Below are 72,089 nucleotides of genomic sequence, written 5' to 3'. Positions count from 1 at the left end.
ATAGGTAAAGCCTAGGTAAAGCCTCAATGAATATTCATGTTGAGGCATCTTAATTTAGGATGACATAAATATATGCTCAACTTGATAAAAAATTTAAGTTTTACGGATTAGGTACTCTACTTATGTGCTATCTAAGGATATATATATATATATATATATATATAGAGAGAGAAATATCCATACATTAGTGGAAAAACAGGGTATAACGTAAGTCTAACCAATACATAACAAACGTTAAAAATGACGGGTGGCAATTTTGTAAATAAATGCAATTATTAAACGTAGTTTAGAATTATAATTTGACATAAGACGATATAAAACGTCGAATGCCAAACGTTAGACGCCAAAAGGCCAATGAATTCAATAAAAGTTTGAGCGGAAGATTGAAAATTCATTCACTTTATCTTAGCGCGCGAGACCCTCTTCTCTGCTCAAACTTTTCTCGAACGAAGTTTGACGACCATGACATGTAATCTTTCTTTCATTTGATACAAATGCATGTTAATTAACTAATTTAGGTATGATTTTAGTTTGTTTTCACCGATTATTTTCGTGTTCTTGTGCATTTTGCTTTCTCTCTCACTGGTGGCAACACTTTGTTCCGATGAACCCACCTTTTAAAAGTTAGTTTTCATTTTCGTTTTGAAGAACTTATTTGTTAAACTTGTCTGTTGTTTTTTTTGTTGAATTTGTTTGTTGTTGTTTGGTTGAACTTGTTTGTTGTTGTTGTTTGATTGAACTTGTTTTTTGTTTGATTGAACTTGTTTGTTGTTTGTTGTTTGTTATTGTTATTTGTTGTTGATCCTATATTACCGTTCATAGTTCTGCTTTTCATAGAGTTGTTAAAAAGGATTACAATTAATTAAAAAAAATTGATTAACGTCGTATATGTTCAAAATTCGACGTTAAATTAAAGTCGTATATTGACAAAATTCGACGTCAATTTAACGTCTCCGATATGACGTCGTTCTCGAATTCGACGTGAAAGGCCAAAAATATTCGACGTTGTACGTTGTTTTTGTAGTAGTGATATATACTTAGTACAATAAAAGTTCTTTTTCTTAACTACTTTACCAATTTTGATCAAAAATATTTTAAGCAACCTCAATTATATACGTATGTTATGAATAAAAGTGAGTTATAATTTGGTTGATATTGAAAACATAAGGAAATGTGTTTATATAAGTAAAATTTACCATTTCATATGGTTTTTTTCTTTCATAAACTTAGTTCGTAAAATTTTGTTGGCTACATAAATTTTTGGGTTGTTTTAAGTACAAGTGCTTTTTTAGAGAGTTAGTACTAAACGAATAAGTAAGAGTTAAAAGTGAAAAAATAATATAAAAGTTAGAATTTGTATTCTTTAAATTACTTTCTCACATAATCAAGATTTTAAAAATTCACATTAACAAATATTTTTAAATAATGGGTTAAAATTTATTAAAGACATGGGCTCAGTTGGTGAACTTAATCAATAAGATAGACAATTGATAAGCTAGTTTGACATAAAATGATATAACTTTGCAATATGATTTGAGTAAGATTTAGGTAAATTCATTATTCAATCCACTAAGAAAACTAAGAAAATATTGTGTTGGAATGGTTATACGTCTTATATTCTTTTTATATTAAATACAATTCAATCTATTTTCAAGTGGTTTGAATTGGATTGAGTTTAATTGTATCAAAACTTTAAAGGATTTTATAAATTTTTAGGTATTAAACTAATTAAAAATAAAACAATGTTTATAAGAATTAATTAAAGAGTTTAAGTAAATTAATTAACAATTTGTAATTAATTTAAGGATAAACAATGTTTATAACAAGTTTATCCTAACTAATTTTAAGACATGAAAATATAATTATTCCACAATTTGTCTAGGATAATTTGGGTTGGATATCAAGTCACTCTTACTAAATCCATTATGTGTATAAAAGTAAGTTAATAAGGTAATTTGGATTGAGTCAAGTTTGACTTATAAATCAAACCTAACTCAATCTAAATGGGCTCGATTGGATGAAGTTATTTAGATCATTAGGTAACTCAATCCAATATAAAAGTATGTGAATAAGAAAATTTGGGTTGAGTCAGGTTTGACTTAATTATAAATTAAACCCAACTCAAGTTTGTTGGATCAATCTAGAGATCACTAGGTAACTCAACCCAATATAAAAAGTATGTTAATGAGGAAATTTGGGTTGAGTCAGATTTGACTCAATTGTAAATGAAACCCAACCCAATCTAAATGGGTTCGATTGGATCAAGTTAAATCATTAGATAACTCAACCCAATATAAAAGTATGTTAATAAGAAAATTTGTATTAAATGAAGCTTGACTCAATTATAAATGAAACTCAACTAAATCTAAATAGGTTCGATTGGATTAAGTTAGATCTTAGATAACTTAACCCAACATAAAAATATGTTAGTAAAAAAGTTTGGGTTGTGTCAGGTTTGACTCAATTGTAAATGAAACCGAACCCAATCTAAATGGATTTGATTGGATCAAGTTAAATCATTAGGTAACTCAGCCCAATATAAAAGTATGTTAATAAAAAAATTTGTATTAAATCAAGTTTGACTTAATTATAAATGAAACTCAGCTAAATCTAAATAGGTTCCATTAGATTAAGTTAGATCTTAGATAACTTAACCCAACATAAAAATATGTTAGTAAAAAAGTTTGGATTGAGTCAGATTTGACTCAATTATAGATGAAATCTAATTCAATCTAAATAGGTTTGATTGGATCAAGTTAGATCATCAGGTAACTCAACCTAATGAACATCTCTAAGCATACCTACATATACTTTATTAGTTAAAAGAAATATCTGATTTTAGTAAAAATCTATTATTATGTAAGTGTAATTTTAAATTTTAAATTAATTTATTTAAATAAATTGATGTAATGCAATATTGAATTTTCTTTTTTGTGTACATAACATGTAATGAATAGTAATTATTTCAATTTATAAAATTATTTTTTTTATTTGAACTACACAAAAATTAAATCAAACATAAAAGATATTAAAATAAAAATAATAATAAAAGAATAAAATAAATTATAAATAACTTGTATTCACAATATACTTAACGTCCAAAATATGGTGTTATAAAGCATTTATTTTTTGTTTTGCTTTTTTTCACTCTAAGTAATTTTGTTTTGCTCCTGAAAACAGAAAGAGTGCACTGCATGCATTCTCTGGAAAACGACAAAATAAGAAACCAGGCCGAGGTGTGGATTATTACAAGATCCTGCAGGTCGAGACCAATGCAGACTGAGAACCTAGAATTCGGAATGTGCTGCAAGAGTTGTTGTAGTTCTGATTATGAGGTGATTGATCGTGTTTTGTTGCGCTGACATTTCCTTTTTGTTTTCAAAAAAACAGTCTAGGTGTTTGTAGTCATCATTTAAATAATTTATGACATGATGCTATGGTAGTCTGTGATAACCTATAATTTGATTTTTAAGAATTACTAAAATCTATGCAACATGTCTAATTATGGAATAACATCGGTAGAATAGAATGACGCATTATATTGGAGATTGTCGGCTTAACCCTAGTTGAATGTTCCCACGAACAATCCATTGAATGCGCATCAGGACAAAACGGTGCATCTATGTCAGAGCAGAAATTATATGATCCCCTTATTTATTTGTCTATGTCTAGTTTATGGTGTCTGAATATTTCTGACATTTGTTACTAAATATTTAGATGATTAAATGTAGTATTTTTATTAATTTTATCCTCTTTCTTTATACTCTTTTATTATATTAAATCTCTTAATATATATATATATATATATATATATATATAATATTCACATAAAGTTAGTACAATTATGTTCAAAGATGAACAAATTAAAAATAAAAGTAAGTCTTAACAAAAGATATTTCTCTCTTAATTTCCTCAACATATGAAATATATTTTATAAATTTACTGTGTATACACAAAACTAGTCTAATAATAGCCTATAAATCTTGTATCTATTATTACATTTAATCTAATATCCCTTGCCGGAATGGTTAATGTTTTTATTTTAATACTGTGATTGCTGTTATAAATGAATACAAGCTATTGGAAAGGTATTACAGCTTGCATACTTTATTCATATATTTGCATACCATAATAAACTTTGAAATAGTCTAAGAATAAATTTTAAAAAAGCTAGATAAGGGGATGAGACTATATAAAAAGAGCATAACTAAACATGCTACAATATAATAATAGAGGAATTTAAGAGAAATTCTTATTAGAGATAAGTTGTGTGTTATGTGTGACCAATAATCACTTCTTTTTTACATGCAACAATCTCACATAAATTAAACTTATGTGAGAAATGGATAGGAGTAAGTTCTGTATCGCATAATCAAGCTATCTATACTTACATCTCACAACAAGACTTGGTTTAAAAGAATTTATAGATCGAATGTGGAAAGTCAGGAGGATAGTCATGGTGAAAGATATATGGCAACAAAGAAATAATATTATTTTTAGGAAAAATAAGATAAACGTATTAAAACATATTGGACTGCATAAATTAAGACATGAAGTTGACATACAAGTAAAATTCAATAGCTAACTTCTCTGTTCTAAATCCTCAGTATTATCTTCCCATAATTAGTGCACTTCTGAGAGGTATGGGATGAATACATGTATAAAAGTGGAATACAAAAATATAAAAAAACTTGTTATATATGAGCTACCAAGAGGTTTTATATTTGATCCAAATTCAACCTTTGCATTTTGTGTTTGTCAGGACATACTAAACATCTTATCAGTATTAATATTAGACTATTATATCCTTGTTTCCATATTGGTTCAAAAACAAGTATAAAAAACTTTTTTTAACCAATGTAAAAAAAAATTTATGCATTAGTAACAGTAATAGGAGAAGATTCACTATTTTCAATTTTTATATAGTCTAGAAAGCTTAGCTTGCTAATACTTTTTATAATCTTTTCTTACATATCGATTTCAAACTAGTATAAAAGGCTTTTTTAAATTGATATAAATTTTTTTATGCATTAGTAAAAGGAGGACATTCATCATTTTCAATTTTTATATAGTATAGAAAGATTAACATGTTAGTACATAACAAACCCTTCATGAGATTTTATAGGTCAACATTAATAGTAGAAATATATCTAAAAGGATTTAAACATTAAGCCTAATGCTATGTTTGGGGAGATAAGATTGTTTAGAGGAATTAGAAAAAACGGATTTGCGAAATAAAGTGTGTTCGCATAAGCGGATTTGGAAAGAACAATAAAGACTTATTTTGGTGAAAAATCATTTCTACTCCCAATAAAAAAAGTGATAAAATAAGTGTTATGCAAAGCTGCTGGAATCTATTACAACTACCCGAATTCGATTCCAATTTATGATTATGTTAATAAGAATGAATAAAACAAGTAAATAACATAGAATGAAAAGTTTGGTGCAAAAAGTGTTGTGTTGAAAGTTATTTCTCTTTTGGAGAAAGGGTTGCAGGAGAAATAAAAGCTAAGGACACAACCTGCCTGTAGTGTATAGAGTCTTCGACTTGTTTCCGATCAGTATGGTGAACAACCCTTCATGATTGACAGTTTCGTGCAGGTTGCAGGGACCCTCACACTGTTCATGATGGTTGAATCAATTGATAATATATTGGGCCTACACTTTGCAGCCCAACCCATTTTTTCATTCTCCTTTTTCTTGATTGTATCATAACTCTATTCACTAACTTTTCAATACACTTTACTCTTTTCTGGATTCTTCCTCTCTAGACGCACCTCTCTTCTCTCTATCTTTTTCTTTGTTATCTCTGTCACTGTGTTGTGCTTTTCTCTCGCTGCGTCTTCCCTTCAAAGGTTCTTTGGTTGCTTCATCTCTTCAAGAGTGGCGCGCTTTACTACTACTTCTCTACAAGGTACGATCTTCACCCTTCTCCTCATGGTTTGTATCATCAATCTATTGAATGTTCTCTGCACCATTGATTATGTTCATTATCTTGATATGACATCAGAGCTCTTCTTTTGAAGAGCTCTACTGCGTAACTCTGCTTCTTTTCTCCCTTCTTGTTTTTCCCCTCTTTTCTTGTTCTTTCCTCAGTCATGGCCGAAGACAGCTTCGCACATAGTTATCTGTACCTTCATCCCGGCGAGAATCCAGCCGCTACCCTTGTTTCACCGGTTCTCGACGATACCAATTATCACTCTTGGAGCCGCTCCATGTTAATTGCACTCAGTGCCAAAAACAAGATCGAATTCGTTCTTGGCAACGTTCGTCCACCTGAAAAGGACAAGCCAGAGCATGCCGCCTGGACTCGTGGAAACAACATGGTTCTCTCATGGATCGTTCATTCTGTTTCCATCTCCATCAGACAAAGCATCATATAGATGAATAAAGCCTCAGAGAATTGGAATGACCTAAAGAACCGATTTTCTCAAGGAAGTCTCTCTCGTATTTCTAGCCGTCAACTTGAAATTGCTACTCTTCATCAAGGCGACCTTACCATTTCCGAGTATTTCACCAAACTGCATATTCTTTGGGATGAGATAGAAAATTTCCTCCCAGAACCTCTTTGCACCTGTAAACCCGATTGTGACTGTGAAGTGCTGACTGTCGTCAAACAAAGAAGGCAAGAAGAACAAGTCATGCAATTTTTACGGGGATTAAACGATCAATTTACTAATGTTACTTCGCATGTGCTTCTACTGGACCCTATTCCGGACATCACCAAAGTTTTTCACTGGTGGCACAACAAGAAAGACAACTGTCTAGTGGAAATTTAATTGCTACAACTAAGACTTAGGATATTGGAACTGCCGCCGCCTACACCGCTTCCACCTCCTCCACTGTTATTGTGGCAAGAACGGGCACAGTGAAGCAGTTAGCTACCGCAAGAATGGTTTCTCCAATCAAGACAAAGGTTTCAAAAATGCACCGAATGCCAGCAAGCACTGCAGTCATTACAACAAAAGTGGTCATACAGTGGATGCTTGCTATAAAAAGCATGGTTATCCTCCCGGACATAAGTTCTTTAATAAGCATACCCAGATTCATCATACCTCTATCCAAGAAGACAATGGGAACATCAAAGATAACAATTCCCACGACAATGATCACGTCTGCCTCACACCACAAGAATTTCAAATTCTTGCAGAGCTCTTCAAAGATCACAATATGAATGATGCTTCCGCCTCTGCTCAAATTCACCATATTGGATCTACTTCGGCATACCAACATCCTTCAAGTAATATCTGCCCTACCCTTACTTCCAATTACCCTAAGACTGATTGGATTCTTGATTCTGGAGCCACTGACCATATCAGTATTTCTCTATGAAACTTTTCATCATATAAAAGAATCAAGCCTATTTAAATTGCCTTACCTAACGGTAGTATTGTTTACTCTGAGTATTCTGGCACTATTATTCTTAACAGCAAGATCAATCTTTTAAATGTCCTTTATGTTCCGCAATTCTCTTTTAACCTTCTCTCTATTTCTAAGTTGATTTCTTTCAATAAATATGAACTAATTTTTTCTTTCATGACTGCATTATACAGGACATTCAAACCAAAGAGAAAATTTCTATAGATAAACTCACTGGTGGCCTGTACATCTTAAATTCATCCTTGCTTACTTCTCTTGAAAATGTTGCCAACAATGTTGTACATAATACTAGCCTATGACATCTTAGATTAGGACATCCTTCTGATATTAGATTGAACAGTTTGAAACTCAAATACTCATTTATTGCGCGTAATCCCACATACATATGTGATGCTTGCCATCGTGCTAAACAAAGAAAGCTGTCATTTTCTAATAGTAATTCTAAATCCATGAAATTTTTTGATCTTATTCACATTGATATATGGGGTTCTTGTAGTATTCTTTCCATGCGTGGTTTTAAATATTTTCTCACCATTGTAGATGATTTTTCTCGTTATACTTGGCTTATACCTATGCCTAACAAATCTGCTGTTAGAAAAATTATTAATGATTTCATAACAAACATAGAAAACCAATTTTCTACCACTATCAAAACCATTCGCACTGACAATAACATGGAATTTGCTATGCATACTTTTTTCTCTATTAAAAGAATTAATCATCAAACCACCGCTTTTTAGGACTTGCATGAACCTATATGTTAACATTTGATCTATTATTCTTTATCTTAGTATGTATGATTAAATAACTCTAACATGATAAGTTTTTCAGTCAACTTTGTCTAAAATAAGAATAAATACATATAAACTTAGAAATCAAACCCAAAAGCCACTAATTATATTTGTTTTATTAGCACAATAAAAAAAAACATGGTAAGCTAAAGTGACATGAGATACAATACTTTTGGCTCATACAATAAAACGACACAATTTATCCTGGATTGCATACAACAAACTTGAATTATATAAAATCCAGGTTACTTTAATTTAGTTTAAACGTTTCCAATTTAATAACACTTATTATCAATAAAGCTAAAGAGGATGAAGTGGAGTTCCAATTTAAGAAAACCAGAATCCACTTTATTGCATGGATTGTTTAACCAATAATTAAAAAGAAATAACACAATTGATTTGTAACACTAATTAGCATATATATATTAGGAAAACATTTACTACATTAAATCTATAGTAGCACTATGAAACATTTACCGATGACAAGCACGTCAACAATTGTATTAAACTATATCATTAATATCTGACCTACAATTGTTGAATTGAGTTTGATATATCAAAATAACTTCTCTAATTACCCTGTTTTACTATATCATTAATATCTGAATGATCAAAAGTTGAGTTGATTTTGACATTGAAGTTCTTTATCTTAATACCTTTCAAACAATTATCAACAAAAGGTTAAAAAAAGTGGAATAAAAGATAACTTTAACCATTAAAATATTTTCTGAAAGTTGAAACGTTAAACTCGATCCCACGTCTTAAAAAAAATCAACACAAAATGAAAAATCATTACAAAATAAAGTGAATAAAATATCTTGGTTAATACGTGTGATAACATTGGCCAAAAGAATTTCCAAAATAGACTTTTTGAATTAACAAAACATATATGCAAACAATAAGCCTTGATGTTAACTCCACATGTGTTGTTTAGAGAGAAGAAAATTCTTCTCTTTTAGTCAATGAAACAAATGCTGAAAAGGTCATTGCAATAAAGAGCATTGACAATTGCTATAAGACATTTATTGGCCTTATTTCTCTTATCTCAAAAGATTGCAGAGCAAAGAGAAGAAAAAGAAGACTTATGAGGAACTAAACTTCATGTGTAAAAGTAAAAGTTAAAATATTCGCACTTAAGTATAGAAACTATATCTTTTAGATTAGAGAAGGTGAAAGATGCTCAATACTAATGGCGAGTTTTGGAAGGTTTGAAGGATATATTTCCTTATCATATTATTCTTATCTAAGGACAAAATTCGTCAACTATTAATTATTTCTACTTGTTTAGAAGATAAATATTGAGACTTTATTAAAGAAGCAGTTGAATATGTATTGTTGAAAAGTCTATTGTTAATTCTTTGGTGACAAATGAATAACTAAAAGATGATGAAACATTTTAAGTTAAATAATCGCCATTACCTACCCAATATGAGTTGAAATAACTTCAAATCCAAAATTCCCGTATAAGAGCTAGATTGGATTTTACCCACAATAACATTAAAAAACTATTTCGGTAAAAATAAATTAAGAAATAATTAATTAATGTAAGTCAAAATTTTCAACATAGAAAAGTTTGATGAAACCTTAAATAATGTAAGTCAAAATAATTATTCAAAATAACCTCATGGGTGTTAATAAAAAAACTCTGTTAATTTGAATTGAAAATATTTTTATTAACTTTGATTACAAATATTGAATATTAAAATCATTTTCTATATTTGATGATAATAAAAGTATTTTTTTAATAAAAAGAAATTCATAAAAATAATTCAAACTCAACCTATTTAACTTTCCTATTTTGAATTCTCTAACCATATCAGTTATCCAAACATTACTGTTTTCAGCAAGGGATAGGAGAATCCTTGTCTCTTTACTATGCTGCCGTGTAGTAAAATGTGAATAATTTAACTTTTTATTATTGTTCCATTTAAATAAATTTTGATATAAATAATAAAGTAATGAGAAATTATAATCCAATAATTGATAATAAAGTTAACATATTTGATACACAAACTTAATTTTATTTTTATTCTATTTTATTTTCCTTTTCCTAACTTCATCACATCTACAACTTTTTTTCTTTTTCTTTTCCTTCTTTCTAATCCAATTCATTACGAAACGGTGTTGTTACTCAATATACTTTGTTATTGGGACTTGGTCCCACGAATTACTAATAGGCGTCCATCACCACACCTTTCTCCCTTCATCTCTCATTTACTATTTTGCCCCTAAGTAAAATTTTATTTTTAGGGTTATTATTTTTTAATTTTACCCATTCACAATCTATTCCACTAATAACCTATTCTAGTCCCTCGTACATGAGTAAAATACTTTTCTTTCATTTTAACATTATATTTCTTCCTCTTTTTCTTTTGTGGCTGTGAGATACTACAAGTTGCAAAGGTTGGTGGTGGTAGAAAGAATTATCAAGTAGTCTCCCTCTCTTGGTGCAACGTCGCTCTCATGGTGCAGTGCGTGTTTGCTTCCTCCAGGTATTCAAATAAACATTCAAATAAAACCCTAAAATAAAAAACGTAACATTTAAATGGAGGTGACATCCTTCAACGGATGTCAACATCCTTCAACAGATGTCAACATCCGTTTAAGGTAAAACGGATGTTGACATCCGTTGAAGGATGTCTAAAGGTTACGTTTTTTAATTTTAGGGTTTGTTTTATTAGTTTATTCTTTATTTTGGAAATATTTTAATAATTTAATTTAAATTTTTTGATTTATTATTTTTGAATATATTTTTAATGTATTTTAATAATGTAAGAAAAATGAAAAAGAAAGAAACGGACGAGGAGAAGTGAAACGGAGAAGACAAATGGGGTTGGAGAGTAAAACGGAAGACAAATTGTTAAACAGAAATGAGAGATGGAAAGATTGGATGCACGGAGTAAAGTAGAAGAACTAGGTTTGAAATAAATTAAAATAATAAAAGTAAAAAATTTTAATCTGAAGATATAATTAGAATTAGAAAAAATTGGAGAGGTGGAAGGAGAAAAATGTGATAGGGGAGGAAGCAACACCCTTACTAATATATATGACAAAAAAGAAAGCCAACCCGTATCCCTTTTTATTCCAGCAAAAGCAAGAGCTTTTCTTCTGTACCCCCGCCCCCCCTTTTTCATTTCTGCAACCCCTTCAAACTTGTAAAAAGTACCCCTCATTAGAACTATATTGAAACCCTTACACGTTTTTCAAATATTTTCTGGACTGAGTATTCTGGAAAATATTTCTATATCTAAAAATATTTTTTGAAAAATTCATTTTGAAATTATAAAAGAATATATTAAAGTATTTCAAAAAATGTTTTTCAAAAATCTTTTTCAAAATACCCAATTTAAATATAAAAATATTTTTGAACTAAACGTTTTAAAAAGTATTTTTTAAATTTAAAAATATCTTTTAAAACATTTAATCCAGATTATATATATACGTTATAAGTAAAAAAAAACTATAACTTTTTATGTTGAAGCTATAATTTAACATGGAATAACCTATCTCTACCTTACAAAATATTAGAAATAGATTACATAATTAGGCTAAGATTACTAAACTAAAAATAAAAAATAAAAACATTATATCAATATATCACATAAATTACTATAACAATTGATACACATTACATTATATCTGATAAGTGTTGATGTTTATTTTTAACACTTATCTATTCATACTAATACTAATCATAAGACTTGAAAGTCCTTTTCTAGTGGAGAATTTTCTTTTTTACATCGGTTAAAACAACTTTTATAGAAAGTTTCAATTTACATGAAAAAATTTCAAATTTTTGTACTGACTTCAAAACAAATATAAGAGATACACAGAAAGATAAAATTATATAAAAATAATTATTTTTTATATATAAAACACAAGTTAGTATAAAAAATAATATATTTATATATCATGATATGAAAAAAACACTTTCTATACTAGTTCAAAGTAGAACCGATATATAACACAATAAATTAGTAAAATTGTGACTAGTATTAATGTATATTTAAATTGTACTAAGTAGGAAACTTAATATAATTAAATTACATGACAACAAATAAATTAATAAAATAGTTACGCTTGTAATTGTCAAAGTGTTAAATTTTTTATGTAACACAAGAAACTCATGAAAGAACAATTATTAAAAACTCTGATCCCGCAAATTCAAATAATATTATATACAATTAAGTTTTTAAGTTTTTCATAAATATAATTTAATTTATAAATGACATATTTATTGCAACAAATAAAGTGTGAAGTGCACTTCCCTTTTCAAATGGCTCTAATTTTTCAACTCTTCAATATTATTGTCAATGCTTTGAACAATAACGGGTCAATAAATTCGTATAAGCAATTATTCTTCTCAGTACATCTATTATGTAAATACCTTAAATATTGAAAAAAATTAATGTTAGAATCATGTATTAAATATTTAAACTTGATAAAAGTAATAACAATTTAATTACAATAACCAATATAGTTCGCAAGATAATAGTCACTATTATTACATTAGTTCTAGAATTGTCGACGTTAGTGACGATTCATTTACATATTTCTTTTCTTGTACTCCAACTTACTATACGTATTTAAAAAGTTAAATAACATTAATATAAACCAATAAAAAAGTATAATTAAAATAAATAATTAAAAAAAAGTTTTTCGTTAACCTTTTACTAAGCTCTTATAATTTCATTACTACTATTTTATTTATTTAGATTGGATAATGGATTTAAAGGAATGAAAAATGATAGAATTGAGGATGATTACATGATAGATTTGAGGCAATGAAAGTTAATAGATTTGAGGAAAAAAAACAAAAATGAGATTATTCTAATTGAAAAAGAATAATAAGAAATATAGAAAAATGAAATTATTCTAGTTATTATTATTGTCTTTACTTTTATGTAACATGATTGTTTTTTTAAGTGTAATCCATATATTTTTGGTGTACACATTTCACTACATATCTTATTCTTATTAATATAACTTATTTTATTTTTTAAAATTTTGTATCTATTTTTAAAAATGATTTTTAATAACATATTTTTTTAATAAATTTAATAACATCTAAACTATAATATAAAGAAATTTCTACATATTTTATTTTCAATTTCATCTTTAGTGACTTTTTAAAAATTTAACCATTTGTTTTGGTTTGACTTTTTTTTGTAAATTTAATTATTTTCTAAAACTAAAATTAACTTTTATAAAACAAAATTACTTACAAAATAAATAAAAATTATTTATATTTATTCTGAAATTATAATAGTAATAATTTTATTATTTTTTGTTATTATAAAAAATAATAAGAGATAGGTAACACAAATGCTTTACTGATGAATATTATAATTATTGTTATTTTTATTATTAATATAGTTATTAACATTTAAAAAAGATCTTTTGAAAAACAAATTCTCTTGAGGTGAGGAACATGTGAGTGCTGTTCATCAACTTTTTTCCAAGTTTTGCTCCTCGTCAGAATTTGCGGTATCATGACAGCACAGCGGTTTCTTCAGAGTCGAAATTTTTGGGCCCGAGCCGGGTCAGGCCCTAACTGGAGCCGTATCCGTTGAAGTCCCACTACTACTCCTCGCTCCTCTTGTTGAACTTCGTCAGTGACAACGATCTTGCCAGCGAAATTACCATGACAATGCCGCCGGAATTCTTCACCGGATTATGCACGACGTCATTTTGAGTGACGCAAATGGCGGCGTGAGTCGGTTTCTGGCGCCTTCGCCGGCCGAATGTTCGCCTCGGGTGCTGAATGCGATTACACTTTGCATCAGAATCAATTTTTCAAAACAAATGACAAACACTATAATCGATTCTGAACAAATGCACTAAGAATCGATAACTAACTTTCTTTCTATTTATTTAAATAAAGAAAAAAATTGCATTGGTAACCAATTTTTTTTTTCAAATAACAAAATAACAATTGTTTTTTAATATTAAAATATTGAATTGAGATATTACATAAAATATAAATTAAATTATTCAATAAAAAAGGTTAACAAATCAGTTTGTCACACGATCATGAAAGTATCATCGTTATAGATTAAGATGAGTTTTAAAACAAACCTTTGTTCGTTGTAGAGGTTTAATGAAGATGACTAATTATTTCTAATGAAGATTTAAGGACCTGATGATCTTAAGTGTTAATATTTTAATTTTAAATATGTTGAATAGTTAAGATTAATCATTGAGATATGATTTCTTTTAGAAATTAAAACTGATTACGATTTTCTTTTTAAAAAGAGTATTTTAAAAGATAAAAAAATACTTAAACCGTCAAACTTTTACTCTTAGACAAATGTAAAACTATAGAGTTGGATAAAAAGGTATATAATTACATCTAATATACTAACTCTCAACTTTTTATATCGTGCATTTACATTTACATTTACATTAATTTTATAACTTTAGAAGGTCCGAAACAATCAATATAAAATAAAAGTATATTACAAAATATTTTTATCGGCATCAATTCTGTGATAATGATTGGTGTTTAGAGTCTCTGGCAGTTAGCATTTGTTAGTCGGCAGAGACATAATGTAGCATTTTGTTTTAGGTACACCTTACATCACTGCTAATGTTATGACCTTTTGTTTTATTTATTTTCCAGTTCCGTGTCCAACTTCATCAAACTGTTTTGCCAAACAGACAACAAGCAACCTTTTACTTTTTTCTTTTTCAATAAGTCGATAAATGATTTACAGTTACATAATTATCATATCAATATATATATTCACAAAATCCTCGTATGGTATTTTAGGTTGGGAATACAACTGTGTGCATGTGCATGCAACTTACATAAGATAAAAATAAGAAAGTAAAATATTATATAAAAGTGAAAGATTTGAAAGATTGTGTTAAGATTTATGGTAAAGAGTGATATCAATCCCTTATATGGTTGGACTCATCTTATTAGTATTTGTATTTCCTGAGTAAACTTCCTTATTGATAGATCCAACAGTGGTATAAAAGCTTATGGTTTGTCTTAGTGATCGATTCAAACAAGTAATGTTTCCGTTGGAGGGGAGTGTATCAATGTGGATGAGACTCACCCTTGAGAACGAGATTGTTGGGAATCCAAGTGTGAGTCCAAATCTCACATTGAATAAAAATGAGAAAGTAGAATACCATACAAAGGTGAAAGACCCATTAACCTACTACCTTAAGGTTTTGGGTAGACAATAGTGACAATATCTTATATAATTAGACTCATATCTCATTGCTTTTTGTATCTCCTCATAAAAAAAATCTTTTTCTAAAATTTAATTTCTCATCCCTTCATTAAAAAAAAGTTAATTTTGCATAAGTGGACCTTCTAAATTTTGAAGATATCAAATTTCCAAGGTAATAACCTACAAATTTGAAAGAGTAAAATATATTTTTTATTGTTGTTAACTGTTCACTAAGATCGTATTAAAAAGTGGGTTTTAAGTTTAACTCAACCCCACAAAACTGGCTTGTAAGGTGAGGTTTGCACCTCACTTATATATTATTTTTTGGCCTTATCTCTAGTTGATGTGGGACTTCCAACACCCCCTTCACGCCGAGGTATAGACATCTCGTACGTGATAGTAGAAATTGGGTGGTCCGATAGCGGCCCGTCAACGTGTGGAAATATAAATGCCCACTTAGAACTCGTTAGGATAGACTCTAACCATGACTCTGATACCATATTAGAAAGTAGGTTTTAAGCCTAACTCAACCCCACAAAACCGGCTTGTGAGGTGAGTTTTGCACCTCACTTATACATTATATTTTTGGCCTTATCTCTAGTCGATGTGGACTTCCAACACATCCCCTTCACGCCGAGGTATAGACATCTCGTGCGTGATAGTAGAAATTGGGTGGTCCGATAACGGCTCGATAGCGGGTGGAATAATATGCCCAGCAAACAACAAATATATATTATATTATTAGAAAGTGTGTTTTAGCCTAACTCAACCCCACAAAACCGGTTTGTAAGGTGAGGTTTGCATCTCACTTATATATATTATATTTTTGGCCTTATGTATGGTTTGACAATTTTCAGCTTCGTCGATAGATCCAACAGTCATATAAAAGCTTATGGTTTGTTTTGGTGATCGACTAAAACAAGTAATGTTTCCACTAGAGGGGGAGTGTACCAATGTGGATGAGCCTCACCCTTGAGGAGGAGATTGTTGGGAATTCAAGTGTGAGTTCAAATCTCACATTGGATAGAAATGAGAAAGTAAAATACCATAAAAAGGTAAAAGACCCATTAACATATTGTCTTAAGGTTTTTGGTGGACGGTGTCAATATTTTATATGATTAAACTCATATCTCATTGATATCTCTTACATAATTTTTTAAAAATTTTTGTTTCTAATAACAAACCATGGTTTTATTCAGTTCACTTATTTCTATTTAAGTTTTAACCAGTTCCATTATTGTTAACTGTTCACTAATATTGTTTGATATGATAATTAAATAGACGTGATAATTATTTATTTGTCACAATTTTGTTTTTCATCATATGAATGGTTTGACAATTTTCAACTTTAGCATTTTTTTATATTTTATATTTTTAGTATATTAACTAATATTTGATCAGTTTAAGTATATGATAATGTAGTATTTCAATTAGTACTATATAGACGTTCAACTTTTTGTTTTACATCTACTTAATACTAATAAAATTATATATTTTTAATTTCGAATAAAAATAGTTTTGGAAGAATTAAATAGAAAAATAAATATATTAGATTTTTTTTATGTCTGTAATATTAAAATAGATTAAATCTACTAATATATAGTTTAATATTTAAGAAATATATAATTCAGAACTAGAAAATTGTTATTACATATATCCAAAACTAAACCATAATAGTCTGCATAAGCAAGATGTACAATTTTAAAGGAGAAGACAAAATATCTCTCGAAAGATAATCAAAAAAAACAACCCAAACTGAGAACTAGAAGGTTGCATCGTCACTCTTCTCAAGCATATTAACTATTATTTCTTCATTTGCTCACACCAATTGAAGCGATTATTGCAAAAGAAGAAAACAACATAAGATAAAACAATACAAAAGAAATTATAAGCTAATGTGAAAAAATGTTTTAGTAAAAATAGAATACGGTTAACATTACATTCAAATCATTCATAAAAACAGTACAGACTAAAAAACTTAATTATTTGGATACATGCATTAATATAAGATTATGACAAGTTTTCCACTTATGGTGACCTATACTGTTTTTTAGAGCCATTGTGAATGGATTTCACCCTACCACACACAAGATTAGTCCATTCTCATCTTAGGACAAAGTATAGCCCTTAGATTATGATCTCCTGCTACCCTCACCACATAACGCATCCTCCTCTACATGAGTCAAGATAGTGAGCTCTCTGAATTTGTTAACTTTGGAGTTGCATCACGAGAATATTCTAGCCCAACACCACCAAGTTAATGGGTTCTCTAACTTTGGCGTCGTTACGTGGCATAACCCTTGATGGGCGAGTCTGTAAATTGTAGAAAATGAAATTATGCAATTCTACAAATTCAGCCATACCAAACTCAAATCAAAAGCTCCATAATACAACAAACATACCAATTTTTATTTAACAACAAACGAATCTAGTCCAAACAATCACAGTTGTAATATTACTCTTTAATTTACTTCAAAATTCATTATACAACCTAGTAATGAAATTTACGACTCTAATCCCTCAATTCAACATATCGTGCTCATCACACATAGCCAATGATCATACAATCATAGTACAATTACTCAATCAATAAATTTAACAATAATATATAACTTATAATTACAGAAATTAGCTTCCTTACCTGTAAGACAACTTAGGAAGCTCATAGACCAGAAAACACCTTCAAACACACATAAAGCTCTATCTATCCTTAGGAACAACACAAACATGATCAAGACAAACCATTAGGACTATTGATCAGCAGAGAACCTTATGAAAGGATAAAACACCACATGCTAGCCAAAAGAGCTCACATGCATAAGGAAGAATAAATATACCAAGGAAAGAGACAAAAAAACAACTTACTCTAATGAAAAAAATTAATATATCAGAATTGAAGAGCTCACTATAAAAGTCACTATAGTTGTCTTTAATATTCAAATAAAGAATAGACATGATAAAGCTTATAGAGAAGTGAGAGAACCCTGGAAAGTGGTTCCAAGAGATATATTTAAATAATGAAACTTATTTATGAAACTTTTATTTATACTTTAGTAGTAATATTAAAATAATAGAGTCACCATATTTTAAATATACTATCAATTCTAAAATATGATTTTTTAGATCTTTACAATGTCAATAAAAAAATATAAATTTAACTTCCATTCAAAAATACTAGTTTATAAAAAAAGAAATATAAAATTAATTTTAACTTTTTTATTGAATAAATATTAGTATTAGCATGTAAACACTAACTAAAATAAATATTAAAAATAAATAAGATTAATGTGAACTTAGCAAATACTCATATTATTTATTTTTAATATTTATATTTATTTAGGTTAATATCATAAATAATTAAAATAAATAAGGTTAGTCTCAATTTAGCGAATAATAATCTTATTTATTTTCAATATTTTTATTTCTCTAAGTTAATATGATGCTTACTATAAAAAAACTAAAATAAATAGGGTTAAATATGTTTTTAGTCCCTAAACTATTGACCGTTTCTGGTTTTCGTCCCTCTTCCAAAGTAAGGTACAATTTAGTCCTCAATCTTTCAAAAACGTTCGTTTTAGTCGAAAAAACGAACGTTTTGAGGACTAAAACGAGGACTAAAAAAAAAATTTTGAGGACTAAAACGAACGTTTAACTAAAGAATGAGGACCAAATTGTACCTTACTTTGGAAGAGGGACGAAAACCAGAAACGGCCAATAGTTTAGGGACTAAAAACATATTTAACCCAAATAAATATTATAAATAAATAAGGTTAACCTCGTAATAAAAGCTAATCTTATTTAGCTTTAATATTTTATGGCTTAATATCCTATTTTGTCCAGTTTCTTTCGACAATGTCATATTAGTCTATCTTTTAAAATGTGCGTCAATTACATCTTACTTAATAAAATTTATATCAATGAAATCCCTTCCGTTAAATCCGTACAAACGGCGTTAATAGAAGAGAGAGAAAAATAATTAACCCGTTTGTACGGATTTAACGGAAGTGATTTCATTGATATAAATTTTATTAAGTAAGGACGTAATTGACGTACGTTTTAAAGGATGAACTAATTTGACATTGTCGAGCGAAACTGGGGACAAAATAGGATATTAAGCCAATATTTTATTTATTTAAATTGGCGTAGACATGATCGATCCTAATTTATATATTCTTATTTTGCTTAAGTTCTACATATTGAATATAGACTATAAATTACTTTTAAACAAATAGCTCACATTTAAATATGACAAGCTCCTCATTCATATCTTTCATTTGCATTTATCTTCACCCACATTCACCTCATGACACTCATCTTTTTCATCCACACATATTCATATGTATTTTTTCTTTCCTTATCTTCTTCATCCATATTTTTCTCCTCTTCACTTTCATCTACATTTTTCTCCACATTTCCTTCTTCATACTCATTTCATCCATCCACATTTATCTCCCTTATACATATTCATTTCTTTCATCCATTATATTTTTTTTTCTATTTTGTAATCTATATTTTTTAATATGAAGGTATTGTGTAATATGTTCACTTTTTTAATTTATTTTCATTAGTGTTGATTAAGTCGATGCAAAATTAAATAAATTTTAAAATAAAAATAAATCATTTGGCTTAACCAAATTGCTTTAATAAAAATTAAATTTAAATATTCATGAGTTAAATACAATACTAGATTAGCCATTTTTCTTATTCGCGCGTTTATCATAATGTATGTATTGTTCCACAAATTTTCACCACTGTAAAATATAAAATCAACCTATTTATATTTTCTAGTACCATTTGATAAAGTAACTTTAAAATTTAAACAAATTACATGCTAAATTGTCCTTTAAATGTCCTAAAAAAAACTTTCCTGAATGACTCCCAAATAAAAGTCACATGTCTTGAGGAATTAATATCCATTATGTCTTCATAATGGTTGTTGCTTTATTCTTCTTTACTATTTGCTTTGATCCTTTGCTTCGATTATTATTTATAGATCGACTTAGTTGTATTATTTCTTTTCCTCTTTGATTAATGTTCCAATAGAAGGTAAATGATCGACTTATATCTCTTTCAATCTCTTTCTACCTTTTTTTTATTTTTTGTTGTTATATGGGTGTTTTTTTTTTCTTTTGTGAGCCTTTAATGATAAACCCAATTTCATTTTTGAATTTCCCCACTTTGCCAAACCCTATTTCTCTTTGTCTCTAACGCTTTATTTGCTTCCTTTCCAAGTCTTTTTCTTACTTTCGCAATCTCGTTACACCTTCTTACCATTCTTTCAACAAACTCTTGCACTTCTCTACCTTTTGTACTAGCTTCCATGGTTTCCATCTCTTTCTGCTCTGCTTTCAGTGGAAAAAATAGGCACTTAATTACTTTAGTTTCGAATTTGGAGGAGGAGTCTTAAAAAATCTGTGAGGCACATGTGATGGTCCTCTACTTTGTAGGTGACTTATCTTATGCTTTTGATGGCCCTATCCAATCTTCCCCACCACTTCAATGTCTAATGGACTTTCCTTAAACAACTTCTATCACCTTAATCAATCAACCTCTCGAGATTCAAATAGACTATTGTAGGTCATCATTCTTCAAACTGTATCAATATGCCTATTCCCTTCCACCAATCATAAGTCACATTCTTCTAACTTTCTCAATGTGACATTTCTTTCCTCAACTTAGGGGTCCTTGCCTTGATCGTTAATCTCTTGAACAAAGACATTAATCACTAGTGAAAAAATGGATTTTATGACAACTTATTATGATGAATATAGTCCACCTGCCATAATAATTAAAACGATGACAAAATTACAAATATGAAGAAACATTCTATGAGTTATGAGTAGAACCAACAAAAATTAGAAGTAGTGAAAAATTTATAATAAATTACAAGATTTTGTATGTCAATTGTACTTAAAACCAACACAAAAAGTAAGAGCAATGACAATTTTGTAATAAGGATATAACACTTTTTATGTTGGTTATCATTATAATAGAGAGAGTATTAAATGATATTAGTGGCAATTTTATAATAAAGTACAACATTATTATATATTTTAATTTACAATACACATATTATCCATGTGGATGCTCTCACTCTTGTTATTTTCACTAAATTTTTTTAAAATTACTAACAAAATTTTACTGACAAAAATTAACATGTTGGTAAATTTAAATTACCAACAAATTTTAATTATCGACAAATTTTATCAATGAATTTTACCTATGAATTCAAATCCGTTGGCAATGCATATTTCACTTATCGACGAAAAAAATATGTCGATAAATAAAATATGCATTACCGATGAAAAAATCATCGATAAATGAAATATGCATTACTGACAGGAAAAAAAGGTCTATAAACACTAATAAAAAAATTCATCGGCAAAAGGAACACAAATTTTCTCGTCCATTTTTTTGTCTCTATCTATGAGACACATGATTTCCTTATTTCTCTGAGGTCTTCATCTTCTTTTTTTCTTGTGCGAGACTGACCCTATGTTCTCCCGTTTCCTCCATCTCAGCTCAGACCACCACAACTACAAGCTCATTTGACACACTTCTATCTCCGTTGAATCAGGTCATCGTCTTCATCTCCACCGACGTCATCACATTTGAGGTCAGTCAGTCCATTTTCTTCTTCTCTAACATGCGCAGGAGATGGGCAATGCCTCTATTCTTCCTCTTTCATGCAATAATGCATACAAGCATTGTCACCACCACACAATGTTGTCGTTGTTCGCTCTGAGTCCAGCCAAAGGCACTGTTTATCACTACGCTTACGATCAGATATGCAATCTGAACTATTTGGCATGAACCTCAACAAATTTTTTTCCAAATTTTATCAAAGTTTGTAATGAAGGATTCAAGTGAATTGAAGATATTTTGTTTGAAATGTGTTCATTCTTCTAGATTGGGAAAAATAAAAGAAAGACAATAGGGAAAAATATGAACCAGATCGCGATGTTTAGCGATGAATTTTATTGACGAATTTTTTTGTCAATAATTATCGAAGACTTTTTATTGACGGATTTTTTTCGTTGATAATTATCGACAAATTTATTGATGGAAAAATTTGTCGATCTACCGTCGAAATAGAAATTTCGATGGAAAAATTTCTATAAAATTAACCGACGATACTTTTACCAACAGATTTTTAATGGTTGATAAACTGTCGATAATTTTAATTTACCTATCAATTTTATGCATTATCGAAGGATTTTGATCATCGATAATATAAATTTTTCTTGTAGTGGAGGTTTCGTTCCCACAAAGGTTGTGGTGATTGTGTTTTTGGTAAGTTCCTTCCAAATCTTTCCTTCTCGATATGTGTTCTTTGTTTGGGTGTTTAGTTCATGCACATTTGTAAATTTCATTTGGGTATTTCGCAGATGTTGTGTTCTTCATCAGTTCGGTATTTTCGATCTTCTCTCAAAGTTCGTCCATTTCTTTGTGTTTCAATAACTGTTGATGACACTACAAAAATTCATGAAATTACCGATGAAAATTTACCGACATAATAAGTTCGTCGATAAATTTGTGTTACCTACAAATTTTACAAATAAATGTCAAAATTTTAATTACCGACAATAATATATATTTCACTTATTGACAGGAAAATTCGTCGATAAATTCATCAGTAAAAAAATATGCATTACTAACATATTTTTTCCATTGATACATTTGTCAGTAATTATCATCAGAAAATTTCACTGATAAATTCATTGGTAAATGAAATCTTTATTATCGATGAAAAAATATGTCAATAAATCTATTGATAAAAATATGGTAAATTTTCAACCTATATTTTGCGTTCACTATCAATATATTTTCATATTTTGTTGATAAAAGAAATACGAAAATATAATACAAAAATCGAGCATCGTCCTTGTCCTTTGTCATTGTCCTTTGCCATCAACTGAGCTCATCACGCTAGAGATCAAGCAGGTCACAAACGTGATCGACAAGATCTTCTTATGTCCCTTCCACGATATCATTGTTTCACTGACCCAAATAAATTAGTTGGATTTGTTGGACTAATGGTTATTTAGAGACTATGAGTGCTTTGTTGGTGGTAGAACTCACGAAAATAGAAAAATCAAAGAAGAAGAGAAAGGAGAAAAGGAAAGAAAATGAACCAAATAACGATATTTACCGATGGTTTTTTCGTCGATAATTACAAATAAATTTTTCATCAATAATTTCTAACACATTTATCTACAAAATAATCCATTAATAATTACTGGTGGATCAAAATTTTCATCAATAAAATTTATCGATAATATTTTTACCAATAGATTTTTAATTGTCAATAAACCATTAATAATTTTAATTTATCAACATAATTTATATATCATTGATAAATTTTAATTGTTGATAATATCAAATCTTCTTATAAATATTTATAAAAAGCAAGAACATGTTGAAAGCAATTTTTAATCACTTTATCATCACGTTGTATAAATGTATACACATACACTGTAGCTTTTTAAGATTTTAATGGGTGAGTGAAAGGAAACATAACAGGGAGTGTGCCTAATATCCATCATGGAAACATATTTTAGGTTCTCTGCAGCCATATTTTTCAACACCACTTTAACTTTGGCCAACAAAGTCCAGTCAAAAAGATGAATGGCCAACTAATATTTTGTAAATTTGTTTGTGATGATTCGATACAGACAATCATTCACTGCAAAATTATCAAAGTGCCTTTCTAACATGTCAATGCCATATTCAATTCATTCAATATAGGTCCTCCACTCTAGTATGTGCTTTAACAGTAGCCACATATGCATTGTGGAAAATGTTGTCCAACTCTAAAACTATATCTATATAGAAAATGAATTGAGTAGATAATGAATTTCAGTGCGATAACATGTTCAAAACTTCAGATTCTCAAATTATATGAGATGATAGATATGTACTCATTAGACTCATGAAACTTTACTACATGAGTGCAAGTACATGTAAAATTCCATGATTGGGGACCACACTCCACAAAGGAGTTATCTACTGGCAGGAAATTATTCTAATCCAATCATTCATAAGAATGATTAATACAAATAAGAATTTCTATATGTACAAAAGTTATAATTAAGGTTTAGTAGATTAAAAATCTAGTTCTTATAAATTTAGCTTCGTATCAAGTAAAAAAAACAGGTTAAACAATATGTAAAAAAAATATTATAAATTCATTTCTTATGATTTTGGATAAGAGGTATTAATTCATTATATAAATTTAACTCATATGTTATTTTTTGTTTAATTTCTCCAATAAATCTCCTTGTGTTCTATCAATTTCAACTACTTTTTCTCATTCTACCTTTAATTATCTAATAAATTAAATTTCAATTAATCAATTATCACTCAATACTATCATATTTCTTAATATAATTTTTCCCAAAATATTATTACATTAATTTAGTAAATGTAAAAATAAATTATATAAAAAAATTATTTTATTAGAACAATGAATTACTTGTTAATTTAACATTTTAAAACTTTAACTTCATTCCAAGAGTAATAGTTAACATTTTTATTTTTTATCATCAAATTTATAACATCAAACCAAAGATAAAAAAAATTAATTTTAAATTCATATCACAATACCAGTATTATAAAATAAAAGAACATTCAGTTTTAAACTTTTTTTATTTTTTTAGATTAAATCAATTAAAATTGAATCTCAACATTATTATTACTTACTTTACATTATTTTTTATAATTTTAATTTTAATTTTTTATTTTATTTATTTATTTCAAAAAATATTTTTTTTCAAAGTTCAATTTTCAGAGTTTGAGTATTTGACAGGCAGAAGATAAAAAAGACTAGTTGAAAATTTCTGAGATTAGTAAACAAATCTATTTCAAAGAATTTATATTGGATCTAATGTGGGAAGTATATAGAAGGACAGAGTTTAGCAGATAAGTGGACATAAATAAATAAATAAATAAATAAATATTTAAATTTAAATAAAAAAGTGATTGAGATGGATTATAGGCTAAAAAATGATTTGACAGTTTAAAATAATAAATTAGAAAAACACTAATAATTTTGGCCAAAAAGTCAAAAAGAGAGCAGAAAGTTGTTCGCTTGTACAGTGACGTTCTGTTAGACAGAAAGCTGTGTTTTTGTTCAAACTTGTAAGTATTAGTCCACACCTGTCTCTGTAACTTTCAGTGTTCAGACTACAGAAATTAGAACCCTATTTTCAACTACTCTTTATTTGTTTTTCTTTTGGCTTAGTGGTTGACCCAAAGTCCTACATTTTTGTCTGTGGCCTCAAATTTCTTAATCATTTTCGGTGATTACTGTATTTCCAATCATATTTTAAATTTTCACAATTCGATTATTTTATTTCTTACAATTCTTTTAAATGATAATTTTTCATCCATGAATTTTGTAAGCATAACATAATTAATAGGCTAAAAGGATCTTCATCCTCCTTGTTTCTTTTACATGAGATTTTAGTACTTTTTTTTCACTTATATTAAGAAAATCTGTAATTTAGATTTAAATATTTAGTTTTATGTACATTTGACTTTTGTTTTACCTTTCAGTTTAATAAATTAATTTTTTATTATACCTTAGATTAAACTGATGCAACATCAATTAAAAGTATAAATACAAAAATTGCGGAAATTAATTAAGAGATATAAAACGCATATTTTTAATTGAAGAAAAAATTGATATAATAGTTAAATTTTTTATATAAGTATAAAAATACAAAATTCATTTTAATTGTTGTAAAATTGACATAGATAAGGAAATAACACAATATTGTAAATACGTAAAATTATGAAATTTAATTAATTTAACTATATAAAATCAAGGGATATTTCCTTTTATATATATATATATATATATATATATATATATATATATATATATATATATATTGTAATTTAATTGTATTATAATCAATATAATAACCTCAAGATATTTTTTTATACTAAAAGTGTTGTGTGTTAAGATATATTTTTATATCGAAAATATTATGTGCTTATAATAAAGATGTTTATATGAATTGAGAAAAATCTAATTATCAAAGTCAAACTTAAATTTAACTCAACTTCATAAAATTGATTTTATAATATAAGGTTTGTTCCTACTTATATAACAAGATTTGGTCTTATTTATAATATATGTAAAATCTTCAAAACACACTTTCGAACAAAAGCATCGTACATTCATGCTAAGGATATTGAGCATGATAATCAATGAAGGACCATTATAGATGTCACAATCAATCCAAATCTCAACTAAGATAAATTTTTAATGATACAGTGAATCCAAATCTCAACTAAGATAAATTCTTAATGACACAAGTGTAAAAGAGACCTTTTATGTCAAGTCTACAAAATATACTATAAGGGTTATTTTAGCATCATAGTTGCAAGCAACATAGAAAATATAAGTTTTTATGACGTCGTGAAAGACCTGACATCATAAGTTTCAACTTATTATGTCATATGCACAAATATACATCATAGTAAGTCCAACTTACTATGATAGGTGTTGATAGACCAAACATATTAAGTTCTCCTTCTCCATACTAGTATAGTATCTAATCATTCATCTCCCTTTTTACTACCTATCATACATAAATAATGTAGTCCCCCGCCTTTCTTTCTTCTTCATTTTAAAGCCATTGGTTTGGAATTGACATTAGCCTCTCTAACATTTTGCCTTCACATTAGCTCCAAAACAATGGGGATTGCCCCACCATCATCTAGAACTCCTTCATTATCAAGTGTCTCCCCGTGGCAACCTCCCACAAATTCTCCCATTCATTTACCCCTGAGAATGACTATAAACCTTAAGAAGTTGAAGCAAGTTTGAATATAAATTTTAGGGTTTAATAACTTAGCTCTTTTTGATAATGCAATAATGGAGGAAGAAACCCACAATAAAATTTATGGGAATGTAAGACACCTAAAATTGAGATAGGAAGCCTTTGTTGCAAACTACTTGAGAGATAATGTGAAGAGGAGAAGTAATTTGTTTCAAAGAAAATGAGAATAGGGATTCAAACATAATGTGACAAGTATCAAATTAACAAATATAGTAAATGTATATTATTACAAGTCGCTCAATAATCGACATAATAATATTTTTTTATAATTAAAATTGTGTCATTGCGCCTACTTATTATGACATGTCTTCTTACAACAGTCATAATCAATTTAATTTTTATTACAAAGTTGCCATAAGTCAACTTATTATGACAAGTAAACCTACACTTATCATAATAAGTTTAACATTTTATTGCAAAATTGTTATTGATCAACTTATTATAAAAGGTGCATTACACTTGTCATAATAATTGTCTTTTATTTGTATTTTTCCATTAGTATAACGTTAATACTATATTAGGAATAATATCATATTAATATTGATTGTTAATAAAATTAATGTAGTATTGTATGTTGTTCATTTTAGGGCACAAATAATGAACATTTTCATTTTTTTGTTTTTGTTTTTCTATTTCATTGTCTTGCACCATTTTCATATTTCATATTCATTTTGGTAGGTTGTATGAAAACAAGAAAAAACATAAGAGAGAGTTAAATTGTAATTTTAATTTGTTTCAATTTTTTTTTTTCAAAATCGTTTGATGATGAATACTTAGACAATACTTGTATATTAGAATTGATCATCTAATGAATTTTGCATCCAATGAAATGAAACTTGAAACTTTAGCGCTGGACTAATTTACTTGTTCAAAGTATTTTGGACACATATTTTAACAATAAATCTCCTTCCAAAATTAGGACAGTTAATAATAAGGTAATGTGAATAGATAATGAGAAAGAAAGATATATTATGAAACATTATTTAATTATCGCCAAAAATAATTTTTTTAGCAAATTGTGATTGTTGGTAAATATCTATGGGTAAATTTGTTAGAAAAATTCATTGGTAATCTAAAATTATTATTACTGACGAATTTTTATGTCAATAAAATACAATTTTTATTACCTACGAATTCTTTTATCAATAAATTATTATTAAATTGAGCATAATATTTAAGCCTTAATTAGTAATTTGGTCTATATATTTAGACATTTGATTTCTTTTGGTCTTTATATTTGTTTTTATTACTCAATCAAGCCCAATTCTCGATGAATTTATCGACAAAGTTTACCATAATTTAGTGTCATTTTGTTGACAAAAAAATGGTCGATAGTAATAATTATATATTACCAATGGATTTTTCCGATGAAATTTACTGATATATATTTATTGACGGCCAAAATTTGTCAATAAATCTTTTTTGTTGATAAAATTATGTCATTAGTTGAAGAATTTCTTGTAGTGATGGTAGGTTAAATTTGTAAGTATACCTTAAAAAAAGGTTTGCATGCTACTTTTCATATCAATTCTTCTCCTTAATCAATGTGAAAATCTTTATATGAGCTTTTTTTTATAATATTTATAAGAACATTTTACATCGATTTTATGCATTGAGTTCTTTCTAGGGGAGACACCATTAACAACAATTAGTCATGAAGAAACATATATTAAAAATTATGATACCACCTTCTAATCAAACCTTCACCTTGGAATAATTAGTTTGTCTCTTTGTACGTTATTTGTCTTGCTCAATTTTTTGCAATGTCAGACTCACACTTGCATTTTTAACCATCTTTTTCTCAAGTGGAGTTCCTTTCACAATGGTACATTCTCCCCCTAGTGAAAGTAATGAATCTTACTTGTATAGTCATTTACCATGATGAAACTGATGGTTCCTTCTCCAAGCAAGGTGCGCCTAGTGTAAGCTTGTGGGAATAAATGATAGGATATAGTGAAGGTGGTATTGTGTTTCCAGTGCTCTGAAGATAGGATAGATCAATTCAAGAGGAAGGGTAACTAGAGAAAATCTAAAAGGGATGTTCTAGCCTTAACTTTGGAGACAAGTATAATGACACAATATTTTGGTAGCATTTCAATACTAATCTCAAAGTGATTTTTACATGAAAGAGCGCCTTTTTTAATAACCAAGGAAACCTAGAGTTGTTTTAAAAAAGGAGAAGCAAAACACTAAAAACTTTAACTTGGAGACTACTCTACCTATGGGGACCACAAGTATTATGCTTCTTGAAAGATTTTCCACATGGCAAGATGTCTCTCTCCATACAAAGGGCACATAAAGGAGAAGCTTGGGAAGCAAGGTTACGTACCAAACTAGGGTAAAAACCCTAAATTCATCTAGCTCCTTAAGGCCCATTTCCTCCAGGCCTAAAATCCGACATTACAAGCTCAAGGCCCAAAGAAATCAGTATACTACTACATCCATAATACAAACCCAAAAGAAACCCACTTTACTAAGAAAAATAAATCATTGGCCTATGAGAAAAAAGAAATAAGAGCTTAAGCCCGCCTATTGTAGATGAAGTCCACTATTATGATATGTTCTTGGCCATGGCTCTTGTGGATAGTCCCTTGGAAGGGGTTTGCTATCAGGAACAACTTGTTTGAAACTTTTATCAAGAGATGTTTGACTTGTTTGAGCCAATATCAAGGTGAATCATCTATAACAATATATAATGAATAAACTCATAAAAAAATACCTCTAACCTAAAATCAAAAGTCAATGTTGTACTATATGGCACGACTACCAAAGAGCATTTCTTTGCAAAATCAAGTGAGCTGCTAATATTGGCTCAGAACTTCAATCTCAGAGGAGTATTGTCAGGGTAGAGACCTTAAGGCTGAAAACTTAAAATTGTGACTATGAACTCAAAATAAGGAACTTTGAAACATAGCAGCACTCATAAGCAACTCCCTTCCAAAACTAAAAAATACTTTACCACAAAAAATAGACCTTGGTAGAATTCAAATTGTGTCAAAGCTTGATAGATATTATTATAAATATAGTTATTGCTTTAAATACAAGATTATTTATGCTAAGCATGATCAAAGAGATTGGGCCTACACCAAATTCGAGAATGAACCAGGGCCTATCATCATCACTAAAAGAGAGTTACTCCCTCCACCACCACACAATACTTCCTGCACCTCCGCATTCCTCTTTTGACCTTCAGTAATATTTAAACGGATGTGAATATGCGTTGGATTCTTAAACAGATGTCAACATCCGTGCACGAATATTGACATCCGTTGAACCAGAATAAATCATTGAGAAGATTAAAGTCCATCGACATCTGTTGAACCAAAATAAATCATTGAGAAGCTTAAAGTCCTCATCAATTATAACATGGTCTTCAAGAGAGAAAGCTCGTGCTGCACCCCTAGCTAACAAAACCAAAAGGAACCCATCAAAATAAGTCTTCATTACATCAGTTATTACATGCGTTATTACTCTCTCATGCATAGTGAACAATATTATCTTCAAGCATTGGTTAAGCTCCTCACGAAAAGGCTCAATTCTAGTTGATGAAACTTAAGCTCCCCAAGAAAAAGGCTCAATTCTAGTGGATGAAACTTCACCAACATACAGGCCATCCCAAAGAACATGGCGGAGATCCTGGAAAATCACTTTGTATGCCATGGTTTCGGAGAGTTGACGGATACCTTCCACAGAAGCAGCTTTAGAAAGCTTGAACTTCAACCTCTTCTCCATACCATCCTTTGTCGTGGATTTAGAATTCCTAAGACGTTAGTGGTCCTTCTTTCTAAAGCCTTTATCCCTATGCCAATGTGCCGCATGGTATTTATGTGAACACAAAACTCACTACAAAAAAGAAGGGCATTACCGAAGGCCAGAAGCCCTCGGAAACAGCCCAAAACCGTCGGTAAAAGGTAATTACCGAAGGCTTATCGACGGCTAAAGAGCCCTCGGTAAATCCCTTGTCGCTAACATTTACCAAGGGCTTTTGCCCTTCGGTAATTACCAAGGGCCAAAAGCCCTCGGTAATTACCGAAGGGCAAAAGCCTTCAGTAATTTCCGAAGGGCGAATTTTTTGTTGTCCAGTAACCAATTATGGTGTAGTTTATGATCTGCTTTGGTGCTAATTTCGTGTGATTTTTTATTACTCTCCTGCATTGTGGTTCAATCCAGTAGCTTCAATGTTACCAAAACAGTGTTTCTCAATCTGTTTTGAAGTACCATCAAAATTACTTTAAACTTTCAATCATCCAAGTATATTAGATGTTGTTTGTACTTTACTGTTGTATATTACATAACCTTTTTATTTAGACTAAACTAACTGCAAAATCTACTGCTAGAGCTACATCTACTTAAATCTAGAGCTAAAGACACTATTGGCAATCTATGTTAAAGAAATAAAGCTAAGAAGTTAAGTAAATCAACAAAGAATTGAATGAAATGTGAAACAGAGTCAAGAAAGAACCTAAAAGTACCTAAACAATATTACCTAAGCTATAAACAATCTAAACAAAGCAACACAGAACAGAATGTAACCAAAAAGAATCTAAACAAAGCACAACATTATCGCTCTGATCAAGTGATAATTCTGACCGTTTTGATACAGGAGACGGCAAAGCACTGCTAAAATCTCAAATTTAAGCTAAAATCTCAGTACTGTAAGCTTGAATTAAAGCACCATAATAAAAGAAACAAAAACTACTAATAACAGATTTAAAACATTTACCTCTTTCTTTCTGTTTCAACAGGAAAATTGATTGTAAATTTGCAAAGGGATGCAAGAAAGGAGTTTAAAGGTTCTACAGCTCGCAGAATACCACAAGCCTGCGAAAGTTTTCAATCCAATATCATTTTAAGTTCAAAGTTGATTCCAGATGTCATGTAAATATAATAAATTTAATATATATATATATATATATATATATATATATATATATATATATATATATATATATATATATATATATATATATATATTTCAAGGCAGAACTGACTTACTTGAGTAAATGCCTGGTATCCCTTTAATATTTCTAAAACAATGGCCTCTCCACGTGACCTTCAAATTAACCTCAAGTCAAATGTTAAGAAATATATTGAAATCATAACAAACAATATGTGGTTAATTAAGATTAATTGTAACCAGGATGGTACAAAAATATCTTAGAGCACTAAACTACGTTTTATATGATAAAATTACTCCAAAAATCCAGCAGATTATCAAGATCTGTCCATGTTCAAATTTAGAATTTCATATGAATCAGAAAGAAGCTTAGGTGCTTTAGCTCTATGACTCGATTCTAAAATAACACTAATCATGCTTATTCAAACATGCAGAATTATACAACACAGACAAACCACAGATATATACAGATCAAACATGCAAAATTAGAATTTAACAAGAAATATGTACAACAGAATCAAGAAAACTAAACACAACATGTACAAGAATAAAGCTGGAAAAAGAAAACTAAAACTACAAGCTACACTAAAAAGAAAATTTGTTCAAATAGGCCACTCTTTTCTTATAAACTAAAACTAAAACTACAAACTAAAACTACAAGCCACTCTTTTCAGTAGTGTCTCCATGGCTTCCTTGCCTTCCTCCTTCCCAGCTCTCTACTACAGCAACATCTCTCCTTCCACTGGCAGCTGTTGTGTGTGTGGCACTAGGCTGGAGATCTTTCCAAACCTTTCTGCACTTTTCTCCTCCCAAATAATTGCCTTAGTGTTTTTAGCATTCTTTGCTTCCTTTAACTCTGCACAACAATCAAGTTCAAAGTTAGGTGCATCTGTTAGGACTCTTAGTTCTGGCTGTGTAACAGAATTTATCTCAATGCAAATGGAGCAAGAACCAGATTCACAATCATATCTGAAATTTTCAGAAAACTGTGTTAGATCAAAGTTTAGTCCTAACTCTATAAGGTTCTCAGATTCCACAGTTTCCATCTCAAAATCATTACTAACATATGCACCATCAGCTGAATCAAAGGTTAATTCAAAGCTATTATCACTCAAAATTTCATCAAGGCAATTATGTACATTTGACTTTAAAACAACATTTATACCAATGGGTTCAATGGCTGAAATTGAATTAAGAAGTTTAGCATTATCATTCAAAACTGTATCAGTTTCAATCATAGACTCTATAGCATCAATGTGCAGCAAATCACAGGAATTTAAATGCATAAACAGCTCAGGCAAAGCAATTGGAATTTCAAAGTTAAAATAAACCTACGCTGGCTCATTGAAAATGTCTTTACTAATAACAGCAGATTCATCAATTAAGTCAGCACAATCCACAAAACTATCATCAAATTCAGTGCACACATCATGAAGAATATCAGCAGTTTTAATATGTTCTACAACAAAAATTTCATCCAGCAATTCAGAACAACCAGGTATAATAGCAAGAATATCAGGCAAGGGTTTCTCAAGTTCAGCATGCATGAGATTATCAAAACTAGTTTGCACCTCACTAGCTGCCTCATCATGATTCTCACCAATGGCATCAGAGAGTGTGGGAAAATAAGAGAGTGTGGGAAACAAAAACAAAAAATGCTTCAGAATCATAAAACAAAAAACGCACACGCTAATCATAAAATCCAAACTGTCACACACCAGTTACAGTGCCACAAAAACAAAAAATGCTTCAGAATCATGAAACAAATGCTACAACAAGTGGATTAAGAAATTCAAGCATTGATACATCGATTACTATTTTAATTTCAACTGAAGAAGGGATCTTCACAAGGAAAGATTAAAAATACGTACTGGTTGAGTATAGAGCACGCTCATTTTGAAGGCCAAGCTGCAAGTGGACAAAGACCTAGCCAAGCCAGAGATTCCGACGATGCTGAGAACAAGGCCGTGACAGCGGCGCATCCCACGACAGAGAGGTTGGACGGAGCCGAGCGAGCCGGAGGCGGAGAGCGCGTGGCGGGAGACGAGGTTCGTGCGGCGGGAGATGAGGTGCGTGCAGCGGAGGAGGCCGAGGAAGAGTGCCATGACGGTGTCTGCGATCTCCTCGGCGCGCGAGGTGTCGACGTGGACGAGGCGAAGACCGAGGTCAGCGGAAAGGGCGGAGTCGACGGCGTGGTCGCCGGAGTCGACGGCGTGGTCGCCAAAGCCGAGACAGAGGATGAGGTGGTAGGAACCGAGGCGGCGCTGGGCGGCGCGCGGGAGGTAGGCGAGGGAGTGCAGGAGGACCGCGACAGCAGACTCGATCTTGCCTTCGGAGAGGATTAAAGGTCGACTGCTGCTTGCTGTTTGGGTGGAGAAGTTTTAACGAAGACAAAATTTGGGAGAATGGGATACCCAAATTCTAATTTCATAAAGTCGAACCTTGTACCGACGGGTATATTCCTTCGGTAAAATCACTACACCAATACCGAAGGTTAAAGTCCTTTGGTAATCACTGCACCAATATCGACGGTCAAAAGCCTTCGATAAATCAACTTTACCGAAGGCCCAAAGGCCTTCGAAAATACACCTTCGATAATTAATCACTTTCTTGTAGTGACTTGGGTAATTCGAATGAAGGGTACACGATTATGAAATGATATACAATAAATATATACCACAGCCAGCTTTCGCCTTCAAAACGTATTGTTGGAGAGATTTGTCAAGAGCAAACATGAATTAAGGAAGCAAAATTGCATGCATGGGTATTATTGGCAACATAAAGAATGCTTCCAAGGAGTCATCTATGATTCCTAGAATTTCAAGAGCGGAAGGAGCAAAGCATTCTTCATTTGCACCAAGAATCCACACCTACAAGAAAAAGAATAAATTGAGGAAGACGATTTTGAAATTACCAAAATGGTATATTTTTTTTTTAATTTCGAAATTAAGTAGGTCTGTCATATTACAAGTCTTCCCATAACAATTTTGCTAGATTTAATTTGAAGTCATGACATAACTACTTTCATTTTACGAAAATAAAGAATTCGTTTCATCATGCATGACAATAGTTTTTTTTTTAATTTGCTAATTTGTTCCATTCCATCTTTAGTTTGCCTGTTATCTTGTACTTTTAAAAAAAAATTCTCTTCTTGTAGATTGATTAGATTGCAAGCAATAAACCTCTTATTGTAGATTTTTGTCAAGACATTCTTCTAATGTATCCACTCTGTTCTTGATCCATGACTTGACCAGGTTGATAATTACAGTTTCGGCCTCAAAAGGACACATCTCCCTTATAACATATTTCCCACCATCGTCACTGTCAACTAAATCTTCCACTGTTATATGTACCAGATCTTTCTCCAATTTATCAGCAGCCATCAACGTTTGCACAATATCAGGAGTCAACTCCGTAACACTCTTCACATATTGCTTCAACTCATGACCATAACATACAAGAAGGGTAGCAACAACTGGATGTCATCTCTTCAGTTTGTCCTTCGACGGATGTCAATATCCGTGAACGGATGTTGACATCCGTTTAAGAATCCATATATTATTGAAGGGTAAAAGAGGAATGAGGAGGTGCAAAGAGCAAGTGTGTGGTGGTGGATGAAGTAACTCTCTCACTAAAAATACAAGTAATTGGATAAGAGGTGATTCATAATTATGCATTTATTGATAGTAATTAGTTGAATTAAGAATTTACACTATTGCATAAATGCAATGACATTTTTGCAGTATTGGAAGTACATTTCACACGACACTAATAGCCCTATTGTTATTTGTTCTTGACAGTTTCTACATGCATTTACTACTTAGACATGTATAATATAAGATATACTTTGGTTTTTGGGTGAAAATGTATTGATAAACCTTAAAGACACTTTTTGTCTCCCTTTTTTCCTCTTTAGAAGAAGGATTGCGTAGGAAGAAGACTTCCTTCTTCATCGCTGTGTCATTTTTTTTTACATTTTCACGAACTCCGCCACCAAAACGGCATCACGCGAGTAACAAATTAATGTCCAAAGTATCAAACAACCTTTTATTTTCAATAGTTAAAATTATAGGGAATCATGGACAGTTTTTCTACAATTCTCAGATTTGTAAGATAAATGTTCCTAATCCAAAAATATGGTGAGGAGAACGGTGGTAGAGGCAGCGAGCGGTGGTGGAGAGAACGGTGGTAGAGGACAACGGTGGTGGAGGGCAGCGGCGGGAGGACAGCGACGGTGAAGAGTAATGGAGGTGGAGAGCAGCGGTGGAAAAGCAGTGGTGGTGGAGAGCAGCGGTGGTGGAGGGCAACGGTGGTGGAGGGCAGCGGTGGTGGGAGGGCAGCGGCGGTGGAAGGCAGCGGCGGTGGAGGGCAGCGGCGGTGGAGAGCAACGATAGAAGAAGTATTAGACTGAGATAGAGAGAAATGAGTGGTTGCCACAATGGATTTCAACATGAAGTTTTCCTCATGTGATGGATAGTAAAGATGGTCAGAAGGCCACATAAATGTCAAAACAATACTCTAGCAACATTATAGGTTTATTGATTGGCTAAAATCTATCCAGATTTTGAAAAGATGTAAATTGGTTTTCTTTAGTGATATAATGACCTCCTGTGACTTTAGAGATGCTTATGTTATACCTTTTGTTCCAACTTAACAGGGGTTGGAAATGTGCAACACTTTATACTTTTACTAATACTTTTCGACAAAAAGAAAGAAGAAAAGAAATGCCTAAGTGTCCTGATCGGACAAAAGATTACATATAAAATATTGGTTTAATACATCATTCGGTCCCTACTTTTGGAGGTTTGGTTCAAAGTGATCATACCTTTTAAAAAATTTCAATAAGGCCCATATTTCGTTAAAAAATGTTCAATAAGGTCCTTTTGGCTCACGACGTTAAAAACATAACGGTGCAAGTGCCACCGTGACCAAAACTGAGTGACCTGTGCAGTTTGATGAATACGTGGCAGGTATGATATATTTTACTGTGTAAATTTAAAAGAAATGATGTAATTATCATCCTTCTTGACTTCTCTCCTATTCTGAAAATCTCTGGGTTCAACAATGTGGTGAAAGTGGTATTCTGATCAGTGTTGGCTGTTGATTCCTTGAAGGTGAAATTGGAACAGTCTACATAAGTGAGGTAAGTGGTCTTAATCTACGCCTACTTACTTGACATTGTTGTTGTTGTATTTGGGGGTTAGGGTTTAATTATATTTTGTGTTAAATATACGTATTTTTTTAATCAAAATTGGTGTGTTGGGTGAGGCTACTTTACCATTGGTCGTGTCAAGTTCTGTGGCAAAATCAGATGTTGCAATACACAACAACATAAGGGAATTGCTGGCGCGTCTTCAGATCGGGCACTTGGAAGCAAAGCACCAAGCTATAGACAACGTGGTTGATGCCATGAAGGAAGATGAGAAGAACGTTTTAGCAGCTCTTGGTCAGAGCAACATTGCTGCTTTGGTTCAATTGCTTACAACTACCTCTGTCAGAATAAGAGAGAAAAAAGTTATTGTTATATGCTTGCTTGCAGAATCTAGTAGTTACGAAAATTGGCTAGTTTTTGAGGGAGTTCTGCCACCTCTTATAAGGCTTGTTGAATTTGGTAGTGCAGTGGACTCTTTAGGTGTTAAAGTCGGGATCTTTAGGTAAAGATGGATGCATCCCTCTCCTTGTCAAAATGCTTGAGGCTAAGTCAAACAGTGCTAGAGAGGTTGTTGCTCAAGCAATTGCAAGCCTGATGGTTGTGTCTCAGAATAGGAGAGAAGTCAAGAAGGATGATAATTACGTCATTTTTTTTTAAATTTACACAGTAAAATATATCATACCTGCCACATATTCATCAAACAGCACAAGTCACTCAGTTTTGGCCACGGTGACACTTGCACCGTTATGTTTTAACGTTGTGAGCCAAAAGGACCTTATTGAACATTTTTTAACGAAATATGAGGTCTTATTGAACTTTTTTAAAAGGTAGGATCACTAACCAAATCCCCAAAAATAGGGACCAAATGATATATTAAACCTAAAATATTTCACCAAAATTTATATTACATCGATTATGGAATAATTGATATTCTATAGGTTGAATATTTTACATTGGTAGAATTTATATCAATTATTAAATCGACGTAATAAATAGATAAAAAATAACCAATTTAAAATGTAATTTTTATTCTAGTATTATTTGAAATGTCTTTTATAAGTATAATTAACAAGTGAAAAAGTAGATATTTAGAGTCGAGAAGAAGAACGTGGGAATACATGAGATCAAAGAGAGGTGTGTTGAGGTTACTATGTCCTTGTAAGAATATAATGTAATTACAAATATTTTTCTTTATACAACACACGTGAGTCTATTAGAAGAAAACTTACGGTAGAAAGGGAAAAAGGGAATTGTTTTTCTAAAGAGCAAAGAATGGGAGGTAATGCTTTTGTGAATATATTCTACTTTAGACGTGTGGTGTATAGATGTTTGCATTCCTGAAGTTGAAATTCTTTGGAGGTTTTACTAAACAAAACATAAAGCTAAAACTGTAAGTTTGATGTTCTTTACCGAGATATGTATGAAAGTAACAACACACTTGTCCTTGCATATCTTTTTCTGGGTGTGGACCAAATCTTACATCCTCAAACACAATGGTCTGTTACCCTCCCATTCATCTACTCAGCCAAATAATTGGCACCCTATTGTCCATTTTCTAGTTGAGCATTCATGATTCTCTGTCTCTACCTTAATTCAGTCAAACATGCACAGTGTAATCATTAAGAAAAGGCAAACCCTACAAACCATTTTAAGGTTATCGTTAAAATATTTTAAAGTAATTCTTTATAAAAAATGTAATTTAATTACAAATCATCTTTTATAATTTTTACAGATTCATCTGTGTCTGAATTAAGATATTCAGTTTGGATATACAATACTATCATTTTATCATTAATCTTATGAGAATAATACTAATTAAGTACTATGTAGTAATTCTATATACTTCTTGGTTGAAAGAAAGAAGTACAGTATTTGTTTAAAAATGAAATATAATATTTAATGTTAATGAAGCATTTCTTATTATATTGTTCTGAGAGATAAACAAGTTATTTCTTGGTAACTGAGTGTACTGTCTTTGAAATTATTAGATTCTGTTTGCTACAGGTTTGAACAAAAAGTTCCAACAGGAATAGGATCTTCTGGTGCTAAATATCCATGCAAGAGAGAGAGAGAGAGAGTCCTGATCTTGACTGGAGCAAAACCTTCGAAGAAAGAACAGAGCAGAAGAGGAGATCCAAAAATCCATGCTCTTTCACTCACACCAAACTAAAAATACAGCAAAATAACAACTCATGCCATAGCCATGCTACGTTTTCAACTGATATGTTGCTGCGTTTCCTCCTTCCTTGACTTTCTCCATGTCTCAAAATAACTCTCATTATCCCACACCATAGCCAATACCAGAACAACCATGCTTCACCGTAGCCACCAACTACTTTTGTTTCTGCTTCTCTTTCTCTCTCTAAACCCCACTCTCTCTCTAAACCAAGACGGTCTCTTCCTGCTCCAGGCCAAGCTACAACTCTCCGACCCCACAAACGCCCTCTCCCATTGGAACCACCGTGACGCCACCCCATGCAACTGGACCTTCGTCACATGCGACGCCACCACCAGCGCCGTCGCCTCCCTTGATTTCAACAACCTCCAGCTCTCCGGCCCTGTCCCCGAAGCCGCACTCTGCCGCCTTCCCTCCCTCGCTAGCCTCTCTATGGCCAACAACAACCTTACCGGCATCCTTCCCGACGCCGCGTTCTCCGCCTGCGCCGCCCTCCGACAGCTCGACCTCTCCCAGAATGGCATCACCGGCCCCATCCCCTCCGCCCTCGCTCTCCTACCGGCCCTCGAAACCCTCGACCTCTCCTTCAACAACTTCTCCGGCGAGATTCCTGCGAGCTTCGGCCAGTTCCGTCAGCTCCGAAGCCTCTCCCTCGTCAGCAACCTCCTGAACGGAACCATTCCCTCTTTCCTGGGCAACGTTTCCACGCTCCAAACGCTTCATCTCGCTTACAACCTTGACTTCATCGCAGGTCACATTCCTCCTTCTTTGGGGAACCTCACGAATCTAGAGGAGCTCTGGCTAGCAGGGTGCAACCTTGTAGGCCCCATTCCTCCTTCTCTAGGAAACTTGACGAAGCTCACAAACCTCGACTTGTCCATGAACAACCTCGTCGGAAACATACCTGAACAACTCGTGTCGGGTTTGCGCAGCATTGTGCAAATCGAACTCTACCAGAACTCGCTCTCCGGCGCGTTGCCACGCGCCGCGTTCGCAAACCTTGCTAACTTGGAACGGTTCGATGCCTCCACGAACGAGTTGACTGGGACGATTCCGGACGAGTTGTGCGGGTTGAAGAAACTCGGGTCGCTGAACCTGTTCGCTAATAAACTCGAGGGAACTTTGCCTGAGAGTATAGTGAATTCGGAGAACTTGTACGAGTTGAAGTTGTTCAACAACTCACTCTCTGGGTCGTTGCCCAGTGGGTTGGGTGGAAACTCAAAGTTGCAGCGTTTCGACGTTTCGTTTAATCGATTCTTCGGCGAGGTTCCGGCAAGGTTGTGCGGTGGAGGAGTGTTGGAGGAGCTGATTTTGATTTACAATTCGTTTTCCGGGAGGATCCCAGACAGTCTCGGGGAATGCAAGAGTTTGAAAAGGGTTCGGCTTAGGAACAATAACCTTTCTGGGGTTGTACCAGGGGGGTTATGGGGTTTACCCCATTTGTATTTGTTGGAGCTTGTTGAGAACTCTCTTTCTGGGTCGATTTCTAATCGGATTTCCGGGGCACGGAACCTGTCAATTTTGTTAATTTCAGGAAATAATTTTTCTGGGTCGATTCCTGAGGGGATCGGTGAATTGGTTAATCTTGGAGAGTTTGTTGCAAATAATAATAATCTTACTGGCCGGATTCCGACAAGTGTGGTTGGGTTGAGTCAGTTGGATAGGCTGGTCCTCGGAGACAATCAGCTTTTTGGAGAGATTCCTGCTGATGTTGGTGGTTGGAAGGCGCTCAATGAACTTGATTTGGCGAATAACAGATTGGATGGGAGTATTCCTAAGAAGTTAATGGACTTGCCTGCGCTTAAATATCTTGATCTTTCTAATAATCGTTTATCTGGTGTAATTCCAATTGAGCTGCAGAATATGAAGCTGAACTTGTTGAATTTGTCGAACAATCAGTTTTCTGGGGCGATTCCTCCTCTTTATGCCAATGAGTATTATAGAAATAGTTTTCTCGGAAATCCGGGGCTGTGTAGTTCTCTTTCTGGTCTGTGTCCAAGCTTGGATGAGAACGAGGGTAAGGGCAGGAAATATGTGTGGATTTTCCGGTTCATATTTGTGCTTGCTGGGATCGTGTTAATTGTTGGGGTGTCTTGGTTCTACTTCAAATTCCGGAATTTCAAGAAGATGAAAAAGGGGTTCCAGATATCAAAGTGGAGGTCGTTTCATAAGCTGGGGTTCAGTGAGTTTGAAGTTGTTAAATTGCTAACCGAGGACAATGTTATAGGGAGTGGAGCATCTGGGAAGGTTTACAAAGTTGCGCTGAGCAATGGTGAGGTGGTGGCTGTGAAGAAATTGTTCGGAGCACCTAACATGGGAAATGGATCCGTTGATTCTGAGAAGGATGGATTTGAAGTTGAGGTTGAGACACTCGGCAAGATTCGGCACAAGAATATTGTGAGATTATGGTGTTGCTGCAACAGTAAAGACAGCAAGCTCTTGGTTTATGAGTACATGCCAAATGGGAGCCTAGCCGATTTGTTGCATAGTAGCAAGAAAGGCTTGCTGGATTGGCCCACGAGATATAAAATAGCTATCGATGCTGCTGAGGGGCTCTCATATCTGCATCATGATTGTGTCCCCCCTATTGTTCATAGGGATGTCAAATCTAGCAACATCTTGCTAGATGATGAATTTGGAGCAAAAGTAGCCGATTTCGGAGTTGCCAAAATTGTGAAGGGAGCCAACCAAGGTGCAGAATCTATGTCAGTGATTGCAGGATCTTATGGTTACATTGCACCAGGTACAATACAACCTTAAACTTGTATCATCAAACTTACTTTTTGAATCAGCTTGCAGACTGTTTGTGTCCATTTATGTAATAGTTAACGATGTGAATAGATTTAATTGGATTTGGTGGTTGAATTTGATGCAGAATATGGTTATACTCTTCGGGTGAACGAAAAGAGTGACATATATAGTTTTGGTGTGGTGATTCTGGAGTTGGTGACTGGGAAGCCCCCTCTTGATCCAGAGTATGGGGAAAAGGATTTAGTGAAATGGGTTTACTCCACATTGGATCAGAAAGGACAGGATGAGGTGATTGATCCAAGTTTGGATGCTGAATATAGGGAAGAAATGAGGAAGGTTTTAAACGTGGGTCTTCTTTGCACTACCTCTCTTCCTATAACTCGTCCTTCAATGCGTAGAGTGGTCAAAATGCTGAAGGAAGTAACTGCACCAGATCTTCCCAAATCCTTAAGTGGAAAACTCTCTCCTTATTTTCAGGAACTGCCCTCTGATAATGATAATCAGGGAAGCTTAGTTTGAGCTACATTCTCAAAATCAAAGTCTCACCTACAATTAATTTTCTCTTCAAACAGGCCAACGATCGTATTTAATTCCAGCTAAAAATGGTATAATGAAGTTCTCTCTAGATTATATTATGTTCTACTTTGCATTAAACTGTAATATAATATATTTTCAGGAAATTTCCTTGTGCCAATATTTATTCCTCCATATCTAGTTGCTTTGCCTTTCATTAATAGCACTGTCACTTACCTATAGTACTGAGTCTGCACATGATATCAATACTTCTGTCCAACAAATTAAGAAAAATATTAAGAACATATTCTTTATCACGTTCTTTGAATATATTCTGATTAAAGCTTATTATTGGATTGTGTTACTGATCACAGAAAAAGAAAAAGGACCGCATGGCAAAATAACTTAGCCAGTGACAGACTTCGTTATTATTTTTAAGGTTTAATGTCTCGGTAGGTCCCTATTTTCGGCGTGAATCTCAAATAGGTCCATTTTCTTTTCGGCGTCTCAATTGGGTCCCCATTTTTGTAAAATTGTAACAATTAGGGGTCTGCCGTCAAATTGGACAAACGGCCGTTTAATTGTTTCTTACGTGTCAGATGGGAATCATGCCACGTGTCATTACTGAAAACACTGTTCATGCCACGTAAGAAACAATTAAACGGCCGTTTGTCCAATTTGACGGCAGACCCCTAATTGATTTGCCAACTTTTGATAGAGATCACCCAAATGGAGACTGCTTCAAATGAAATCTTAAATTTAATGCGTAGGGATATATTTTCCTTGTTTAGGGTAAGATTAACTTCGAAAATGACAATGTTTAGCATATAATATTTTATTATTGATGTCACATTTAATTAATGCGAATACCTTGTTCGGATATTTGTTATTGATGATTATGATACTTTCAGAAAAACAATTTACAACACCATTTGATTACTATTTGAAAACTTTTATGAGAGTAAAATAGTTCTAGAAAAATTAACTTTTATATTGTAAAGAAAATAGAGAGTGAAAGGTACTGAAAAGCAGTATCAAATATCAAATGGGTGTAAAAAATTTCTGACATCAAAATACTACTATCGTCCATATTTTTATATTAAAAGGGATATTGTAAGGGCTTTAATGTGTGTAGAAAGACTTGATGATTATACATGTAAATCAAATTTTGACTTCTTTTGGTTTTTTTTTTAATTCAAAATGTGTCAATTTGAGGGATTTTAATTATGTTAATTCTAACCAAAATTTAATAAATGAACTGGTGATAATAATAGTAATAAGGTTTAGGACATAAGTCATGCCTTATCATAATTGATTTGGTGAGTTGGTTTTTTTTTTTTGACTGAAAAAGTCAGTTTTGGTGTTTGGGATTGAAATTTTTTCTACCTGAGCAGGTTTAACTTTATTGACAATAATTTGCTTGAAATGTTTACCTAATGATAATGAAAAAGGTTTGGAGGCAAAAATAATTCATCTTGTAGTAATTGATATAATGGACCCATTTTGGTGCTTAAACGAGTCAAAACTTTTTTCCACTCTAACAGTCTAATTTGAATTAAAAAAATATCTTTATTCTAAATTACTGGGTCCGAAATAAAAAACAAATATTTTGGATCAATTCTTTATAGAGTGTTGTCCTTCACCACTACTAAATGCTCCTTACACTATCTCATGTCCTAATTTTTTCTTTTCATAATTTAATTATTGTACAGTAAAACGAATGTCGACATCCGTTTCACCTTTAACGAATGTTGATATCCATGAACGGATTATCACATCCTAGAAGGTTACATCTTTTAACTTTTTTTTGTTATTTTAGTTTATTGTTTTTATTTTAATAGTGCTTTTTATTTGTATATATTTATGTTTTTGTATTATTTATTTTATTTGTATATATTTAATAATAATATTTCTTTAAATAAAATAAAATTAATTTACATATAATTACATAACATATTATTAAAAAAAATTTAAATACTTTGTAAATTAATTTAAAATACAATAAATTAATAAATTAAAAATTAAAAAAAATAAACCTTCAACGTTTAATGGATGTGGTATAAAAATTTAACTAATCAAATTAAACATATTTAAATAATCAATTAAATAATAATACATAATTAAAGTAAAAATAAATAAATTTAATTAAATTAATAATAACTATTTCATTAAATAAATAAAATTAATATAATACTAATTACGTAATATACTAGAACAAAAAATTTTAAATACTCTATAAATTAATTTAAAATATAATAAATTAATAAACTAAAAACTAAAAAAAATTTAAAAAAAAACCTTGAACGAATGTGACCATATTAGGGATGAAAAAAAACCCGTACCCGTAGGATAAAATCCGTTACAGGTATTTAGTATCCGTGGGTAAAGAGTATCCACAAGGTAGCGAGTAACGGGATATTTTAATATCCCGCTTGTTAACAGGTCGGGTTTGAGTGAGATTATCCGTACCTACAGGTACCCGTTACCCATTAGAAAAATGAAATTACAATTTTATCCATTAGATTTTTTTTTTAACTTTTTAATTAGGCTTTTTTTTTCTGTGAAATCTTGCCTTAAAATTGGGCCAAGCCCAAATCCCTTTTTTAGGGTTTCATCATCTCATGTGCCGATCATTTGAAGTTCCCGTAGAAGTCGCTCCACCAACATGATCTTTCATCTCCTGTTACAATGCTCATTCAATGCTTCTTTATCTATGGGAAAAAAATGAAACTTTCAGGTAAAGGTGGGAAAAAAAATGAAACTTTCAGGTAAAGGCAAGCTCAAACCCAAAAGCTGAATTAGAGGTTTTTGCCCCGTGCCTTACCACATATTCATTCTCCACCTTTCCCACCGATCAAACACTTATCCACCGATTGATCTTGATTTCCACCGTTCAACCTCTTCTTTTCAACCCGGAGTGCATCGACGAGGCACGCACAACAGTGACGACTGAATCTGCGGCGATGCGGCAGAGGTGGCGAACAAAGTGGTCGACGACGTGAGGAGACAGTGATGAGAGGCAGATCTGAGATGCTTTGGTGCAGATTTGTGATGTTTTGGTGCAGATCTGAGCTTGGACAAAATGAAGTCAACAACTTTTGGAGTCCCGATTTCTCTTTGAAATGCATATCTGAGACGCCTTGGAGTAGATTTAGGGTTTGTGAGTTTTTTTTAAAAAAAGAATAGATTCTGGGCCATTGGGCTTGATTAAACGGGTATAAACGGATATCCGCGGATTGGAAAAAATCTACGGATTTTTTTAATGCCGCTACCCAGTGGTAGCGAGGCGGGTAACGGGTAGAATTTTTACATGCTGGTCGAGTTCGGGTATCACAATATTCGTGTCTGACCTGATATGTTATCATCCCTAAAGCATATCCATTAACGGATGTGGCATATCCGTTTATCATAATCAATTAAAAATAATATAATTTAATTAAATTAATAATAATTATTTTATTAAATATAATAAAATTAATTTATATATAATTATGTAACAAATTTTAAAAAGTAAATAATATCTATATATTAATTTAAAATACAATAAATTAAAAATTAAAAATTAAAATAAAAATAATAAAAATAAAATACACAATCTTCTCAGATGTGGCATATCCCTCAACGGATTTGGGGAAGAAACTTTTCAACATCCGTTGAAGGCTTAAAAAATCCTTTAACAGATCTTGAAATCCGTTGAAGAATTTTTTTTTAACAAATGTCAACATCCGTTGAAGAAAAGAAGTGAGAATGTAAGATTTTTTAAAATATAAAAAATAATTTTAGAATTTTTAAAAAATATAATGGTGTAGAAAATAATGTGTAGAATTTTTAAAAAATATAATGGTGTAGAAAATAATGTGAGGTAACGTAGGAGTAACCCTCTTATTGTGAGGTAACGTAGGAGTAACCCTCTTATTTCTAGAACGATTTTCTTGAGACAGTGTACATAAAATATATATTGAAAAAGAAATTCAGAACACATGAAATATATTCAAATTATTTTCTTCATATTCTCTCTTCTTCTCTCTTTGCAGCAGCAGAACAGTGAAGTACAGTGGTGTGGGGTGGTACAATAGTGAAAGATATTTGAATTTTTTCTAATATTTTGAAGGTGGATTTAATAATTGCGAGGGTGCAGTAAATAATAGCCTCGTTGCGGTCTTTAAAAGGTCCAACATTTAAACAGTGAAACAGATTATATATATATATATATATATCCATACTTGTATTCTTATTTTTTTTTCTCAATCTTGTTCTCACAATTATCTTAATCTATTTTCTTTTATCTTATGTATTTTATGTTCTTATCTGTTTTTATTTTATTTCTATTTTAAAATTAAATCTTGGGTGTTGCTCCTTCCACCACCACAGTTTCTTTCTCCACCTCTCTAATTTATTTTTTTTTCCAAAAATATCTTAAATTAATTTTTTTTTTTACTTTTACCATTAACTCTTTATACTTTTAATTAAAAATCTTAATTTTATACCCTCCTTCCAACATACCACACTCAAAATAAAAGTCAAATAGTTAAAACAAAATGAGATTTATAAAATTAAATATACAATTTTTGTATTCTCTTTCTTTGCTCTTTTGAATACGTATTTCTCATCTAACTTTTATGTCATTTTTTATATATCAAAACTTGTTCTCTTAATTGTTTTAAACTATTTTATTTTTTTTCTTTATTTTGGTTTTGGACTGTAGGAGTTTTAGGTTAAATTCGAGGTTAGAGATGGTTGAAGACCACTATAACCAATTGGGTAGGACGTGCAAGCGACTGACCGAGCACTGTAGCAGATCGAGTAGGACATGCAGAAGACTGCTCGAGCACTATAGCAGACTGGATAGGTTATTAAGGAGATTGGGCGAGCTGTTGAGAAAACTCGACTAGATATTGTTTCGCTGATTTAGAGGAAGTACATACAAAAGACAATTTGATATTTAAGTCAATAAGTGACCATTCATATGACTAAAAAAGCATATTCTGTGCGAACCTTTATTTATAATAGTTGTGATGAGCCTTTACATTTTGCTGGTCTAATGATAACTCAATCACATCTTAATATGCTTTAGGGGCTAAATGAGTTATTACCATTGATAATCTGATCATGGTGGTTAATGTGGTCGGCTTGATCGGCCTACTCAGATCGATCAGATCAATATCGACCTGGTTGGTCTAATTAGATCGGATCGGTTGACCTGGTTAACCTGATTAGTGTAATTGGTCTATTTGGCCTGATCGTCCACTATCGTCCACTTGATAATATCAAATCCTTTGGAAGTTCGACTATACAATGTATTTTTTAATATTAATTGTCTTAAATGTTTATTTTCTTGAGATATTTCTTTTATTTCAATCTCATAGTTATATTTTAATGTTTTTCCAAAAAATTATTAACTTCAAGCAATCTTATACCCCCAATATCCATTTATCTAACTTAACTTTTAATTTGTATGTTCGGAAATAGTTATGATGGATTTTAATTTTTATATTTTATTATGAATTTTGTTGACATGAAAATAAGTATTAAATTCCAATGCAGCTACAAACTTAAATATTAAAAACGAATTTTATCTGGGAAAAATTGTTGATTTTCCTTATTTTTACAAATATTGAAAGATATGTTTTAATCAAAAGTTATTTCTTAATTACTGTCACCGCCGTTTTTCTTTATTCTTTATTTATTTAATAGGAGGTTCAAAAGAGTTAATTTTGTTTTACTTTATTCACTTACTATATCTCTAAGATAGACCGATTTTGACATGTTAATTTAAATTATCAAAATAATCATGTTTTGAATATGGGTTAAAGCCTTTACTCAAAACGTTTCATGTGATATTGAAAATCGAATAAGTTATTTAATGATTTTTTATCATCTAAATTGCGTTGTTTGTTCTTTTTCTATTTTATTTAAATTATATAAATAAATATCTGTTAAAAACACTCTGCTCAACTAAGTAATATAATTAATTGATTAGCATAATAACAAGTAATGTGCTTGATCCATAAGTCATACTCAACTTCTCATCCTAAATACAGAGACATTGTTACATAAATCTTGTGAGAAGCAAAATATATAACATTATATCAAAAGTCTGCTGAAGTTTATTTTCAACAGCAGAAGATAATATTTTTATTTTCTTATTTAAATCAATATATATTTTCTCGTGCTGTTTTTATATTTTCTTAGACTTAGTTGGACAAACATGTTAGTACAAATTAAACGTAAAAGTATGGAATCCAATAACTTGCTTAGAACGTCATAAACACTCTGTACATTGTAGAATTTTTCAATTCCTCAATCATTTGAATATACGATGAGACCACCATCAACCATCAAACTCTTTTGCTATGCAATACTTACATTGCAGGTATCGAAATTATCGTTTAACATTTATATTAAAAAAATACGAAATCTTAGAATTAAAAATACTTTTACCAAACAAATATGTATAGGAACGTGTGGAAAAGGTCACAGTCAGATTTATTTATTATGTTGAATAAAAACAACTAAATTTATCGATAATAATTGTACTGAAACTATAAGATATGCATTTAGCTTCAATTTTTTCATTTTTTTTTCACATTAGTTATTTTAAAGAAAGTTTAAATTTAACTGATTTTTCTTTTCAACATAGTTCTTCATGTATAGGTATTTAATGTAACAGAAATTTGGTAACGATGATAGATCTAATAACAAATTTTAAACTTAATATATTTTTACAAAATAACTAATATATATCTCTAATTTACGTGGAATATAGAATCTTTAAAAAAATATTTCCTCTTCATTGTATTTTATCTCCTGCTTAAAACAAATAGTTAAGGAATATAAAAAAAAAATACTAAAATATATTTACACTCTTTATACATGATACTAAAGATGATTTTTTTACATAATTGATATACTTAGAATGTACTAATAATGTTGAATAATTTTTTTTTAATTTGAATTACTTTGTGAAATAGCAATAAAATTTAAATTATTTATTTAGAATAATATTGAAATAAATTTATAATTATGGTATTAGAGAAGTAAATCACAATAAATTAAGAAATGCAATTATTTTTAAGCATGATATACTGAAACCCAAAATATTCTTCTTGTCTACCTTGTTTCAGCAAGTGCCTTTGGACTTTAGGGTCTCTCTTATCATTAGTGTAACTAAAAGCCACAAAGATAGAGAATATAAAATCCAACTGAAGTGCTAATCATTAGCTCTCATATAACTTATAATTAATTAAGAAAAGATAAATAAAGCAAAAAGAAAAACAGTAACACAGTAGAAAAGACCAACACTGAATTAAGAGTATCATTGGCTAATCCTTTTACCCTTTCCTGTTTGATAAGTTATGTGTAATCCAATAATATATATATATATATATATATATATATATATATATATATATATATATATATATATATATAAATGGAAATAAAGCTTTTTACCCTTCACTAGATTTTTCGCATATATTCTCTATTTATACTCATTTCTTAATTTACACATTTATTTCATGAAGTACAAGTAGGCCTATGACTGTAATTTTTGCATGAAAAATTTTGGTATCATATGGCAATGATTTTCTTACTTCTCTTGGCCAACTTTGGTAAATAAAGCCAAAGGTTGATAATAAGATTATTGTTTTATGTTCATAGGTCCCATTTGGCTATAAACATTATACACATGTTTGTACTTGTAATATACAATGATTAATTCGGAATAGGAAAATGAGAATTTTTTATATATAACTGATCTTCAAAATAAATTCTTTTACATTACTATTTTGGGATATATATCGGAAAATTAGGGGAAAACAGAAGAAATAAAATTATAATGATTCAAACCTTAGTATTGTATGTGTAATATTTTTAATAAAATTGTAAATCATTGTATGATTTTTTTATATTGTTGGAAGTTTTATATTAACTAAAAATAAAATTAATTTAGAATATAGATATATATTATAAATCTTATTTAAAAATATTTTATAAAATTGAGTTAGATTTAAAATTTTAATAAAACGAATTAAAGTTTTTTAAGTGCATGATGAAATGTAGATAAGATTTGGTAGATGGAGTTTGAAATATATTTGTTGTTTTTCCTTTCCTTTCCTTGAATAAGTACATAAACATTGACAGATGGCAAAAGATAGTGTGGTGAAACTATCAATGATGTTGAGGGCTAAGCCTTTGAAGGTACATGGAGAGGGAGATTCTTGGTATGCATGAGAAGTCTACGTGAAGGAATGGAGTTATGGTTGGCTCATAAATGTTTTTTTAAATTTTGTTCTTAGTTTTGAGGTATTAATATTTTTAACTTTATTTATACTCCAGGGTGACATCGGACCTAAGTTCTGCCTCTGTGCTTACATTAGGTTGCCCAAATCCCACTCAACTCTCTCTTCTACCCTTATATATCACTTCTTTCTTTCCATCTTAAAACTCCTTTTCTTTTATTTTTAATTAAATCCAAAGCTACCTTTGGTCAGACTATAAAGGATCAAAATCTACATTTATTCCTCTACAAGTTTTCATACAAGTATACAAAGCAAACCAAAACTTCAGATCAAAGCAATCTTTTTTATATATTATTTATTTTCATTCTTCTCTATATCTCTCTCTGCAACTAACCCCATTACTTATTTCAGTTCCACTCTATATTTAGAATTTTTAGGTATAACTCTCTCCTAGAGGGAGGTTGGCAAAGACTGCAATATATTCTCTCATGCAAATAAAGTGAGGGAGAATTTCATTCCTTCCCAACCCTCAACAAAATCTGGCATGAGGGGAGCAACCTTTAGAAGAGACAACATTTTCTTTTCCCCTTCTATTTAATTATTACTACTTTAAATTCATCTCTTCTTAGCTCAACCTTTCTCTCACTCTTCCTCACTTCATCCTTCTTCAGTTTCTGTTCCATTTCTTTTGGAGCAGCATAAGAGAACAACATACCCAGCAATGGAATGAGGGTGAAAAGAGAATATATAACAAGGAAATGACTCAGTGCAGTTACCCTGAAAACAACCATACCATCATTGTGGAGAGGCACAAAGATAGCTTCATCAGAACATGTCCTACATGTGGTCATCATATCAAATGCCAGGAGCAGGTTCACATTAATTAACTCCTTAATTACTCCATGCATATGCATACTCATACTCATCATCATCATCATCATCATCATCATCATCATCCTTTTGTTTGTTTTCTACTTGAGTTTGAATTTAATGATCCAAGGTGTTTATTTCTGATGCAATTTCATGGACACTTTTGTATTGTTTTCTAATCAGCATTAATATATGCATTGTCTTTATTACTGTTTTATTGGGCCTTTCGTTTCAAGAATAAATATAAATGTTTGGTGTTGATGTTTAGGCTGCTGGAATTCATGACTTACCTGGACTTCCAGCTGGAGTAAAGTTTGATCCTACTGATCAAGAGATTCTTGAGCATTTGGAAGCTAAGGTGCGTTCTGATATTCACAAGCTTCATCCGTTAATTGATGAGTTCATCCCTACTCTTGAAGGGGAGAATGGAATCTGCTGTACCCATCCAGAGAAGTTACCAGGTAATTAATTGATTTCCATTTTTCTCTCACTCATTCAACATTTCTAATGAGGAATCTCATTGAATCATCGTTATTAAAATATTGTTTTTCAGACATAATATATGCATATAGTTCCTTAAGATACATGGTCAGACATGTTTGTTTCCTTTAAACTTCCGCAACTTCAAACTGAGAAAGCATGAACTTTGCCGAATTCACACTTTTGTGCAGAAGATGTGACCATTGACAACATCATGTCATCCATTTTATAACAAACTTTTATTTTATTGTGTAAAAATCGGGTGCAACCAAACTTTGAGTTTACAACTGTTTCTCTTCATGATCTGGCACAAGAAAGCTCTTTATATTAAGAACTCAAATTTTCTGATAAACTTTGATGTAAACTAACATCTTAATGCTTTAATGAACTATACTGCAGGAGTTAGCAAAGATGGGTTGATCCGACATTTCTTTCACAGGCCTTCGAAAGCATACACGACAGGAACAAGGAAAAGGAGAAAGGTGCACACAGATGCTGATGGCAGTGAGACACGGTGGCACAAAACAGGTAAGACTAGGCCAGTATACATCAGTGGGAAGTTAAAAGGGTACAAGAAAATTCTTGTGCTTTACACCAATTACAGAAAACAAAGGAAGCCTGAGAAGACAAACTGGGTGATGCACCAGTACCACCTTGGCAATAATGAAGAGGAGAAGGAAGGAGAATTGGTGGTCTCCAAAGTTTTCTATCAGACACAGCCTAGACAATGTGGTTCACTCATGAAAGACTCATATCCTGCTAAACTAAACGGTGAAAGTGTGCATGAGGTAACTAATCATAAAAGCACTGGGTTTGTTGAATTCTACAATAATTCTTTTGTATCCTTTGATCAAGGGGACCAGCATAGGCCTAGCAGTGCACAACTAGTCACCCATTTCCCTGTTCATGATGGTGCTACTTTCATTCCTTGAAAGAAGTGGTGGAAGAGGGAGAAAAGTGAGATGCTATTCATGGAAGGAGAAGAAACATTACAATTGTATTCTGCAGTGAAGAAATAAGTTAATAACCAACTATATAAGTACAGTTAGGAGGGGAAAAGAGGGGACGGAATAAGGAGAAACTGCTTCATCTGAAAGCTAGTGATCAGATACTTCAATTGAGGAAGAAAAAAGCGGGTGTGGAGACCAAAGTAAACAAAAAGCCAAAACTATTTGGCTGTAACTTTGTTTACTTTCTTTTATTCTTTTACAATTTTTGAAGGTTAGCTGCTATCATGCTTTGTGCAGTGACACGAAAAAATATCTGAATTGTCCTATACTTGGGTAAATACTAACCATCAATCTGTACAAACATGACCTTTACTTTGAACTACATATTCCGTCTGGTGGGTTCTTTTACTGAGTTTTGTTTTATGTATGTATACGATTCGGGAAATTATACTCTTATTGCGTGTACATGTTACTTTTATGACAACAGTGGTGAGAAGAGAAGACAGATATGCAACAAGTGACAGTGAAAATAAATAAAGAGAGAAGGCAAAATTAAACAGCATTGTATAAAAGAAAAATATGAATAATATAGCTAAATCCACAGAAAATGTCATTTTAGGATGTTAGGCATCACAGCACATTTAAGCATCCATCAATGCTGTGATATGACGTGCTATTCTTAGACCATTCATTGGAGCTCTTTTAAAAAATATAACCAGTTGTCAAAATAATAGCATTACTACGAAAAATGCAAATAAGTTTCTCTAATCTCACTGTAGAGCCCTTCAATATTATTTTACCAAATCGCGAAGTGCAAACATAAGAAGGTCAACAACTTGAAGAACCAATTGAGTGTTGAAAAGAGACAATGCCTAATGAAAATGACTCCACGGTAGGCAGAACAACTGTGTGAGTCGATTAAGTATTATTATATTCGATGATGCTTGAAATCAAAATCATCTTTCTGTGCAGAAAGAGCAAAGTACACACATGAATAGTCAGTTTCGCTTCATCTGCGTGTCTTTTTGGTCTTGCTTTTTAGTCGGCGACAGGCCATCCGTCATGTTCTTGAGATGTGTTCCTATGGTAGCTAGTTTGGACCAAAATAAAATAGTAGAATATTGTGTCAATAGTAACTTTAACCCACCAAACCTAGTCTTGCAGAGGCATGGTATCTTCAACAATAAGAAATTTGTTGCGCACGATATGCAAAGTCATTCATTTAGGATAAAGAGTATCACAGACAAGGTTTGCACACTCCTCACATATGGAACATATACCATTATACAAACAATACCGTGTAATAGAAGGTTAAATGTGATAAAAGAACTAAAATTGCAACTAGCTTTAGTCTCATTTAATCGCCCCCATTCACTACTTTTTTTTCACCGTATCACAAGGGAGCCTAAATCTATGAAAAACAAAGACATTTACAGCAGCAAGCACGCCTCACAAGTATTCAAGATCTCTTGTTGACAATCATTCGGAGGATCGGCATAAACGCCAGGGCGAACCACATTCCATGACACCCTGTTACAAGAATCCATGTCCACAATAATTTTCTTAAATTCGTCAAGATAACATGCAAAGAAGAGAGCAAAAAGGAGAGAAGATTTGCAACAAACACTCAGAAATGGGCTTGACAGACTTTAGATACTAGTTGTCTACGGACTAATTTTCAACAAATAAAACTTTTTTATTCTGAAGTATCAGTAAGATGAAAATAAGAAAATACACAGAATTGCATGCCACTTAATAAGTCTTCACCTAGCATCAGATGATACATATATTCTCCTGCATGACTGTTGCCTCTTTCATCACATTTACCAAATAGCAATTCCCAAAAACTGTCTTTATCTTGATACATAATCAGAATGAAAACAAGAGCAAAAATAAACCCATCAAAACAAATCAAATGATCCACCCATCAATGCCAAAGACTGAGTATACATAAAATGTGTTCTCCTGAAAGATATTATTAGTGTCTCTCTCATACAAATACACTACAAAGTAGTCACAGCTCAACATGCTATCAAGTTCTTCCATTCAGTGATCAGTTCTGTATGAAAAAAATCTTCAAAAACTAAAGGAAAACAAATAGCTAACGTCTTTCACCCCGACCCAAAATTAACCTTTTACACGGTTCTAATATTCAGTTAACAGAACGCCAAATCAATGGATTGATGAAATCATTACAAAATAAGGTGCGGTTGGTGACCCCAATTTATACCAAACGAAACAAACAAACAACGATATAGCCATTTTAACAACCAGCATCGTTCAAATGCAGCTATCCTAAAGTGTTTTTCTTTGTCCATTCATTATGAAATAATCTCAACAAAATAACTTTTTCATTCTAACTCAATTTACACAAACCATTATAAACCAGCTTAATAAAGTGCATCACTGAAGTGCTGCTGTCACTTGGCATCTCAGATAGAGTGCATGTGCAGTTTTAGTTAAATATTTCAGAATCACGTTAAAAATACTAACTATCTAAATATAGGCAGAATTAATTCTTAATGCATAAAAGATAATTTTAGATAACTTTAGGATCAAATATTTACACTGAATTTTCATAAAATACAAAAACATAATTGACATTATGTCAAAATGAATTTTGAGAATGTTCATACAATTACACACACAAAATTTAAATTTTACCCATCACTCTCACTCGCTCACAGCTTCTCGTTTTTCTTCCTCAACAGAAAAACATCGGTCTCCTCGTAAGCATAATCAGGATGCAGATGCTCGTGTGGGACTTTCTCGATGTGGAAGGCTTTGTCGCAAAGTTCCCAGAAAAGCTCGTGTGCTTCGGGTGCCCTAAGCTGGTAGCCGAGCAAAACGACGCCGTCGTCGGAGACTAGGGTTTCCATGGCGGAAACCAAAGACGGCACGGACTCGCGAATGTAAACAACGTCGGTCGCGACGACGAAGTCGAAGGGAGGGTTGAGGGCCGCGATCTGCTGCGCATTGTTCCAGTAAAGAATGGAGTGTTTCAGGGTCTTGCGGAGGACGGGCTTGTTCACCTTCAGGTTGCGCTTCAGGGCCGGCATCACCGGCGCGATATCCGTGAGGACCAGGTCCGTCAGGCCCAATAAGAACAAGCCCATCCCTGCCACGCCGCAGCCCGTGCCCAGCTCCACAGCCCGTTTGCCTCCGAAGTCCAGCACGCGGGCGTACGGGTTGTTGTCGGAGGGTGAGGCCCAGCGCTCCATGAATTTTACGAGGACAAGGGAGCACGGCCACACGGAGGTTCCCACGTGCATGGAACCGTTGTCTTGCTGCAGCGACAGAACGGCGTCGTTCACCGGAAGCTCGATCACTGGCGAGTCTGTGAACTTCATGCTTCTCTCAAGTTTCAATTCCAACACGACGCAACGCAACGCAAGATGTCGGATTATTGTTTGTTTTGGGCTCTGGGCTTTGAGGGGTAGTTGGGTTATGAATGTTCCCTTTTTGTGGGCCTGCTCTATAAAAACAAGGGAGTGTTACTCCCTCCACCACCACAATTCCCTTCATCATGCACCTCCAAATTTTTCAAAAATCATAATTATGTCTCCAATTAAAATCAATTAAAATGTTATTAACTTTTAATAAAACAAAAATAATCTTTTGACTATATATTTTTAACAGTTTTCTCTTTCTTGGAAACTCTTTCTCTTTAGGATCCTATTATGTCCTTTCTTCTTTGCTTTCTTTCTCTGTATATATTTATTTTAATTAATTAATTAATTATATTTTAATTAGATTGTGTTGTTTTGAGTTATTTTATGTTTTATTTGTTTTTATAAGTTTTTCTTTTTTATTTTAATTAATTTCTTTTATTTTTATTAATTATTTATTTATATAAATATTTAAATTAATCATATCTATTTTGAATTAAATAATTTAGTTTGTAAATATTTAATATTTTTTTTTAATTTTATAGAACTTAAAAGTTTTTTATTTGTAATAATATATTAATGAATTATGAATGTAAAAAAAATGAAACTTAATAAATCATTTAAAAAATCAATTAAATTTTTTTTATAATTTGAAAGACTTAATAAATCATTAAACTTTCTTAAATATTAAACTAAAAATTTCGAAATCCATATTTAAGCCTTATAATTTATTTGAAAGCTTTTAAAATTTAATAAATATTAAATTAAAAATTTGAAAAGTCATGTCAATAATTTTGTATAAAAAGATTAAAAATTAATACTATCAAATCAATTAAAAAAATTTATAAATTCAAATACTTAATAAATTATTAAAATTTACTAAATATTGAATTACAAATTTGAAAGCCAATTTAAAAAATCATCATGGATTTTATTATTATTATAAATGTTCCCGAGTATATATAAAACTATAATTTAAATTCTAAACTATGTATTCAAATAAAAAAAAGCTCGGATGTCGATATCCGAATTCAACACAATCAGATATTAGAACGTGAGATACGATTTTGATATCCGATAAAAGAGAAAATCGGATTTTGATATCTGATCGAATCTATATACATGTTCGATGCGAGAAGCTTAAAAAAAACACTTCTTCAATTCTAATGACGATCACAAACACAGTAGCACCTCCATCACACGCCTCAAACACTTCTTAAAAAAAACTCTCAAGAATCACAGAAAATGAAACCGAAAAAAAAACAGTGAAAAAATGAAAAAAATAAAGACGAGAGAACTTCACACTCGTTCAATATTTCACTTAATTAATCAAATATTTAATTCGATAAAGAATATTTAATCTTAATCAACCTCATTAATTACAAAAATATTTATAAAAATTAGAGGTGCAGACGAAACATTAGAAGTGCATATGAAACCTTTAGACGTGCAGGATGAAACACAAAAAAAACTAAAGTTTTGTTATTACACTTGCACCCATTTACGTTTGTAAAATACATAAATTAATATATGATGATGTCATTTTATATATTTGAGGGACAGTTGTGATATGAAAGACTTACGTGATGTTTGAAGTTATTTTAGGTATTGGATTTTCTACCATTTGGATAAATTGACCGAACATAATAAAGTGAAGAGAAACCTTTTAGATTTAGCACATAGATCCTCCAATTGAAAACACCTTTGATCAATCACATTCACGAAATAGGTGACTCTCTTAAATTATATCATGTCACAGTATAGTCAAGTGTCTTGTCTCCAACTTTAAGACTGGACTTTTTTTAAGATAAATGTTCTTCTAAGTGAACTAAAATTAATTTCCAACTTACTTTTTCAAGGAATTTAAAATCATTCAGCTATATCTTCTATGCAAACAACTTTCATTCTGGAACCAAAACGAAGCCTTACGTTACCATGTAAATTTGTTGAAACATAGAAGAGAAAACAGATTTAGTCGTACACGTGTCTCCTTAGTACTTGCGTTCTGACTCGGAAACCTTAAACTTCCTTTTATTTTTGCGGTATATACTAAAAAATCTGAATTTTCTGTGACTGATGATGTGTGATGTGTTCGTAGGGGACTAAACAACGATTGTGTTGTCAGATCAGAAGAAAGCAATATGCAATACGTGGCACCAGAAGATCTTACTCATGCATGCCAATTATCATTTAACATGTTAAACTTTATCATCATATATCGAAGGCAGTCAAATCCTTAATCATCTGCTACGTTGCAATTGAAAGGGAATTGTGGCATGTAATCTTCAACAAGGATTTCATAATTCACTTCTCCAACCCCACCACGTACGTCATCCTGTGACCAAAAGTAAAAACAAGTGCGGCAGTCAAAACTAATTGAAATGGTTTCTTTATACTTTTCTCCCTCTTTTTTCTTTTCTTCTATTTTATTTCCCATCTTATATAATCAAAAAATGCAATCCTACATTGGATCAACTATGCTTCTTCGTCATTTCCTTATCTTGTCAAGAATTATTATAAACATTAAGAAATTAATTTTCTGATATCATATTAAAAAATGAATTTTAAAATTAACTTAATCCTACAGACTTAAATTATCGGTTAAGTTTTATAAAAGAAAAAGAAAGAAAAAAAACTAATAAATTTTCATGAGGGAAATACGAAGTTGGGAGCTGTTTTAATGACTATTATTAAGTCATGAAATAATACGTACTAATACAGCTAATGGTACCTCCAACCTAGAATTTATATGTAATGAATTTGCAAATTTTTTATCTTAAATATTATCTGATTCCTTCATTTTTATTCAATGTGATATTTCTGATTTTATATTTGAACTTTTATTTAGATATATAATAATTGTATTATGATTTTATTTTTGAAAGTCTCATCCATCAAATAAAAACGATTAAAATATATAATATATAAATAGAAGAATCTATAAATTTGATGTTTTAAATTTTTAGATTGAAAGTTATGTTTTGATCTCTTATATGAACTTGTTCACCTTTTATTAATATCAAATCTTGTTCTTGAAAAACCTCACACTGGTGTCAATACAGATAATTCATTATGGAAACGACATGAACAAAAATACTAGGTGAAAAATCATAAACAATAATACTTTATTTGTCCAGTTCAAAACTAACGACTATTCTTTTTGTTTTTGTTTATGAGCAATCAACATCTGGTAATATTGCATTAGCAGTCACATTGCATTACATTACTAATTGAAAATATGTAGCACTAGCAAGTACAAAAAGAATAATCATGATATATATATAAATACCTAGTTTACAATAAAATAATGCTAATTTTGCATCATGAGCAACATCATTACATATCAACATGCTAATTTTAAGTAGAAGGAATTTCAATTCGATTCTAACATTTATGCATGAAAAAATACCCAGAGTTTTTACTTAAATTAATATTTGTCATATATTCTCATCAATATTGATCATATTGGTTTATCGTTTTATCCGATGGAAGGCAATTTTGAACTAAAAAAAAAATGCTACACCCCTTTCGCTAACCACACTCCTTGCATCTCATCTCATAATTTATTTTTTCTTTATATACAATGAGAAAAATTTATGTTTAGGAAACACTCAATTATGGGTTTACCACCCAAACGAAGGTAATGAAAAAGCAGCACTGCTTAATGCATGCAAAGAGATGAATCGCAATGCAAGAAAGGAAAAGCAAAAGAAGAAGGACTAGGTCATTTATGGAAAAAAGCTACCATAACGCGAAATATCTTTGAATTTTATGAATGACATTATTTTTTATTATTTATTTAAATCTGGTTATCATTTTCAATGAAAATTTTCCTCTTAAAAAAGTTATCTTTATTTATAAAGATCCATTACCATGCCTCTCCCATCTAAGGATTCTTCTCGGCCTTAACAATGCAATTAAAAAATGATATTGATTTTGTTATCAACATTTTACGACACACATAGAAACTAGTAAACAATCAAACTCGAAAGGTTGATCTTTATATAAAATGTGGGGACCACTTTATATTTTGTGTAAGTTGAAAGCACTAGACGAAGAACATATTATAAATATATTTTAACCTCATTATGTATACAATGGCCTCCTTGTTAATTGGGGTGTGGTTTTATTTTATTTTTAATTTGGTTTTAACATAGATAGAAAAGAGATGTATATAGGTATAGTACATTTGTGCATGATTTTGTTGATGGAATGAAAGGGTACATGAGGTTATTTTATAATAATGAAGAGGCTAAAAGCCTATTTGTACTATAGAATGATGCTTTTTGGTGATTGGAAATTGTCTTTTGAGTCCAGTTTGACAGGCAACAACCACAATGGAGATGAAACTGAGCAATAATGGAGTTCAAAAGCGGTTCTATCCTTTGCCCCCACTACTCCACAAACACTCCCTCTCCTTTATCAAAAATTAAAGCCACCCATTTTAAAAAAGGGTTAGCTTTCAGGATTCAAAAGAATATGCATGGATCTCTCTTCTCTTCTTTCACCTCTTCAAGAGTTTTTATACCAACTTTTCACCCTTCATCGCCTTTTCCTCCTTGCAAACTTTCAACACATATATTCTTATTTTTCAACCTCATCCAACATCCCCATTTATTATGTTCCCTTTCATGAAAAAAAAAAGGAAAGTAAAGAAAAGAAGAAACTAAAAGGCTTCACATTTGAAGAAACTTTACCACATCAAATTAAGTCCATCCGTTGGTTGATGAAGGGTGGCAAATGGTTGGCACCACCAACGCCCAGAAAATCCCTAGTTTGTCCCCATACACTCTCTTCATTCTGTACGTGCCGTCGTTTTGTAGGGGGCATTTGTGACAAATCACCGGAATAATTATTCTCTCCCTCATGACCTGTGAGTACTGAACTTGAACCGTACATGCCACAAAATTTGTTCCCATCTTGGCCTGGACTGTTGCATTTCAAACCTATGCTCCCGAGGAATAATGATGGGTCCGATGAAGTTGTCCCAATTTGTGCAGCTTTTTGCAACAAAGCTGTGGCTGACATGTTTGCTGAGGTTGTTTGATGGGATTGGTGTTGGGAACTATACAAGGAAGGAACACTTATGAGTTGCAGGTTTGGGTTATCCTTAACAATATTGTTCACTAGTGGAAGTGAAGCAGTGCTACTCAGCTCTTGGCTTCCATTGGGGGAGACTTTATTTCCAAACACCCAATTTAGTTGATAATTAGAGGGTGGTGGATTTGAGCAAGGAGCAAGTGGATTTCCACCACAGTAAATTGAGGTTGGGCTAGTACCAGACCCAAGTTGATGAAACTCATGCAAGTTGTTGTTAGCAATTGTTTGATGAGCCTGAGATGTTTGACTCATCCAAAGGGATAGCCCCTTAGATGTTTGATTACCTGGGACTGGCTCCTCCGCACACGAATTTGGCTTGTAAAACGATGAAAAATGGGTTGCCATGTTAGAACCCAGGGGGTTTTGCATGATGCTGTAGTTGCTAATGTTTGTTGCTGCGTTCACCCTTGCTGTTTCTTCTGCTAAGGCATCGCAGAAAGCCCTGTGAGTGATGAAACTATCCCTCCTGCTCCACCAAAATTGGTGACAAACAGTAAATTAATTAATTACAAGAAATGACATTGAAAAGATAAATATAACTTTCTGTAAATGTTACAATGTAATGGGAAAATAGACGGCAAGAAATGTATTACATAATATTATTACACTTCACTGTTTTCTTTATCTAATCTCTCTATCACTTAGGACTTAGGTCTGATTATTTTTCTTATCTAAATAAAAGCAAACATGCAAGGAGGCTCAAGGCATGGTTATGTAGTAAAGTTCTATTTCTTGTCCCCTGAGCTGTTAAGAACTTCTGCAGCAAGACTCTAGCATTAGGAATTGTAACGATTAGAGTATGAAAATAAATTATTACACGAGTAGTAAACACCAATAACCAAGAGAGTTTCATCTTTTTTAATAGTGTTTTACGTTTCACCTTTTAATGGGAACAAGAGAAACGAGACAAAAAACAATTAGGGACAAGTTCAACCCCTAACATATAGGGTTCATAACCCCACTCCCCAGATAAGTCTTTGATATTAAAACAATTTCATAATCACATTAGATAATCTATGATAATTCCAAACTAGCTAAGCTTAGAAATTTTGTCGTTTAAGATATTTTCCAAAAGGTAATAATAAACCTTGCAAGTGTGGGTTCTCTTTCAAGTTCTTTTCACTGCACTGAGACTCATTTCTCCTTTCACTACTCCTAAAGAAGCAAAATAGACAGCAGACACGCAGAAGCACACGGAGGAGTCAGACAAAGATATCATAGATACAGTTTAAAGGCTTCAGCGTCATGATTCATTTTAGCTATGTAGATCTTTTTTAGGTTTCAACTTACCACTACTGCATGAAGAAAGCGATGCTCTTTCTTTTGTCACAAAGATAAGGATAGTAATTGCTGTTTCTTTTCTTATCTTTTTTTTTCATACGTACCACTAGACAACTTACCACTTTTACAAAAAAAATTGATTAGTATGAGATTGAAAACTCATTACAGTTTGTGATCCACGAGATAAAGATAGACATAACTACGTACCGTGAAAAGATAGTGCCACAGTCACATTTGTATTCTCTGGTACCACATGTTTTTGAGTGAGCTTTCCAATCTGACTGCACAGCATAACGCTTTGAGCACTTCTCGCACTTCCACTTCTTCTCACCGTGCTTTCTGCAGAAGTGCTTCTTAATCCCAGTTAAGTCCCCCAGAGCCCTTGAAGGGTGGTGGTGGACACAAGTCTTCTCTGGACACACATAAACCCTCTTCCTTACTTCTTTGCTTGATCTCTGCTTCAGCTTCCATGGAAGGTTGTGCCCTCGTCGATGGAGTTGAAGGTTTTGGTCCCTTTGGAAACCCTTGAGACAAATTTCACACACGAATCTGTTTGTGGCCATCAGAGTCTTTGGTGATAAGGCTATGACCTCAGCTTCAGGATCTGTGCACAGAAGATTATTCATTAACTCACATAACAAACCCATTGCTCTATTTTGCAGAAAAAGCAATTAGCTTTGAATATACCCATGATGATGAGAAAAGGTAGAGAGACAGAAAGAGAGAGAATTGCAACAAAGACGATGAAAATGATAAGAATTAACAAACATACCTGGATTTCCAGGGAGGTTTCTCTTCCTCTTCAAAACAGGAGGTTGGTTAGATGCAGCAGTTGATGGGTTCTGAAGAGGGAAAGCATTTGAAATTTCTCCATCATCCATCTTTTGTAGCATGTTAGCTTTCTTGAATCCTAAGTTTGACTCAGTTTGGAAACAGTTAGAAGTAGTAAGGTGGGAGGAAGTATATTAGTGTTTGAATTAGGAGAAAAGGAGAGGGAATGGGGTAGCTTAGCTAGGCTTCTTAATTATATGGTTCCAACCCTAAACAATATGAACTGATATATGCTAGATGGGATCTCTCTGTCCCTCTCTTTCTCTCGCATATGTTGCAGTCAATTTAATTATCTACTTTTTAGGTGGAATAAAAAACTAAGATGCTATGGGGGGCGGAAAAGCAAACCAAGAGAGAGAAATGGAAAGGAAAAAGAAAGGGGGGGTGGGGGTCAGTCAGAAAAATATACAGAGGCAAAGGTGTATGATGACACATATCATGAGGTCCGAAGAAAGTTATCTTCATTTGGAATGATTATCCCATAATTTGTTACTTTTTGTTTTCTTATTTTTCAAATCCTTTCTCATTCAATTCAATCACTTTTTTATTCTAAGTTTACATATAATTAACCCTTTTTGTGTTTTCCAATAAATCTAAAGTCCTACACCCAACATATATGAATTTCATGAACTTTGTAATAATATTTCACAGATGAGTCACATATTTGACGCCTAATATTAACATATATATACTACGTCCAAATCATTATGAGTTAATGTTATATATATATATATATATATATATATGATCAGTGGCTTTCTTTTCTGCCATGACCTCAGAAACCTTTGCTTCCTACTCTAGAACAATGTAGCTTTGCTTTGAGTATGTAGATCGTCCAACTCAACATGAAATAACAGAATAAAGAAATATGCTATTATCCATATAGCTAGTGTAGTGCTACAATCATAACGAAGTGTCTATGGGAAAACTGTTTCCTTTTGATCGAATATTAACGTTTCAACTTGTAATACTCCACTTGCAACCATTTAAATCAAAGCAAAACGCTGTTTCTTTCAAAAAGCGAAAATCATTGTGTCTCATGTGAGTGTGACTAGAAAAAGAAAAGCCAAACGGCTTCCTTAATCTTTGTTTTCCCCCAAAAAGCAAAATCTTAAGGGTCTTTGCAGCATACTGAAAGTGAAAGTGCAGGTCATTTCCTCAAGGAAGATTGATAGATGCCAAAATGTTGTAAAATGTTTGAATTCATATACATGATTCAAAGAAAAGTGGGAGAGCTAGCTCATTAAGAAGCTTGTTAATTGCTTTGGCATTCTTACTCTTATTAGTAAACAGCCATGCACGTGTGTCTGTATTCTCACCAAACTGTCAAGCAAGGTTAAGCCGAAGCAAAAGACGAAATAAAACATAAAAGGGAATAATCGTCCGATGACAACATGACCATGTCTCACTTACATTGACAGGGTTCAAGCCACTTGGCTTTATGCACATCAAACGAACTCTTGTTCGTTGTTTTCATTAATATTATTTTTACTATTATATTTATCAGTTCATAAACAATAATTATTTCCAGCTATATATTATCACATCGTGATGATGATGCAACTGGCAGTCAAACATGCTTTTGATTTCTTAACACAAGTTGAAGGTCTATGAAGATGTCAATTGGGTGGTCAAATTTTGAGTGGCAGATCGATGTACAGCGAACCTTTTACCATCCACCCTCAATTTTTTGGATGGTGGGTCGTTTACTTTTTAACTTTTTCTCTACATCTTTTGCGTGTATATATAGGTTCCTTTTCTTTTAAATAAAGTTGTGTTTTGGTGAAAATGTTTAACCTGGGGAATAATATTGTTCATGTTATCTGTCCCATCGATATAAATTTTCCAGTAATAATATATAGTATCTGAAGGTCTTCAGAGAATGAAGCCAGAATGTTCCCCACAAAAGAAAAAAAAGAAGTTTGCTTAACCTCAACGTCATGATTTTCCAGGGTAATATGAGTATGATTTTCTTTAGACTTGCTTGAATATGATATAAGCTAATCTAGGAAATACTGCTTATCAAAGCTTGGTGTTGCTGATAAATTACTGTTAATTTTTTCTAATGATATAATAACGAAATATATATATATATATATCTATAGATTTTGATCCTGGTTAGAAAATTCAAATGATTACTTTAAGATAAGTTCCTTTTTTCAATTATTTTTTTCTCTAACATAAAAATATAAGGATCCAATATTAGTTAATCAATGATGTGGGGTAGATTAAGTTTGAGTAAATACTAAGATTAATAAGTAAGAGAATATGTTATAGAAGACAGCCAGCTGACAAAGGCAGTGAATTTTTGGAAATGTGAGTAGGCGTCTCCTTGTGGGCTGACTGTTCCTGCTACTATGCTAATCCTTAATCATAATCTAATGATGTTTTTCCTTTCTAACATTGTTTAAAATAAAATTTTGGAGTTTAGCTGTTGAACTCTTTTGGCATTAGAATATTCTCTCCCCTCCAACACTCTCCCCAAAGGCTGGAACTTTCAATGCCTTGTGAGATTCCTATTCAAACTCCACAACTCCACCCTGCCAGTTGCCACAACCTCTTCCTTCTCTCTCTACTATCTTGATATGGTTGGATACAGACATTTCAAATTGAAAGCATATATATGAATTTAGGGAAAAGCATATTGTTGTCACCAAGGATGTCTTCGTTTCTTTCTTTGTCTTCTTTTGTTCACAGAAGCTGAAAGTTAACCACAAGTTGTTCTGGGAATTCATTTGGGCAATATGAGTAAAACCAGAAAATTATAGTATCAATGTACATGTTAATTTTTGCTGTGGCTTACTTGGTGTTAATTTTAACTTCATCAGTTATAACATCTGTTAGTTCTTTGGGAAAAATTTACTTTGATCCCTTTATGCAAATTAATTTCTATATCACTCCAATATTAATAAGTTATATCACATTTAAATAGGTTGAAGTTCTAAAAAACCAGTTTCAAACTCAAGTTACACAAAGGATAATATTTTAAATAATTCTGAATTTTCAACTGGTAGATTCAGCTTAATTAAATTAGAATGATTGCTCGAAAGTATAACAGATTTAGATCTGGGATTCCATTACAGAAACCCACATGCTTTTTGATTATCAAAAGCTGGAGAATATTTGCCTTTTACCATTCAGCAATTTGTATTCCTTTTCTTTAATATTGTTCTATTTTATTTTATATATATCAATCACTGGACAAATATACATGATATATGCTACAAGATCTTATTGCATTTTAACCAAATCAACTTTACGGACACAATGAAAGAACAGCACTTGACATGAATATTCCCAAATGGATTTGCAATTTGTACTTTACTTTATCAAAGGATATTCACGGTTTCTTTGTAATGCATAATTGCAACAGTATATATGTTTCTTCAAGAATGAATGAATGAAGACGTATATAGCTAAGTTTCGTCATTTTCTTTCTTATCACAGATATCAGAAAAGTAACATCAAAGTTACAGTAAAAGCAAAACAACTCAGCCACTATATGTTGTCTCAAATGTGTTTGCTGCATAAAGAGACTACTGTGCTTATAATAAATATCATGGACGCAATGTCTAACGAATTCGGCTTTTCTGTGTCATGACATGCTCTTTGTATACGCATGAGTGGAAATGTCAAGAACAATTAGTGAGAAAAAATTGCAATGATTAGTATTTAGCAGCTGCATACGCTACAATTATGATTTCAATATTCCGCTTAATTCCATAAACATATAGCTACAATCATTTCATGGAATTTATGTTTGGCTGCAAACATTATCTATACAGACTAGAGTGCCAGCTTTGTAATATTTGTTAGTTATAATTCCACTTTTCTTCACTTTTTTCCTTTTAGTTGAGTAAAAAGGGTCAGACATAGAGAACCAACAAGCAATCAATTCTCAAACGTCACTACAAAAACGTTAAATAGTGATTCAATAGAAGTGTGTGGTAGTCAATTCAATTATGATGTCATTGAAAGATTATTATAGAATAAAAGATGCTGCTATTTCGTAACGTGATCTTGAATATTAGTTTGTTTATTTTTTGTTTCAATTTATAAAATATATATAATCAAAGACTGGATATGATTTAAAAAGGTTTTTGAATTGAGGCTTTTAAAGAAATATATAACCGATCGAGCAACATGCACAAACAACAATGAGAAGGAAAACAACAATGAGAAGGAAAGCGATATTTTTTATTTTATTTCCTATCCGTTTATATCTAAATTACAGTCTTAAACTTCATGACATTTTAGATATGTGTGATGTTTATACTTGATTCCTTGCTTAATTCCTATACTGTATGGCTGAACGGTTGTATCATATAGTCCGAGCTGTTCACATAGTATGGCTGAACGGTTGTATCATATAGTCCGAGTTGTTCACATAGTCAGAAATTCCAAAATGATTATTCAGACTTAAGCAGTTTCATTATACAGACCGAACAGTTATCATTAAGCAACAATTAGGCTAGATGGAGATTAGTTTATCATAAAACATGAATAACACTAGTTGAGTCATGATTAGGCCATCAATAATCCAAAGTTCATCTAAAATCTATAAATAAAGGTTTAAGGTAAAGAGGTGGATTATTGCATTTATTAGACAATAACTACTAAACTTGTCGAATCTTTACTGACTTTGGCATCAAAGTACCTTCTACAGGCTGACTTTGGCATCAAAGTACCTTCTACAGGTAACCTCCCAGTTTGACCAAACAGTTTGAAGGACGATGACGAGTATAAGGACACAGAACTTAGTAAACAAATAACCTCGACCTCATAATCGAAACAATTATTATTCATGATATTGATTTGATTTTAAAAAAAGAAAACACTACAACAAAATTTAAATTAACATTATCATATGTTTGTATTGTACCAAAAAATATCACAATTGTACTAGTAATCAACGAAAAAGGAACACAAAGACTATGCTGGGTCTTACACAATATTGAGATATGAGTCTAATCCATATAAGAGATTGACAATAATGAAGTTATATTCATATTTGGATTTCTAATAAAATCTTAAGACAATGAATTACGAGTCTTCTTCTATATAGGATCACACTTGAATTCTTAACAATTTACCCCTTACATATAAGTCATTGACACTTCCATCTTAAACCATTGATGGATCTTTAGAGAGTGGATTCATTAGGGAGACTCTAGTGAGTCACTCACTTTCCTATCTTCTTTGGCGAGGTGAAGCTCGAAGGTCTTACACGAGATGTGGGTGCAGTTCAATTCATAATTCTAATACCATGTTAAGAAGTAGAATTTAAGTCTAACTCAATCCAAAAAAATTGACTTGTAAGGTGAAGTTTACATTTAAATATATAATCTAAATTGGCTTTATCTCTAGTCGATATGAAACTTCCAATGTGTCAAATGGTGGTTGTGTAGTGTTTTAAGTTTGATATGCTCATGGGTGAAGGTGAATCAGAGCTCACATTTTTTCGAGTGAGGTGATGTGCTTGGTGCTCCAACGATGTGTGTGCCTGGTGGAGGAGTTGAGTTGTTGGTTTACACAACTTCAATGATGTTGTGTTGTGGAAAATGGCGTCATGTGGCTCGTGCATAGTCTTCTCAGATAGGGTGTTGTGTCATGGTATTATGGGTCGCACGTAGAAGCTAACAGTGGAGTTACTGGTTCGTCTTTGGGGAGGTGGCATGATGGTGGCACTCCGATTAGCTTCAAGTGCGGTGGCGATTGGTTTTTGGTGAAGGTTGTTGGTGTTGGGTCTTTGGTGGTGCTCCTATGGTCGTTGTGCAAAGATGAAAACAAAGGTTATGTGTTTGCATATATATTTAAGGAAGAAAGAGATAACGTGACAGATCGTAATTGGTCTAATATGAGATTTGAGGATTGTGACATATGGTATCTCCTAGTTGGTCAGATTTAAAAGTGGAAGATTGTAACACGTGTTAGTTCCTGGTTAGGTAGACTGTAAGTGCTAGGATGATTTTTTTCTAGCTGCAATTTATACCCAGACATTCATTGATATTGATGTAGGGTGTATGAGGATTATACACGACATTGGTTAGTGTCGCAACCGGAATCGCGACGGGACGACGATCAAAAAAGAAACGCGGGTTTTGAAAAAGAGATTTGGAGTCGCCACCATAGTTTATTCTGGAAAACTACGGAAAAACCATAAAATGATAAGGCATGATCTGCGAAAATGAGATTCTTGGTTCGGGAGTCGATTACGCGTAGGGAAGGTATTAGCACCCTACAACGCCTGCCCTAAGGCAGTACCTTTAACTAAATACGCGAATATGATGTGGTTTTCAATATGTTTAACTATCCCCTAAAATAAAACTCTAAATAAACAAAATATATTTTTTAGTTTTTTGGGCCCGACAAGGATTGACCTTGCTCCTACGTATTCTCATTCAGAATGAGAAATCAGGGTTACGTAGTTCTTTTGAAACTGTTTGAGAAGTTTGTTTGAAAATTCGTTCTGAAATGATTTTGGATTCTTGGGAAGTGAACCTGACAAGGACTAGCCTTGCTCCTACGTATCTCCACTTTTGATGGAGAATCAAGGATAACGTAGTTCTGGGTAGCAAGACTATTTGTTGTTTAAAATTGTTGATGTTTTCGGGTTTTTTTGAAGATTTTATACCTTTTTTTGTATTTTGTTTAAGAAAGAGAAAAGGTTGTTAGCACAAGGACGATGCGTGCGATCACACATGTGCATAAACCTTTAAAACATATTTTTTGGTTAATTTTACTTAAGGAAAAGAAAAGGTTTTTAGCACAAGGACGATGCGTGCGATCACACATGTGCCTAAACCTTTAAAACATATTTTTTGTAATTTTAATTAAGAAAGCGAAAAGGTTTTTAGCACAAGGACGATGCGTGCGATCACACATGTGCCTAAACCTTTTAAATATTTTAAATGAAGATATTAAGTACTAGGCTGATGCGGACGATCGCACGAGTACTTATACCATTATTTAACTTCTTATTTTTTTCATCATTTTTTTTACTTTATAATTTTTGTAATTTTTATAATATTAAAATAATATTTTCATAACATTGTGAAAACAATAACTATTTTTTATATTTTTATAATTTATCTTTTTTAGTATTCAAAGTGTAGCAAATAAACAAACATAATGTATAAAACACTAAAGATAACGAGTGGGGTTATCATGAAAGGGTTATGTACATTAAAAACATAATAATCAAACACATACTAAAAATAAATAAACAAAACCTGACACGAGATAAAAACAAAAAACTGCCAAAAAAGAGTGGGGGTGCGGAGATAAAACAAACCAGGGGTGTGACCCAATTAGGTTCAGTCCAGGCCCAAGTGACGATATGGATGCAGCAGTGGGGTTTGGAAGTATTAGAAACGAAATGGGCCCAATGCCCAAACTCCTCTTTGCTTGCAGAAGCGCAGTGGGGGTGTGAATGGGAATTTCACGTCACCGAGAAGAGGAGGCAACCCACCAGCCAGGCCCAAAGCCTATTAACCCCAATCAGAAACCCATTAGGGGTTCCCCCAACCTCGTCTCATTTTTCCATTCGGACCTTGCACGCTTAGGGTTCTCTACGAGAAAGGTAACCCAGGGATGTTTGTCCCCTCTTCACGCACGCTGCCGCCTCCGCCCAGCCGGCCGCCGCTCACGACCACGACCCAGCCTCCGCGCCACCTCTGGACTCTTCTCCCAGCCCAGAACTCCGATGAGGGGGCATCTTCCCCGCATGCCACCAAACCGGCCACCGCGCCAAAACGGCTATCGCGCCACCACCTTCCCTATCTCTCGTCTCCCTTTGAAATCGGCAACCCCAGGGAGGGGTTCGTCCTGTCCACCGGCTCACGCACACAGGCCGCCGCGCCACCGCCTTCCACCAGCTCTTCCCCTCTTCCTTTCTCGCGTGAGAGAGAGGCGCTCCGACTTCAACCTGCAACGTCGTCGCCACTCCTCCACCCGACCGGCAGCCGCGAGTCGCGCCAAGCTTTCCCCTCTCCTTCTCTTTTCTTCGCACGATACTGCCGCCAACCTAGCTCCGACAGTTACCCCCCTTCATTTGAACTTAGAACTTGCTCACGACAATTGCTCCCTTATCCTCTAATATTTGTTATCTGCTTTGGATGTTGAGATTGGGTTGGCTGGACGTTACTGCTAGGCGCTGGACCGTGAAGGTCCTTGGAGTTGCTGAACGTGTGGAGCTGCTACCACCCTTCTCTTTGCTGCACCTAGACCGTGAGCTCCTTCCAGCCGTGGTG

The 72,089-nt window shown here is 32.3% G+C and overlaps 5 protein-coding genes and 1 long non-coding RNA gene across 7 annotated transcripts; 3 read left to right on the top strand and 3 right to left on the bottom strand.

The window, feature by feature from the left end:
• The first annotated feature begins 6,383 nt into the window (after positions 1-6,383).
• On the top strand, positions 6,384-6,779 carry LOC148200839 (uncharacterized). The gene has a single exon (XM_088113061.1). The coding sequence runs from the start codon at positions 6,384-6,386 to the stop codon at positions 6,777-6,779; it is 396 nt and encodes a 131-aa protein (XP_087969187.1).
• A 25,014-nt stretch (positions 6,780-31,793) lies between these two features.
• Positions 31,794-32,254, bottom strand: LOC148200838 (uncharacterized). Its single transcript, XR_015785983.1, has 3 exons — positions 32,203-32,254; positions 31,931-32,028; positions 31,794-31,824 (listed from the first exon to the last, which is right to left on the bottom strand). It is a non-coding gene; the product is annotated as an uncharacterized LOC148200838 (long non-coding RNA).
• Positions 32,255-39,231: 6,977 nt separating this feature from the next.
• On the top strand, positions 39,232-42,863 carry LOC148200837 (uncharacterized). Its single transcript, XM_088113449.1, has 2 exons — positions 39,232-42,175; positions 42,308-42,863. The coding sequence occupies exons 1-2, from the start codon at positions 39,568-39,570 to the stop codon at positions 42,700-42,702; spliced, it is 3,003 nt and encodes a 1,000-aa protein (XP_087969575.1). The 5' UTR covers positions 39,232-39,567; the 3' UTR covers positions 42,703-42,863.
• Positions 42,864-51,272: 8,409 nt separating this feature from the next.
• LOC124828779 (NAC domain-containing protein 73-like) lies at positions 51,273-53,722 on the top strand. Its single transcript, XM_088114620.1, has 3 exons — positions 51,273-51,808; positions 52,075-52,267; positions 52,686-53,722. Exons 1-3 carry the CDS (start codon positions 51,695-51,697, stop codon positions 53,216-53,218), a joined length of 840 nt encoding a protein of 279 aa, XP_087970746.1. The 5' UTR covers positions 51,273-51,694; the 3' UTR covers positions 53,219-53,722.
• Positions 53,723-54,443: 721 nt separating this feature from the next.
• On the bottom strand, positions 54,444-56,665 carry LOC148200836 (uncharacterized). The gene is made up of 2 exons (XM_088111989.1): positions 55,901-56,665; positions 54,444-54,766 (listed from the first exon to the last, which is right to left on the bottom strand). The coding sequence occupies exon 1, from the start codon at positions 56,584-56,586 to the stop codon at positions 55,918-55,920; it is 669 nt and encodes a 222-aa protein (XP_087968115.1). The 5' UTR covers positions 56,587-56,665; the 3' UTR covers positions 54,444-54,766; positions 55,901-55,917.
• A 4,066-nt stretch (positions 56,666-60,731) lies between these two features.
• Positions 60,732-64,188, bottom strand: LOC124828773 (zinc finger protein MAGPIE-like). Of its 2 annotated transcripts, XM_088111639.1 has the most exons (4): positions 63,779-64,188; positions 63,214-63,610; positions 62,409-62,495; positions 60,732-62,200 (listed from the first exon to the last, which is right to left on the bottom strand). In XM_088111639.1, exons 1-4 carry the CDS (start codon positions 63,897-63,899, stop codon positions 61,327-61,329), a joined length of 1,479 nt encoding a protein of 492 aa, XP_087967765.1. In that variant the 5' UTR covers positions 63,900-64,188; the 3' UTR covers positions 60,732-61,326. The 2 variants fall into 2 exon arrangements, with proteins under 2 accessions (XP_087967765.1, XP_087967764.1); XM_088111638.1 differs by lacking the exon at positions 62,409-62,495 and having other exon boundaries at positions 60,732-62,191; positions 63,779-64,180.
• Positions 64,189-72,089: the final 7,901 nt, after the last annotated feature.

This window comes from Vigna umbellata, chromosome 4, assembly GCF_029865625.1.
Source record: "Vigna umbellata cultivar VRB3 chromosome 4, Vumbellata_1.0, whole genome shotgun sequence".
Classification (NCBI taxonomy): Eukaryota; Viridiplantae; Streptophyta; class Magnoliopsida; order Fabales; family Fabaceae; genus Vigna; species Vigna umbellata.
The sequence above is the reverse complement of the archived record's forward strand: the minus strand, read 5'-3'. Positions and strand labels throughout refer to the sequence as shown.

Excerpts from the sequence above, each read along its gene's own strand:
- LOC148200837 (XM_088113449.1), top strand. The coding sequence starts at position 39,568 with ATGCTTCACCGTAGCCACCAACTACTTTTGTTTCTGCTTCTCTTTCTC. Across the intron at positions 42,176-42,307 it reads TTATGGTTACATTGCACCAG|AATATGGTTATACTCTTCGG; the intron begins GTACAATACAAC and ends AATTTGATGCAG.
- LOC124828773 (XM_088111639.1), bottom strand. The coding sequence starts at position 63,899 with ATGCTACAAAAGATGGATGATGGAGAAATTTCAAATGCTTTCCCTCTT. Across the intron at positions 62,496-63,213 it reads TGTGGCACTATCTTTTCACG|AGTCTTGCTGCAGAAGTTCT; the intron begins GTACGTAGTTAT and ends TCCTAATGCTAG. Across the intron at positions 62,201-62,408 it reads TTGAGCCTCCTTGCATGTTT|GTGGAGCAGGAGGGATAGTT; the intron begins GCTTTTATTTAG and ends TCACCAATTTTG.
- LOC148200836 (XM_088111989.1), bottom strand. The coding sequence starts at position 56,586 with ATGAAGTTCACAGACTCGCCAGTGATCGAGCTTCCGGTGAACGACGCC.
- LOC148200839 (XM_088113061.1), top strand. The coding sequence starts at position 6,384 with ATGAATAAAGCCTCAGAGAATTGGAATGACCTAAAGAACCGATTTTCT.
- LOC124828779 (XM_088114620.1), top strand. The coding sequence starts at position 51,695 with ATGACTCAGTGCAGTTACCCTGAAAACAACCATACCATCATTGTGGAG. Across the intron at positions 51,809-52,074 it reads ATATCAAATGCCAGGAGCAG|GCTGCTGGAATTCATGACTT; the intron begins GTTCACATTAAT and ends GTTGATGTTTAG. Across the intron at positions 52,268-52,685 it reads CCATCCAGAGAAGTTACCAG|GAGTTAGCAAAGATGGGTTG; the intron begins GTAATTAATTGA and ends ACTATACTGCAG.